The sequence below is a fragment of the Mustela lutreola genome, chromosome 5 (genome assembly GCF_030435805.1).
Source record: "Mustela lutreola isolate mMusLut2 chromosome 5, mMusLut2.pri, whole genome shotgun sequence".
In the NCBI taxonomy this organism is placed as follows: domain Eukaryota; kingdom Metazoa; phylum Chordata; class Mammalia; order Carnivora; family Mustelidae; genus Mustela; species Mustela lutreola.
Window position 1 is genome coordinate 137543472 of NC_081294.1, and position 72089 is coordinate 137615560.

A 72089-nucleotide genomic window follows, 5' to 3' on the forward strand; every position below is an offset into this window, starting at 1 on the left:
TACAGGAGGAAGGGAAGATGATGAGATGGAATTACAATTAGAGATCAGACTGTATGTTATACTAAGAGTCTGGACCTTCTGCTCTAGACCCAATCAGGAGCTGCCAAACTTCAACCCATGGGCCAAGCCCAGCCCACACTTATTTATGTAAATAAAGCTTTATTGGAACACGGGCACTCATTTGTTTATATATGGTCTCGAGGCTGCTTTTGTGCCACCATAGTAAAGAGCTGTGAGAGAGACTATATGGCCCACAAAGCCTGACATATTTACTACCTAACCCTATGCAGAATAAGTTAGCGGACCCATGTTCCAGTTAATAAGAAGACATCAAAGAAGGGAACGGCATTATCAGATCTGCTTATTAGCAAGATGACAGCAATGGAGCCTGGGAAATAGATAAAAGAATGCTAATTATAGTGATTCCTGCAGACTTTTAACTCTGTCTTATGGAAATTTCTCAGACTTCTTACACTGTGCGAGGGGTAAAAGCAGGTATGATTATATCCTTTTTATAAAAGAGAGAAGTGCGGAACAGGCCATGTAGCTATTAAGTGATGTGTCCCTCAATAGAGTATAAGCTCCGGGAGGGAAAAGACTGTCTTGTTCACTGTTCTAGCTCCAGCACCAAGGACAGTATCCAGTACATGACCAGGTATTTGTAAACATGTAAATATTTTTGAAACAAATGCAAGAGGGAATCAATGAATACGTAAATAAGTGAGTGGGAAAATCATATGAGAATGGAAGCAGGCTCCCAAAATCATACCGCAGAACCAGCCACCCCAACTCTGACATCTTGTCAGGGCTTCAGGCAGTGACTTCCTCAAGATCCTCAGCATCATCCTGGGAGCCAGGAACCAGGAAAAACAGCCCAGAGTCTTCCCATTCTTTCCCAGCCCAAAGCTATCTTACTCCTCTGGGCCCTATCTAAAGACAGTTATCACTTCATTGGTCTCAACCGACTTGTGTTTGCTGCATAGCATGCCCTATTTGCTTCCTATTTCTCACATCTGGTTCATTTCTGCTCTTTAACTCCAAACAGTTGTGGGAGTCTTTCCGATTGCTAAAGGGGTTCTCCGCAGCAGGTTACCCTCCATCACCTGTCTCGTAGACAGGTTTGATTGTTGTCAAACATTGCCGTTGTACAGTGTCTCTCCAGTTCTTGGGCTGATCTTTCAGCTGCACCAGTCCTTGAAAGCTGACAGGATGAATTGCTTGCTTTCCCAGCCTTAATGTTTATCTCCCTTCAGATCACACCATCTGCTGTGATTTGGCAGCTCAGGTAAGTGCATTTTTTTTTTTTTAACTACTTTCAGTTGCTCAGCTTCCTGCAGAGACTGCCATGTCTGTGTCCTCCCTCTCTTCAGACATCATCTCCTTGGAACTGTGGGGTTTATATTGAAGTTGACAGATGTGCCTGGTGCTTCTCCCCTTCCGTGCTTCTGTCATCCTTTGGGGTACACACATTCAGTCTGTCCACTGAGACCTTTGCATGAAGGGGGCAGAACCATCTCTAAAATCAGAATCAGCTGTGTGCTTTCTTCATTCCAATTCTTAGCTCTTGTTTCGCAATACTCTTTTCCTTAGCTTCTAAGCCAGTGGTGGCCAGGCCTCTTGGGCTTATCCTGAAAATGACTCTCAGACTGGGAAGTCAACTAAAAAGAATGGAGACTTGTCTTCCTTTCCAAATTTGGAAGAAGTGGTACGCCGGGGCTTGCAGTTCACTTGGGCGGAAAACAGGCAGGATGGATTCCCTGCTACAATCTTCTGAGCCTGTTCATACTCTCCGATTCCCCCCAGCTTCACCTCCCCGGCAATCCACCTTTACCTCTAATTCTCATGAAGCATTTATGGTCGCTCTTTGTGCCTGGACTTCATTTGAGCTTTTTCAAACTCTGATGTAAAACCATGTTTCCAAAATCCCTTTAGAGAAGGGTCAGGAAACTTTTTCTCTAAAGCAACAGAGAGTGATATTTTAGGCTGTGCAGGCCATATGGAATCTCTCTCAACTGTGAAACCCTGCCATTGTAGAGTGAAGGCGGCCAGAGACAAAACTAAACAAATGAGCATGGCTGTGTTTCAATTGAACTTGATGTGCAAATACAGGCAGGGTAACAGATCTGGGCATGGCCCAAAGCTTTCTGACCCTATTTTGAAGCATCACCTTTGATTCTGAAATACCTCCAGTAAATTCACTCTGTATCATGCATTTATTAAGGAATAGTCAAACGATACTGAATGACGACATCATCTGGTACGTTCTGCTTCCATGCAGGTTAAATGACTTTGTATGTGCTGATGTGTATTAACTCGTAATCCTGGCAGCTCTAATTAAATGATTTTAGAGTGGCTTGAATTGGTTCTAGATTTTAAACATTTATGGCCTTTAGGAACTTTAAAATAATATTATACATGCACTACTGGATCCTTTAAACATTGTTTACCCAAGTAAATAACGGACCCTATTGAGACCAGTACCGAAGATACTCCCTAATTCCCTTGGGAGCTACATTATCTGCTTCAAGCAACCATGGAGCCATTTAGCATACTGTAACAGAAGACAGAGTCAGTTAGTACCCTCCCAGCAACTGCGTCCCCTGAGATTGTCTCGGCACTAGGGAAAATCAATCTCAGATTTGTTTAGCATTGTGCACAAGTTACAATAATTAATACAGTAAAAATGGAGCTAAATCTTTCAGAGATATTTCTTGATGAACTACTAAGTGCCACTGCCAGGCACCATATGTATGCAAGCTTTTCTGAGAATTAGAGATTTTATATATATCATATATATATATATGGTCATATTTTGTTATAATCATTATATAATATCTATTATTATAATGATCATATTTCTATATAATGTTTAATTCTCAGAACACTTAACTTTACACATGAGCAAACTGAGACTTAGATGTTAAGCCGCTGGTCCAAGTTACAGCACTTAAGTGTCTCTGCCTTTAAAGCATATGCTTAATCCCTATCTAAGGGTTTTTCTTTTTTCTTTTTTTTTTTTTTTTTTTACTTATTTATTTGACAGAGAGAGAGAGATCAGGCAGAGAGGCAGGCAGAGAGAGAGGGGGAAGCAGGCTCCCCATTGAGCAGAGAGCCAGATGCGGGGCTCGATCCCAGGACCCCGAGATAATGATCGGAGCCAAAGGCAGCGGCTTAACCCACTGAGTCACCCAGGCGCCCCTAAGGGTTTTTCTTAATATGATGTTTTCTATATATTTATTCCCTCCCACACATACTATAAAAAGAAGAGGTCTTTGGCTTAGTATTTTTTTTCCCCCTTTGGCTTAGTATTTGATGCAAGTTTGATGTCAGTAAATGTTCTTGTGTTCTTGGGGTAATAAAAAATTTCACATCACAAAAATTTGCCTCTCATCTCAAGACCTTTATCTTAATTAAAATTTTCACCATTTATTCAAATATGCAAGCTGAACACCACCCATCCATCCATCCATCCTGTATCTTCTTCAGCCTCAGTTCTCCAACCCATTGGTCACTGAGATTGTTAATTTTATGTATGAGCTTTGCTGGGCCACAATGTCTAGATTGGATCTAACATTATCCTGGATGTTTCTGTTGAAGATTTTTTTGGATGATACTGACATTTAAAAAAATTTTTTTTTAATTCTGTTGTTAGTCACCATATAGTACATCATTAGTTTCTGATTTAGTGTTCCAGGATTTTTTTTTTTTTTAATGTATAACACCCAGTGCTCCATGCAATATGTGCCCTCCTTAATACCCACCACCAGGTGAACCCATCCCACCACCCACCTCCCTTCTGAAACCCTCAGTTTGTTTCTCAGAGTCCAGTTTCTCATAGTTTCTCATGGTTTGTCTCCCTTTCTCCAAACCCGCTTCATTTTTCCCTTCCTTATCCTAATGTCCTCCATGCTATTCCTTATTTTCCACAAGTAAGTGAAACCATGTGATAATTTACTTTCTCTGCCTGACTTATTTCACTCAGCATAATCTCCTCCAGTCCCATCCATGTTGATGTAGAAGTTGGGTATTCATCATTTCTGTTGGCTGAGTAATATTCCATCGTGTAGACAGACCACATCTTCTTTATCCATTCATCTGTTGCGGAGCATCACAGCTCTTTCCACAGTTTGGCTACTGTGGACATTGCTGCTATGGACACTGGAGTGCACATGACCCTTCTTTTCACTATATCTCTATCTTTGGGGTAACTACTCAGTAGTACAATTGTGGGGTCATAGGGTAGCTCTATTTTTAATTTTTTGAGGAACCTCCACACTGTTTTCCAAAGTGGCTGTAGCAGCTTGCATGCCCACCAACAGTGCAAGAGACCTCCCCTTTCTCCACATCCTCTCCAACATGTGTTGTTCCTTGCCTTGTCGATTTTTGCCATTCTAACTGGTGTAAGGTTTGGATTTGAAATTCCCCAAAGGTGAATGATGATGAGCATTTTTTCATGTGTCTATTATCCACTTTATGTCTTCATCGGAGAAATGTCTGTTCATGTCTTCTGCCCATTTTTTGACTTGATTATCTGTTTTTTGGGTGTTGAGTTTGAGAAGTCCTTTATAGATCTTGGATATCAGCCCTTTGCCTGTTGTGTCATTTGTGAATATGCCTCTTTGTTTTGTTGACTGTTTCATTTGCTGTGCAGAAGCTTTTTATCTTGATTAAGTCCCAGAAGTTCATTTTTACTTCTGTTTCCCTTGCCTTTGGGGACACATCTTAGAAGAAGTTGCTGTGGCCGATGTCAAAGAGGTTACTGCCTATGTTCTCCTCTAGGATTTAGATGGATTCCTGTCTCACATTGAAGTCTTTCATCCATTTTGAGTTTATCTTTCTGTATGGTGTAAGAGAATGGTCAAGATTCATTCTTCTGTATTTAGTTGTCCAATTTTCCCAGCACCATTTATTGAAGAGACTGTCTTTTTTCCACTGGATACTTGTAATTGCTTCGACACAATTACACAATTTTAAATTGGTAAGCTTTTGAGTGAAGCACATTGTCCTCCATAATGTGGGTGGGTCTCACCTAATTAGTTAAATGCCTTAAGAGAACCAAAACTGACTTCTTTCCCACTCCTCACTCCTGGACAAAAGGGAATTCTACCAAAGCAGTCTTGAAATTGCAACATTAGCTCATCCCTGGGTGTCCTATTGGTTCTGTTTCTCTGAAGAACCCTGACTAATACAGTCACTGAGTTCTATGAATTCTTTCTCTGGAATATTCTTCCTCATCCTGCAGTGCCTCAGGACCCAGTCTTTTGACTTATAATTAATCTTTCTGCTTTTAGCTTCTCTAATTCCCAATTTGGAATTAGTTCAGTGGCTCTGAAATACCCGCAGAATTAAATCCAGGCTCCAGGGCATAAACCTCAAGCTCCTTTCCAATCTTAGTCAGTTCTCCTGACCAGCTCCATTGCCCATTCCACCTCACTCACTCTCCCCACATTAGTCAGCATCCCAGGATTGTGTTCTTCTTGCTCACCTGTTCTTGCCTTGTATTTTGTGGCGAGATACGTTCTTCTGGTCATCTGAGCAGGAGTTCCAAGGACCAGGTGTCAGTCAAATACTAGTCAAGATTCAGGCTCAGCCTGTTAGTTGGCCTAGTCACTGACTGGATTATGAGTTAGAAGAAAGAAAAGAGGAGCACTGAGTGGATCAGCCAGTTAAGCATCGACTCTTGATTTTGACTCCGGTCATGATCTCAGGGCTGTGAGATTGAGCTTCACCCCCAACTGTGCAAGTGTACTCTCTCCCTCCCTCTCTCTCTCTCTCACAAAAAAAAAAAAAAAAAAGAGAGAGAGAGAGAGAGAGAGAGAAGAAAAAGAAAAGGGCAAGAGTCATTCACCCTTCTCTAAGAATCCTTCCCCTTATCTCTATGAATCATATAAATCCAGATATACCCTTTAGGCTCTGTTCACAATGAAAGAACAACCAGTTGAAGGTGAAACAAATTGTCTACTTGCTCACTCAGCACATTGCCAAGCCACTATTTTGACTGTCTATTCCTTCACCTTATGTTTTTCAGTTAACTGACACAATATCCTCATTATGTTTTCATCAGGTTGCCATAAAACTTCCAGGATAATTTTAAAGTCTTTTGTTTCGTGTTGTACTGAATTTCGTCAGACTGATTTCTGACTACCTGTCATGTATGTTTCTTTTGTTCATTAGAATGTAAGATGAGTGTTGCTCTAAAATTCCCTTTGGTGAATTGTTAAGAGCTGTGAAATGTTATCAAAAGGTCACTGAAATACATGTACCAGTAGCTTTTAAAGTTAACAGGCAGGATGGCCAATTCTGTATCTGGAAAATAGCCCAGTCAGGAATACAAATACAATAACACCTTCATTCATTCATTCAGCAAAGGAGATTGAATTCCTCTCCCATGTGCCAATATAGCATGTTCTCTGCCCTTAAAGGGCTTATAATCAAAGGAAGAAGACAGCCAGATTAACTAACTACAGTTTGTGTATCATAAATAATACTTAAAACCTGCATAAACTTAGAGAGTGGTCAGGAGAGGCCCACCAAGAAAAAGAAACAAGAGTTATTTTGAGCTGAGTCTAGGGGTTTCACTTAGTTGGAAATCTGACTTGCTTTAGACAGTGATTATCAGAGTGTGGTACCCAGACCAACAGTAGCAACATCATTTGGGAATTGGTGAGAAGTGAAAACTCAGGGCCCAATTCAGAACTCCTGACTCCCATATTCTGGGTTTGAGACCCAACCATCTCTGTTTTAGCATGCCTTCCCAATGAGGAGTTTCAGAGTCACTGACCTGAACAGGCACAACCCAGCTAAGGTGTGGATGTGGAGAAGGGGGTTCTGGAGCACCACACAGAATAAGGATTACAGACAGAGGACAGATTACAAAGACTCCTAAATAACTTAGTAAAGTTCAGACTTTATCTTCTTGGTCATGGCGGGTATTCCATCTAGGAACTGTGATGATTAGATTCGTGATTTTAGGTAAATAACTGTGGTAGCCATTTAGATGAATTCTAGATATGCAAACAGTAGGGGAAAGAAGAGACTACTGTAAAGTCCAAGGCAGTGGTGTTTTGAGCCTGAATTAAACAGCCAGAGGCTTTGAGAATGGAAGAAGGATAAATTTGAGAATCTTTTAGAATGTGAAATCGTCCGGTCCCGTTCTTGTGTTGTTGTTCTTTTGTTTTTTACGAAGTATCTGAATACTAGAGATGAGGCAAAAGATTCATCTCCTTGATCATTGGGAGCATTTTGTCTTTCACCAATTCACTATTTGCAAGTTGGTAAATAAGTAGTTGAGAGATCAGTAGGCACCAGGGAGTGGGGTAAGTTTTGAGATTTGAGTTATGGTGTCTTGAGGTGTCCTTTAAAATACCTATAGCAGAGATCACATAGAATATTTATGTTGGTATTTCCATTGTTTTTTGTCTTTTGTTTTTTGTTTTTAAATCTTGCTTTCTTGATTTTTCCTGTTTGACTTTTAGAGTACCCTAATTTTAAAAAAAATAGATATTATATATTCTGTTCGACTTTCAGTTCACAATAAAAATTCTAGATGAGAATTTGGATGTCTGTATTACTCACGATAGAGCCACTCAAAGGGTCTCTTTGAGAATGACTCTAGTGAATGGCAGGTCCATTCTCCCAGCTCTGTAATGTCATTTTGCTCAGCTGGTAATTGGGTAGGCAGAAAGATTACTACTATGGAACTCCCTTGAACTACTTGAACTACTTGGAACTCCCTTGAATATTTTTGTGTGGTCTTTGATTCTGAAGACTTTTAAAAATTATTCTGGGTAGATTACCAAAATATCCAACAGTCAAGTGAGAACATTTTTGAGCCTCAGTCCTATTCATCTTCATATATAAATCGGGGGGGGGGGGGACTTTTTTCTTTATAGTCTCCAGATGAGCAGTTGAGCTAGTGGGACAGAGAAGGGGGAGCCAATCATTTCAGCCACCTTAAAGGTCCTTCCAGAAGTCCATGTTGACAGGTTGACCAAGGCATCTCCATATCTGTCTCATGCATAGATCCAAATTTGCTTTCTCTTCTACCTACCTCCCAAAATGACCCACTGGGAGAGATTTGTGAAAGCCATGTCCCCTAAAATCTGACCCCCTCCTCTCACAGTCAGCAAAAATGTAAAGGGATCCTAAAGATGTGTAGTCACAGCAAAGCAACACTGAAACAAGAGCTGCTTGCATTTAGAATTTGGTAATGACCTTACACCCATAGAGAAAAGAGGTGCCCGTGTCTTCTCCAATTCGAGCTACCATGCTGGAGTGACAATTAAGGTTCCTGAATGGGCTCAGATTTAGCTCAGTTGGCTATTGTCTGCATGACCTTGGATGAGTTACTCTGCCTTCTTTTTAGAGAGAAAAAAAAAAAAATAATTCCTGCACTGATCTTTGGGAATAAAGGGAACTAAAGCAGATAAAGCATTTTGTATAATGCTCTCATATTGTTATTCTAAGAGTAGCCATTATTCTTTTCCTTATTATTTTTACTAGTCGAAGCACTTCACAATCTTGGCCTTGCCTGTGGGACAGGAATCCACATCCTGAGCTTAGAATGTGTTCTAAAGGATCATTTCTTAAAGGATCATTTTTATCAACCTGTGTATTTTAGCATCATCCTTGGTTAAGAGCTCTACCATAATATCCCTCATTTACTTTAATATTGAGATTCAACATCGTGTCTTGCAATGTTTATGTGTGTTATTATTCGCCTCCTTTTAACAGCAGATTTATAGAATATCCATATAATAAAATACCGAATTACTAACACATTGTTTTAAATGCTTCATATTCATTGAAAGCACATATATTGAGCATTTACTCCAGCTTGGCGTTGATTAATTTTTCCTAATATTCACATAGTTATTTGTAGTATTTTCTCATTAAATATATCCTTTGACTCTCATAGTACTTTGATGGGAAAAACTTACTCAGAAACTTTCTTTTCCTTTGACTGCAGTTTAACAAATCCTGTATTTGATTTAACTTGGGTTCTGCTCCTGTCTACAAATTGCCCTCATCATTTAAAGTTCTAATGCATATTACAAAGGGCTGCCCAATTCATTGTCATTAACAACTGAATGAGTCAACCTAATAGTCTGTCAGAATATGAATGTCTAAAGGATCTGTGTGTCTCATTTGAATATGAAGCTTTTGTTAATTATTGTTCTCACCTCGTGGTCTAAAATATGCCTCCTCCTTAAAATTATCTGGAAGATAATTACAAAATTTCCTTGAGCCAGACCTACTGAACATTTGCCCAGCATTTCTGTAGCATACGGATATGAGAATGCATATATTTTAGAATCCTAAACTATTCTGCTGTGGAGCTGATTGCACTGACCCCAGGTATAACCAGTAGTTCTCACCATCCTGTATCCAGGCAAAGCTGATTCCTCTCTCTACAACAATAGCCAAACCATTTTAATATTTTCCTTTTTGCAATTAGCCTACTTCTCCTGAAGGAGAACCGGTTTTTAATATGGCTGTCAGGAAAGACCCCTCAAACATATGGAGTAAGCTCTACATTGCGATTTCCCATTTCCTAAGTAGGAATGTCATTAAATCAAAAGCTGTAAAACAGTGTATTAAGCCGTGTTCTCCACCAGAGTAACCATCCCCTTTTCTTGTCTTATTTTTCTGTTGGAATTTTAGACCTCAGATTTTTTTTTTTATGGAGGAAATTCTTAAATGGAACTTTGTTACCACTTAAAGATAGATGTATTTTTCTGTTCTCATATGATCCATTTAAACTCACCATCAAAGTGAACTATGGACTCATTTTGGGAAGAAAATATATCCCATAGACCATAATTCCCCAAGACCTTTATTTATTTGATTTCTGCTCCCTGGGATCACGGCCTCATGACATGCAATTCTCAGTACTGTGAGCTTCTCAGGAAATAGCATTCATAAAAATCATTTCACAGCAGACTTCAATGCCAACCCAACAATAAAATATTCCAGCACATTCTCACACTAAAGGCAGCTACGGACAGCCACTGCTCCTTTCTTTCTACATTGAAAAGACATCTTTTGGTAAAGACATCAAAGATATCTGCAGAATAGACTACCCAGCAACCTCTTTTTAATCGCAGTGTCCTTGGATGTTATACTCCATATAATCTAATTGGAACTTTAATAATTCCAGCTCTTAGAGAATTAAGAATACTATCAACAGGCAAAATGCCAGCAATTCATTTTTTTTTTCCCAAATGAAGAAGTAATTTTAAATATAAAGCTGGAGGAAATGCACATCCACAAAATGTAAAGGGATCTTCAAAGCCCCTTCTTTCTCTGTCTCGCAAAGCCAACCATAAAATCATCCCTCCTGTCCTAGGAGAGGAGAAATCCTCTGCTTCACTTGCTTTCTGCTGAGTCTCTTTCCACCTTGGGTTCTCTGTACTTTAAAGCCCTCCCATTCCTTCCTCTCTCTCTCAGTCCTACATCTCACCCCCTTTAGCTTTGAGCATGGTGTAGTCAGTCATCCGTCAGGTGCCACCAAGTTCAATTTTGTTTGGGACAGAGAAGGAAAAATTGTCCTGATTCAGCAGAACCTCTACAAGACTTAAAGACTTTTACAAATACGCCTTTTCTTGACATATTTGCTGGTGATTTAATGATGTAAATCACCAACAAATAAACCAGGGCCCCTTTCTCTGAGGTCATAAAGCTGAGTGTGCCTGTTTTGTTGTGTTTATATGAGAGGCAAGGAACTGGATATTTAAGAGAACAATTATCCAGTTATTTGTACATGTAACCTGAATTTACTGAAATAATTCCCAGTAAAAAAGCTCCTTTTTTTATTCATTCTTTATCAATACAGCGATAGTCTCAAGTAGAAAGAAAACTATTAAACAGTTTGCTATGATTGAGGGACTTGGTAGGAAGGCTAATCTTACAGATTAAGGTAAATGAGGGCTTTAGCAAATATGTAATTTTGAGCTATGCTAAACAGCCAGAATACAGTGGGAAGGCACATGTATTGTGCATTATGGTTCCTGCCCTTTTATACTAACTGTTTAATAAATATGGACATAGAACAGATTCTTTCTAGGTTGTGGTTTTCTTATCTGCAAGATGAGGATTGAGTAATAGTCTTTTTATTTTTTTAAGATTTTATTTATTTATTTGACAGACAGAGATCATGAGTAGGCAGAGAGGCAGGCGGAGAGAGAGGGGGAAGCAGGCTCTCAGCTGAGCAGAGAGCCCGATGTGGGGCTCGATCCCAGGACCCTGAGATCATGACCTGAGCCGAAGGCAGAGGCTTTAACCCACTGAGCCACCCAGGTGCCCCTGAGTAATAGTCTTTATGATGCTTCTAAATTCAGAATTCTGACTTGAAACTCAAATAATAAATTGCGATTATGATTTCTCTTAATACTTTCTTTTACTCTTAAGCTAATGCGTTCTTTTCTCTTCTCTCTGATTTTTCATGTATGACCCAAATTTTAAAATACTGGGACACCTAGGTAACTCAGTCAGTTAAATGTCTGACTCTTGATTTTGGATCAAGTCATGATCTCAGGGTCATAAAATTGTGCCCCACCTTAGTGTGGAGTCTGCTTAAGATTGTGTCGGTCCCTCTCCCTCTGCCCCTTGCAAACCACCCCTCCAAATAAATAAACAAACAAATAAATAAATAAAATACTTATGAATCACATTTAAATTGTATTTTAGAGGTTTGATTTCATTCACTCCTGCTTAGAATCTGGCAATAAATTTCCCTAATCTTTATCTCTCCAGGTATTTTTGCAAAAGACTGAGTAAATTGGGTATACATCCAATCATTTAGGAATATTTATTATTTAAGAAACAAAACAGAGGATCATAGGGGAAGGGAGGGAAGAACAAAACAATATGAAATCAGACAGGGAGACTATCCGTAAGAGACTTCTAACTTTAGGAAACAGAGGGTTGCTGGAGGAGAGCGGGGTGAGTTGATGGGGTAACTGGGTGATGGGCATTAAGGAGGGCACCTGATAAAGTGAGCACTAGATCTTCTATGCAACTGATGAATCACTGAATTCTACCCCTGAAACTAATAATACACCATATGTTAATTAATTGAATTAAAATAAAATAAAATTATTTTAAAAGAGCATTTATTGACTCCGAGTGTCTTTTATCTCTATTTATTTTCCCTAAAAGATCTAAAAGCAAGTTGCAGTTATTGCGACAATCGTCTTAAGAATATTTCAGTAGGGGTTGCTGACGTCAGTTACCACAATGCCGTTGTCACACCTGAAAAAAAAAAGAACGCCATGGTAATTCAAACATATCTTCTAATACACAAACCACATTTACATTGCTCCTGTTAGTCCCAAAATGACTTTTATGGCTGGTTTGTTTTCCAATCTAGGATTCATCCAAGGTTTTCAAGTTGCTTTTGACTATTAAATTCTTTCATTTTTCCTTCAAATCTAGAACAGCAATCATCAAATTGTGGCCCATGGGACAATTCTGCATGGTTTGTTTTTTTGTGTCTCAATCTAACAAGGATTTTTACATTTTTAAAGAGTCGTAAAACCAAACAAAAATAAAACAAACAGAAAACAAGGAAGAATACTACACACAGAGCCTATATGACCCACAAGGGATGAAAGATTTGCTATATACCTTTCACAGAAAATGTGTGCTGATTCCTTTCTGATCTAGAACATTGTGCCCACGTTTTTTGATTTTCAGAACAGTTTTGAAGACTCCAAAGCAATTATCTTATAGAATATATCACACTTCCTAGATTATTTGGATGTATTCCTTATGACTAGACTCAGGTTGAAGATTTTTGTTGGGAACATTACAGAGCTGAGTTGTACATCAAAAGAAACATCACATTAAAAGAAACATGTCAGTTTGCCCCCTGGTGATAATATGGAGTCTGACCATTTTGTTAAGCTAATAACTGTCAGATATCTCTTGGATAGGTGTATAATTTTCTCTTTATAAATAATAAGTAATTTGAGTAATGGTACCTTAAGATTGCATGAATATCTTATTTCCTTATGAACTTCACCCAGTGGTGCAATCATCTTTTGATAATCCTTGCCGGAATCACTTATTACATTGGAAATGTGTAATATGGTAATATCCTATCATTCAGTCTGGATTTACCTGGCATTACTCTAAGTAGAAAATCTTACTCCTTCTTCTTTCCCTCTTTTCTCCCTATCTCTTGACTGTCTCTTTGACAGTGATTATTTGTTGTTGTTGTTGTAATTGTTTTCTGCATGTTCTTAAATGCAGTGTTGGTAATAGTATTATCATTACTTGGATGCCAGATTGTCCATAACTTGTCTATTGGGAGCCCTTCAAGCTAGCACCTTTATCGTGTTGACATAACCTCATTTGGATTTGAATTCTTTCTTAATTTCTGGCACATCGTGTCTGGCTCTTATCCTGTACTCTCCCAATCCCTGGAAGAATCTGCCATTTCTCCAGAGAATCTCATTTCTTTTAGTGGAGAACGCTGTTTAGAAAACATCATCTGGGGGGCATCTGGGGGGCTCCATCGGTTAAGCATCTGCTTCGGTTCAGGTCATGATCCAGGATCCTGGGATCAAGCCCTGCATCAGGCTCCCTGCTAAGCGTGGAGTCTGCATTTCCCTCTCCCTCTGCTCCTCTCCCCTGTTTGTGTGCTCTTTATCTCTCTATCAAATAAAATTAGAAGGAAAAAAAAAAAAAAAAAAAAAAGGAAGGAAGGAAGAGAGAGAGGGAGGGAGGAAGGGAGGAAGGAAGGAAGGAAATATTATCTGGGTTCTAGGCGTGCTCATTGCTGCTAAAGTGTCAATGATGCCAGACTTTGGGTAAACAGAACTAGGATGGGGTAGGAGGTTGAGGGTGATATAACCCTATCTTTCAAAACAAACAGCCGAAGAAGCAAATGCCACAAACCTTTAAAATCACTAAAAATGTTTGGATCATGGGATTTTATGTGTTCATACTGAACCCTCTGGTTCAAATCTGCCACCATAGATTTTTTTCATTACCTTCTACATTCCACATGTATTTCTCTCTGCTTCTACAGTAGAAACTCTGGTTTCCAATAATATCAATGTATTTCTTGATTATACCAATACAACTCCAATATTATTAAGAATAACGAAACTATGAGATTTGATGGAATCATTCTTATCCTTAGACTGCATTCCACTAAGAATATACAGAATTTTGAGCACAAAAGTTAACTTAAATGTATTGTTTTCTCAGTGTGGTTATATAATAACTTGACATTTTGGTTGTCCATTTGTTACTCATTATAGCCAATTAAAGGGTTTGATTTTTTTCAACCCCATTCATGAAATGTAATTTTTGAATATTTAAAACATTTGTATGATTCAGAAGACAAGCCGTATAAAAATGTTTTCTGAAAGATATTTCCATTGGTATCACTGTTCCCCAAATTTCGACTTAGGTAAACATTGTCATTAGTTTCTGGTTTTTCTTCATGTATTTCTTTTTGCAAAAAATAAAGCAATCACACTGTATACTCTTACATCTTGCTTTTTAAACTCAACAATGTATCTTATAAATCAATTCGTTCCCTGAGGACCTTTTTTTGGTTTTGTTTATTTGTTCAAAGACTACATAATGTTATTATGTTGTATGGATACAACATGAGCTGTTCACCATTCTCACTGGGCTGTGCTTACATTATTTCACATTCCTCTATCTGTGTCATCAAATTCACAATGGAAATTTTGCAGGGTCACATGTTAAATGTATACGTCATTGTGTGGCATTTAGCCAGACTCCCCTCCAATGCATTTTGCATTCCACTGCACAACATCTGAAAGGGTCGCACAGCCTCACTAAGCATGACATTCAGTTTTTGAATTCTAGCAATTTGAGAGGTAAGAAATAATATCTCAATGTACTTGTGAATTTGTTCTTCTATTATTTTTTGGAGTTCTTTCAAGGTCATTTGTGTGTACTTTCATTTTTTTTAATTTAAAAACATTATTTTTTAGGGAAGTTTTAGGTTCACAGCTGTATTGGGCCGAAAGTACAGATAATTCCTGTATAACCACTGTCCTCCCCCACGCACGATGTCCCCTACCGTCAACATCCCTACAAGAATGGAACATTGGTTACAGCTGATGAACGTATACTGACATATCATAATCACCCAAAATCTCGTAGTATACATTATGATTCACTGGTGTTGTATATTCTATGGCTTTTTAAAAACATACAATGACATGTATCCACCATTGTAATATTGTACAGAATGACTTTACTGCCTTAAAAATCCTCTCTGTTCTGCCTGCTCATTCTTCCTCCCCCTGTGGTCCCTGGCAACCACTAATCATTTTTATCATCTCCATAGTTTTGCCCTTTTAGAATGTCAGATAGTTGAAATCATCCAGTAGGGTAGCCTTTTCATATTCGTTTCTTTTACTTAATAATCTGCATTTAGATTTCCTTCCTGTCTTTTGATGGCTAGATAGCTCATTTCTTTTGAGGTGCTGAAAAGTATTATCTAAATGTACTACAGTTTGTTTACCTGCTCTTCTCCCAAAGGACGTCTTGGTTTCTTCCAACTTTTGGCAATTGTGAGTGAAGCAGCAATAAATATCCAAGTGATGAGTATTTGGATATAGAAGTTTTTAATTCCTTTGGTAAATAATCAAGGAATGCAGTTGCTGGATTATGTATAGTTTTACAAGAAAATGACAAACTGTCTTCCGAAGTGCCTATACAATTTTGCATTCCCACTTTAAATGAACGCAAGTTTCTTTTGCTCTACAGCCTTGCTATCACGTGGCGTTGTCAAGTATCATAGATTTTGGTGATTCAAGAGAATGTGTAATGGTAAAGCATTGCTATTTTAATTTGCAGTTCTCTAATGACATATGATATCCCACATCTTTCCATATGGTTACTGACAGCTGTATATCTTCTCTGATGGGATGCCTGTTCAGGCATTTTGGATATATTTAGAAAGGGTTTTTTGTTTTCTTATTGTTGAATTTTAAGAGTTTATAGTTTTGTATGTTACATTTAGGTCTCTGATCTATTTAGAGTTAGTTTTTGTCAATACAGTAAGATCTGTATCTAAGTGATGAAGTTCTAGAACCTAGGTGAGGTTCGGTGGGCTGAGGTCTGGAGCCGATGACCAAGAAAGAATTCTTGAGACATCTTGGGTGCAAAATGGTGGTTTATTAAAGCACGGGGACAGGACTCGTGGGCAGGATGGGCTGCTGCCCCGGGTTGTGAGGGATGGCAGGTTATGTACCCTGCGGTTGGGGGAAGGTGAGGGCAAGGGAAGTTTCAACGGAGTTTTCATATGTTAAAGAGGGTCTACAAGGTGCCAGGAGGAGGCCTTGCCCTTGTGGGGCTTGATCAATGTCGTCTTTAGGCCAGCCATTAACATCAAGATAGTTGGGAGATTCTTGGTGGGGTGTTATGATCCTGCTAACATTTACATTCCCTTCTACCTCAGCCTCCTCCAGTTTCGTTTATGATGGGGAGGGAGACATTAGGGCTTGAGGAACTGAGAGTTATTTGCCTCTGGAAATCTGTGCTATTGATAAGGTAACCTCCCTGTTTGTAGATCTCCAGGACATTTGTAGAGCAAGGGAGATTCCTGTCCTGCAGGACTGTGATCTCTGCAAGTTAACTATTTGTTTATCGTCTATGGCAGTCAGGGGTGCCTGAGGAATGCTACACATACTACAGAGGGGAGGGGGTGCAGAAGGGGGTGCAAGGCCCCAGCTTTTGCTTTGTCTTCAGCCAGCCTCTGCTCCCTCATCCTAAGTAATTTCTCTTTCTTTTCTTTTCCTTTTTTTTTTTTTTTTTTTTTTTTTTTGCATGTGGATGTCCAGTTGTTAAACTACCTATTGTTGGAAAGATTATCTCTGTTCCATTGTATTACCTTTGCTCCCTTGTCAACAATCAGCGGCCCATAGTGATGTTGGTGTATTTCAGGTCTCTCTGTTTTGTTCCATTGACCTATCTGTCTATCGGTTTGTCAATTCCATACTGTGTTGATTAGAGTAACATTATATGAGGTCTTAAAGTCAGATAGTGTCAGTCTTCTGACTTAGTTCTTCTCCTTTGATATTGAATAGTCTATTCTAGATCTTTTGCCTCTCCATGTAAACTTAAGAATCAATTTGTCAATATCCACAAAATGACTAGCTGAGATTTTGATTGAAGTTGCACTGAATCTATAAATCAAGGTAAGAAGAGCTGATACCTTGACAGTATTGAATCTTCCTATCCATAAATGTGGATTATCTCTCCATTTCTTTAGTTATCTGTTATCTTTTATCAGAGTTTTATAGTTTTCCTCATATAGAGCTTATACATATTTTGTTAAATGCGTATTATTTTGTATGTATTTTGTTTTGGGAAGTGCTAATGTAAATGGTATTGTGTTTAGTTTCAAATATCACTTCATTGTTGCTGACACATAGGAAAGTGGTTGACTTTTGTATATAACCTTAAATCCTGAAAACTTGCTATAATCACTTGCTGGTTTCAGAGTTTTTTTCTCAATTCTTTCAGATTTCCTACAAAGACAATTAAGTCACCTGCGAACAAAAATAACTTTATGTATTCAATCTAAATATGCATACATTTATTTCTTTTTCTTATCTCATTGCATTAGCTAGAACTTCAGTACAATATAGCAAGGCAGCAGTGGCTAGCTGGGGAACATTCTTGCCTTGTTCCTGATGTTAGGAGGAAAGCTTTGAGTTTCTCACCATTCAGTATGTAGGATTTTGTATATATATTTGATCAAGGTAAGAAAGTTCCTCTCTATCCCTTGTTCACCAAAAGTTTTTCTCAGGTGGGGATATTGGATTTTGTCAAATGCTTTTTCTACACCTTTTGAGATGATCATAAGATTTTGCTTCTTTAGCCTATTAATCTGTTGAACTAGATTCAGATGTAGAACTAGAATGTTGAACTAGCCTTGTACATTTGTGATAAATCCTACTTGGTCATGGCATATCAATATTTTTTTATACTTTGTTGGATTTGATTTATTAATATTTTGTTGAGGATTTTTGCATCTATGTTAAGAAGAGATAGTGGTCTCTAGTTTTCATTTCTTGTAACATTTTTTCTGGTTTTGCTTTTAGGATATAATGCTGGTCTCATAGAATGAATTAGGAAATATTCCCTTTGCCTCTATTTTTCAGAAGAAATTATAAAGAATTCATATAATTTCTTCCTTAAGCTTTGATAGAACTCACCAGTGTACCCATCTGAGTCTGGTGGATTCTGTTTTGGAAAGTTATTAATTATTGATTCAGTTCATTAATAGATACAGGCCTATTCAGATTATGTATTTCTTCTTGTGTAAGTTTTGAAAGATGGGGTCCTTCAAGGTATTGGTCCATTTCATCTAGATTATCAAACTCATGGGCATAAAACTGTTCATAATATTAGTTTATTATCATTTTAATGTCCTTAGGATTTGTAGTAATGTATAGTGATGTCTCTCTCTTTTTCTCAGTCTCTCTCTCTCGTTCTCTCTCACTCTCTTTTACTCTCTCTCTTGCTATCTCTCTCACTCTCTTTCTCTCTTCCTTTAGTTATCCTGCCTAAAAGCTTAACAATTTTATTGATCTTTTTAAACAACTAGTTTTTGGTTTCACTGATATCCTCCATGATTTCTGTTTTCAATTTCAATGACTTCTGCTCTAATTCTTACTATTTCTTATCTGTTGCTTACTTTGGAATAATTTGCTCTTCTTTTTTTTATTTTCCTAAAGTAGAAACTTAGATCACTAATTTTTAGGTCTCTTTTCTTTTCTAAAATGAACATTCAGCACTATCAGTTTCCCTCTAAACACCACTTTTGTTGCATCTTGCAATTTTAGTCAGTTATATCTTCATTTTTATTTCATTCAAAATATTCTTAACTTCTCAAGACATTTTTTTTTCTCTTAGACCCATGTGTTAGTTAGAAGTGTACTATTTAGTTTCCAAGTATTTGGGTATTTTCTAGCAATCTTTTTCAAGTTACTGATTTCTAGCTTAATTCTGTTGTGGTCTGAGAGCAGACATCATATGATGTGATTTCTGCTAAATTGGTTAAGGTATGTTTTATGGCCCAGAATGTGGTCTTATTTGGTGACTGTATCCTGGGAGCTTAAAAAGAAATGTGTAATCCCCTATTGCAGGATGAAGTAGTAGCTAGACGTAGATTATATCCAATTGTTTCGAAGTGCTCTTGAGTTGAAATATGTCCTTACTGATTTTTCTGCCTGCTGAAAAGCTATCCATTTCTGATAGAAGGGTGTTAAAGTCTCCAGCTATAACAATGAATTCACCTTTTTTTTTGCAACTTTGGCAGTTTTTACTTAACATATTTTAATGCTCTGCTACCTCCTGGGTCTTATTGGACAACCAACTCTAGACACGTGCCTACAGAGAGCATAGCACTAACCTGTGGTGATGGGGGGCAAGGAGTGTGGAGGGAAGGGAGATAAATGCTATCAAGGCTTGATTTTGTCAATCCTGTGATCTACTTAGAGCCACCGTTGCTGCTGCTATTTCTTGTGTCCCTTCTTTCTCTGATTTGGTCTTTCATGCTTCCAGTCACGTCTGTCCTCTGACCTAAGCTACTATGATGCTACACCAAATCCATTGCTAAATAAAGGTTGGTTCCCTTCCCTTACCCTTTGCTACTCTCATTACCTAAGGGGACAGACATAAAGAGAATCCGCCCTGTTTCAAACTTCTGCCTATGGGACAATTGTAGGGCAAACCCTGAAATCAACCCTTCTACAGCCCATTGTTTCTTGATTATGCACAATGTCTCCATAAACTGACTGCATCCATAATGTGTTCTTCAGAAGTAGGAAGTATGTCTCTGCAGTTAAACTTGTACCTAAACCCAGGTTTGTGTTCAGCAAATGCTCTATGTATTGACTTCATCTCTGGTTTTCAAAAACAAGGGGTGAACAACTGAAGCATAGGCTTTAAAATGTGGACATTGGACTATTCTCATTTTAATTTAAATTCAGATTTATGAATTAAGGTGGCTGAGCCACATGACATCCTGGTTAAAGAAGGATCCAGCACACTCTGCACCCCATCCCAGATGAAAGATGCATAGATCCCAGGTCAACCACCTCCCTCCCTTTGTTCACTTTTTGTGGTACCTAGGAGATATCTTTCTCCTGCCTTCTTTAAGTACAAGTAGATATGTCACACCTCCCAACCCTCATTATTTCCCAAGATGAGGGTATCTCCATGTTATTTTTTTTCCCATAACACTTTCATGGTATTTTTTCTTCTCTTTCAGTTATATCACTGCAATTTCTATTTTCACCTCTAGGTTACTAGACTCTTGAAAGTAAAATTCATAGTGCTTAGTTCTGAAACCATTGTGCTTAGCTCTAAAATCTCCTAGTTAACAATACAAATATATATATCCTATATAAATCCTCCATATGTATATGAGTAGACATGTAGATAAAAACATTAGCTACAGGGGCGCCTGGGTGGCTCAGTGGGTTAAAGCCTCTGCCTTCGGCTCAAGTCATGATCCCAGGGTTCTGGGATCGAGCCCCACATCAGGCTTTCTGCTCAGCAGAGGGCCTGCTTACTCCTCTCTCTGCCTGCCTCTCTACCTACTTGTGATCTCTATCTGTCAAATAAATAAATAAAATCTTTAAAAAAAAAAGTTAGCTATATTCCAATCTTTTCCATAGGTTCATTGATAACCTGCAAGAATGTTTATGCTTAGGACTGTTAGGAAATATACATAAAAGGCAAACAAAATACCCAAGAGTGGAGAGAACAATGAATGCATGGTATTGATTGTATGTGTTGTAAAAGAATAAAACAGATGTTAAACTAGGAAACAGTATACAAAATAACGAACTTTACCATATACTTTTATTTATTTTGTAATATCGAACTCATTCACTACATATATATATATATATATATATATATATATATATATAGTAAGATTTTATTTATTTGACACAGAGAGAGAGAGAGAGAGAGAGAGCGAGCACACAGAGGAGGGAACAGCAGGCAGAGGGAGAGGGAGAAGCAGGCTCTCCAAGCAGAGAGCCCAATATGGGGCTCGATCCCTGGACCCTGGGATCATGACCTGGGCCAAAGGCAGATGCTTAATGACTGAGCCCCCCAGGTGCCCCACTACTTTTTTTTTTTTTTTTTAAGATTTATTATTTTTAGAGAAAGAGAGTGAGCGAGAGAGCAGTGGGAGGGGCTGGGGGAGAGGGACAGCCAATCTCAAGCAGATTCTGCTCGGAGTGTGTAGTCGACCCAGGGTTTGATCCCATGATCCTGAAATCACAACCGGGAGCTGAAAACCAACAGTTTCGGGTGCACCACCCCAGGCGCACCTCATTCACTTTTAATTCAAATGTCTATCAGAATGCCTTATACTTGTGGATACTTTAATGAACATGCATAAGAAAGAATAGTGTGCTGGGTGAGTTGAGACAACATTAACAGATTTCTCTGTGTTTAAACTGACAAAGCTAATTAGGGATAACAAGTGTCTTAAGAATTGGAGACCAAGATAATCCCAAATTCATTGGAATTTTTGAAGATCTTTGCATTGCTATGTACATTTAGATGAAATCTCTCTCATTGTCTCATTGTGAAAGGGGAAATCACGGTCCCCCCAGGATAGGCAGGCCTACAAAAAGCTGAACAGTGGTTCTTATTTAGTAAACATGATATGAACACCTACCACCTGCCCTTTGTGGTACTAAGGAGGGTGGTTATAAATCTGATAAAACACACCGTCAGCCCTGGGGAGTTCACAGTACAGTAGAGTATGAGGGCATGGACTGCCCCATATGCTGATATACTGTGGTCAGTCTGTAGAGGAGAGCTCTTCGGTGTACGCAAAAAGCAGTAGAGAGAATCCTTATTCCTGCAAGGAGACAGAGAAAACATTTGGAGCTTACGAAAGGAGGTGTTTGCGCATCAGAGAACCATGAGAAGAGAATTCAAGCCCTAGGGCTGCAGCACAGGCCAAGACAAGAAGGCATGAGAATGCCTGGCACATTCTCCAAAAGGCTAAAAGTTCAGCATGGTAAGGACCCAGGCTTCCCAGGATTAAAAGGAAGTGTTTAGTCTGATTGTAAAATACTCATGGTCTTCACGGTAAGGAGTTTGGACTTGATTCTGGAAATCGGGGTGAGGCCTTAAAGATTCATTCTTGTGGACACTTTGAGAAAGTTCCTGCAAAGCGTTTCTTTGAGACACCGGCTCTGATTCACATACACTGGCTCAGAAACCAATCGAACACTCAGGAGTCCACATGGTACAAAGACTACTCTTAAGGTGGTTGTTAGAAGCAAAACTCTTTAGGTGGCTCTCATTATAACTCCGCAGGGCCCCAGAGAGAGCTACTCCCCAGCTGGTCTTACTTCAGTCCTTCCTTTAGTCCTCCATTGCTAATTGTTCTCTTCCAGAAAGTCTCTCCTAATGAACCTAATCCAACTGGATGTTCCCTGGGGATCCACCCTGCATCACACCCTGATCCTGTTGGTTTCCTCGTTGTCCCTTTATCATTTTCATGCGTTGATGCACCACATCCCAACCTCACTCTTTCTGTTCACACAGTAAACATTCAATATGTTCTCTCTATTGCTGTTTGATGGGCTATCTTGTAAGACAGACCTACACAATGGAGGAGTCTAGAGATTTCAGCAGAAGCGGATCATAATGAAGGAAACCCCCATTAGGTAATAGTGGGAAAAATTAAGCCTGCTAGCTAAAAAATACTACTGCCACAAAGGGAAGACTAGAAAACCAAACAAAGTATTGGAGAGTAGGCTGTGAAAAGAAAGGAGAGGAATTAATAAAGGCTCAGCCTTTGAGAGATTGATCGCACTGTGACTCTAGGGCTAAGCGTCTCATTACTTGCTTTGGGGAATGTTGGACCACAACTTTCAAAACGATTTCCTTGGAAGACTTGTTTTATTACCAAGTAATTTTCCTTGATTTTCAAAATATACTAAAAGTGCTTAATATGCCTTATAAACATTACCAGAATATTTTCAATAAGATGTCATTTCTCCAAGCCACAAACTCCTTTCGGGCCCCGTAATTTACATCAGCACGGCCTGGATTCAGGGAAACTCCACCAAGATTCCTGTGGCAGACTTCCATTGCTACAAAACTGAGGACCAGTTTGGAAATGAAGCAAATACCAATTCATTCGGAGAGAAAACATGGAAGCTGAGACATGATGAGCTTGGCCCAAGTCCTGGACTCTGGTTGCCTGGTGAACGAACAGAGCCTGGCATTCATCTGCATGGGAGTGGAAGGGATGTTACAGAAAGTGTTTTAAAAATGTCCAGTGATAGGTGGAAGCTGTCTCAAGTCCAGACGGCACTGGGATGGTTTTTAACACCATTACTTACCTGCTATTCTATATTGAAGAAATTCGACGATGGTGTTGGGATATAAGCACCGTGTGTTTATAACCAAGACCAGATGATAGAAATAGGGAAACAGACAGTGGGCACACAGGGCACAGTGAGGACTGCCTTTGTCCTGACATGTTGCCTGTCAGCACAGAGAAATGGAATGTCTCTGTTGCTTTGGCAACGTGAGAAGGACAGGGAAGACCTCTCTCAAAGCTGTCTTCCTTCACCCTGACCAGTTATCTTCCAATGGGATCTTGACTCTCTATTAGGCTTTTATCTTGGAGGAGGAGGTTTGAATCTGATCAATAATTTAATTTCCATGCATAGCAAGAGAAATAATAGGAGGCCGAAGATAAATGAGGAAGGACCCTCAGAGTATAAAAGGAGGGCCTGGGAGAATTGAAATCATCTCCTTAGTTATTTGGTCTCAGGGGATGCCCGTGTCATGAGAAGAGGGAGAAGGAAACAGATGCAGAGACGGAGAGCAGATCCGGGAGCTTGGCAGCAGAACAGAGGCAAGCCTGACACCAAAGCTCTCAGTGGGGAGAGGTTTTTGTTTTTTTTTTTTTTTTTTCCTTCAAAGAGAGTTATGGACACATAAACACTATTTAGGTAGATCTTTCATAAACACTTATTCTCTGTTACAGCATCCCATTTATTTCCTTTATAGCATTATTGCGAGCGGCAAGTAAATTACCCGTTCTCTGGTTTACTTCTTTATTCCCGGTTTCTCACATGAAACCATCCCTGAAAAGAGAGACTTTATCTTTTGCACAGTCTCTAGGATTCATCAAACAACATTGTTGAGTAGTTGAATACACTGAGGAATAAATGAATGTAAGCGCTGCAGAGAGGCTGGTCATAGTGAGCTGGGAAAATGGTGCTGTTGAGTGTTGAGTGGAGTGGCATTTAGGAGGACTTGATTGTTTATAGGAGAGCAGTTTTTTTTTTTTTAATTTATTTATTTGACAGAGATCACAAGTAGGCAGAAAGGCAGGCAGAGAGAGAGGGGAAGCAGGCTCCCTGCTGAGCAGAAAGCCTGATGCAGGGCTTGATCCCAGGACCCTGGGATCATGACCTGAGCCGAAGGCAGAGGCTTAACCCACTGAGCCACCCAGGCACTCCCAAATAGAATTCTTAAACTGATTCTCCAAGTTGACTCTGGATTACACACCCTGGGGTCTTTCTTGTGGACTGAACACACACCAGCTCAGCCCAGAATGCCAGAGGAGCATCATTCACTTGTCCGCCATATTGAATTAGCCACACATACGCATACACAGAGCTCAATCAGAAACTCTTAAGTGAAGCCTGTATTACACATCTGTGTTGTAGTGGATACTTTGCCTCTTGGTCCACTGAGAATCACTCCTTTCTTCAGGAAGTATTTCTTCAAAGCCATGCTTCTAATAGCGGAGTATATAGTGCAATCCTACCCATGGGCATAGAACCTAATCCAAGATAGGCTAATCCCCAGACTTCTTCTTCTACTCCCAACTCATCTGTTCGTCCCCCACCTGAGGTGATAGTGTCTAATCTAAGCATGGTCACAGGACCCAAGCCAGAAAAACCATAGTCCCTTGTCAGAATTTTTAAAACAATGACTGGAGAAAAAGAGTGTTTTCCTCTCTTGATTACACTGACGCCTAATGGAAGGAAGCAGTGAGCTGAGAAAATGAAGCCAGTGCTCCGAAAGAAGCAGAAATGCAAGAAGATTCCCACAAGCACATGGAGTCCCTAACTTAGGTCACTACTCCCCCTCCAGAGTTTTGGTTGTTGAGTTTTCCTCTTGAGTCTCTGTACTACTCCAATATTCTTCCACTAAATCTTGTGTTTTAAGTTCATTTGAAATGAATTTCTGTTGTTACCCAAAAGAACCCTAATACAAATGATTATACTTTTTTTTTTTTTAATTTCAAAATAAAACTGGGAAGGGTCCTGGGTAGTTCTTTTCCCCAGCCTTTGAGAAGGTAGCTAGAATTTAATTGTCAACTCAGAGGCTACGCTAAGAATTAGAGTGTTACTACCTTATGTTAGCTTTTTCTACTTAACTTTTGTTCTAACTCAGAGCAGAGGACCAAATGCCCATGAAGAGAAGAGTGCGTGAGAAGATGAATGGCTGAAGACACTCACTCTTCCCATTTCAGTATTTATTCATTTAGAGCACTGGCCAGTCTGTGAAGCAGACGTACACTCTACTGAAGGTCACCCTTTACCCACTGAGCTCTAGAGCCTCATTCTGAGGAAATAATTCCGCATTGGTAGGCCAAAACCTATAACAGCATTGGTAGGGTATACAGGAAAAGAGATTTTGCAAGTGAAAGTACCTTCCAGTCTAGTCTGTCTGTTTTTTTCTGTTTTTTTCCTCTCTTTTTAATTTTTCCTCCCCACTTCGAGGTCTTCGCTTCTTTCTCAAATGCGTGTGCAGAAGAGGCGTATTTTGCAGTGTCAGTTGTACTCAGGGAGAAAAATCATGTAACAAAGCAAGTATTTTAAAACACAAGGAATAATGTGTAAATATGTAGCACCTGAGAGCATGTGGACAGACCGTTTAGCCCCAAATCCAACAAGAATGACCTGCGTAGATATGACGTACACCTTGAACAGAGTTACTACGTGTGGCAAACTGCTCTCCTTTCTTCCTACCCACCACCCACTCTCATTATTTCTTGCTAAGGAACTCCTTGCAGCAGTAGGCAGAGGTCCAGTGTAATGATGGTTGGCTTAAGCCAGTCATCATGAACTCTTGAATTTTTGCCAATAATTGCTCTGAGGGTGAACTTGCAACTCAGCCCTAGGCTAGATAAGCCATAAGGGGAAGACTGCCTAGGGCTTCCAAGAAAGATTCCTCACAGGCGGTTGTTCCTGTCCCTTCCTCTCCTATTTCATCACTGTAGTGTGGGGTTATGGTACCCGGATGTGTCACTATAAAGGAGATAACACGGGCGACCCAAGGATGAAAGAACAAAAGGATGGAGGAAACTGGACCCTTGGGAATTTGTGTTAAGTAAAGTCACAGTTAAGTTTAAGTTATAGTTATGTTCTGGTGGTCTACACATCACTGTTTATACACTTATTGGTTATTTGCACTAAATGCATCTTAGCTGGTACAGTATGAAAAATAACTGAAAGCACACTTATACGCCCCAATTTTCATTGTGCTAGCAAGGGACTGGGTAATAATTAACAAGTACTGTTACCATGGAAAAACTAAGCTTTTCAGTTGAGTATCAAGAACTCTTGGTAGAGAAGTTCTGTCATGAGTCAAGACTACACAACGCTAAGATAGTTGACGGTCACAGGTAGAACATAGTAAGAATTTAATTTGATGTATGCTAAAATACACTTGGTCTGGTTTTACTTTATGCACCATTTCTCTCATGTACAAAGTTAGCACTTACAGATATGATTAAAAACAGATTAACTGAACAGAATGTGTAATGGTCCTCAGCTGAGTATTGGAAAATTAAAACAGATTTGAAAACTCTTCTGCAACACTCAGGATTTAAATACATTGAGTATGTCAGCAATTTTGTACTCTCACAGCAAGAGATAAAAGAAGCAAAGATAAAGGGATGCACAAAATAGGAATGTCTTTGGGGATATTAAGGCAATTAAGAGCAATATGGAAGTAATCAAAACTTGGTCGACAGACCAAATAAGACCTCATGAAATAAAAATATGGGCCAACACTTGCAAAATGTTGCATGCCTTCAGATTACATATGTCTACAACAGAAATCAAGGGTTAGATTCAACAAGCAGATATGAAACATTAGCAATGGATGAAATGAGCAAAAGGATTGCCTGGGCTCTCTCAAATCTTTCACCGTGGGAGACAAAGCAGCGTAGGAGCAGAAAATATGCAAAAGTCAAACAAACAGCTTGTTTTATTTATTGTGAACTGTTGTGTTTCACATCCATGTGAGATACCCAAGAAGTGTTTATGAAGTTTGTATTTTCAAGTATTATTTCTTCCTCAGATGATAGGGACTAAAAGGTATATACAATGAAGGCATCCAGGATCCTAGGCTAAAACATCTAGGACTGCCTGAATGCAGGTACCAACTGTGGATTAATAAAACCAAAACACCCGCATCAGGGGATACTGTGCCTTTCTGGAGATTTCCTTGATTTGAGAAGTAAGAAGCACAGACCTAGATAAACACAGGATTTAAACTATCAGTCAGTGCAGATCTCATGAAGATGAGAACACAGCCAACAGATGTGACCCAAACTGCACCAGACAGAGGGAAATCATAACGAGGCAGACGAAAAGCTATGTCTCTGTCTGGATTATATGTGATCGTTGGAAACTGACATATTACAATCCCGATTTCAATGCAGCAGCTGTCATCTCGCTGATCCACTGGTGTATTTCTCTCAACTCATTCAGCTTCCTTTTTTGTGGTTCTTCCAATGTGGCAGTATCCTAAAAAGATTATTTTAATCATATCAAAGACGTGAACTTTAATAACGGTGCCACAAAGGAGAGGCATAGCTTGTGTTTCTGCTGCTAATTTGCTTCATTGCTTCTTATGTGGGCAGCTTTCCTCTATTCAGGCGCATCCCTTGTGTTTGCAGTTTGGTTGTTAGGGGACATCTAAATGCTTTTATTCCCTCCACTATCCCCCCCTACCCTTGCGTATCAAAATTCCCACCCTTTTTTCTTTGGCTAAAAATTGGGGAGGCTGATTCAGACTATGATTTTTCAGCAAGACCATGTTCCTGTTAGTTTGTCTAACAAGGCGTTTCTTTACAGTCCCTGAAACAATTGTGAAAATACCCTTTGGAGCCCGGTGACTGTGCCTGATGTTCTATATAGCCAGGACAGCCATGAGATAGAGGATCTGCTAATAATTAGCCACTTTTAGAATCCACCCTTAGGTTGGCAGACGAAACATCTAGAACCTTCAAGGTCATGTGAATAAATCACCTTTCTCATCAGTGTTTGCAAATGAAAGGGAGAGGTCTCCAACTAAAGCAGTGTATCAAGCCCAGGGAGCGTTCCATGACCACAGAGTGTTATTCCAGAGGAAAATTAGCAACCCAAACCTCTTTGGTTTTAAAAGATTTCAAACACGGACATGAAATTGGTAATCATCCTGCTACGAGGTCACAGTGCTGCTGGGAAAGAGGAGAGGTGGGGATGTCAGCCTTGTTCCTATTTCCTGAAGCTGAAGGGAACAGACAAGAATGCTGTTGATGGCAAAGAGAGCCACGGCACCGTTGCCAATGAACACTCTTCTTGTCCAGTCGCTGCCTTGCCATAGAAGCAAGGATCACGTGCTTGACAAAGGAAACCTGAGCTTAAGGGACTGCTTCTATCCCAGCCTTGGTATTCAGTGGCCACTTCATAATTCAGGTCACTTGAGAGCTTTGTCTCTAAAACAAAAGGTGGGGCGAGGTGACCTTTCAGGTTCTGTCCTCTGTCAAGCACGCAGGTGTCCGCTATCTACCTCTGAGTGGGAGACAAACAAATCCCAAGAACAGAAAAGAATCTCTCCCCAGAATGGCCTCCCTTATGGTTGAAAACGCCTCATCTTCACTCTACTGCTCAAAATCTTGAAAGCTCAAGATGCACATGTCAAGGGTGAAGATGGGAGCAGGAAGCTCTTCGGTTTGGGAAGGAGCTTGAATGAAGTAAAGAGAGGAGAAAATGGGAATTGCAGGATAATATGAAGGACTCGAATCCTTTGTGGATTGATTTCCTTAGGGGTCGTGGGGGTTTATACTGGGATATCTTTAGGCATAATTACTATTTTATTCACAAAATGGGAGTGATCCTGTTTAGTCCACATAACCCAAACTTCAGGCAATGAGAGGCTGTGGACCATGGTATCCTAGTTATGGAAGGTGGGCGTGACAGAGCTCTTGGGCTGGGCTGGGAAATCTTTTTCCTAAAAGGGTTGGATACCGTGCACAATGGTGCAGTAAAAAATAACTCATATTCAGCAAATACATAGTAATTACTCTATGCTCGGAACTAATATGCACACTTGACCTATATTAACTTGTGAATCCTATCAATAATCCTATAAAGAAAGTGCTATTATTATCATCTTCCACATATGGACCCTGCCCAAGGCCACAGGGCTTGTGGTCGTTACCTGATGTTGTATAACGAATCCCCCCGAGCAGCTGAAAGCACTAACACAGTATTTATTATATATTTCACAGTTTCTAGGGGTCTGGCATTCAAGAACAGCTTGACTGGGTGATTCCGAGTCAAGGTCACTCATAAGATGTCACCTAATACCTGTGGCCGCAGTGGTCTGCAAACTTAACTAGAAGTAGAGCTGCTTTTAGGGTGGCTCATTGCCCTGGCTGGTTCGTTGGTGCTAGCTCTTGGCAGAAGCCTTCAGTTCCTTCCCACATGGGTCTTTCCCCAGGGCATGGGCGTTTTCTCGTGTCACCCCACTGACTTCTTCCTAAGGAGATGATTCAAGAAGGCAGGTAGAGGTTGCAGTGCCCACTCCAGCTTCAGACGTCACACACTGAGTTTTGCCATAACCACTGGTCACATCCATCAGCTCTCCCTCGCTGTGAAAGGAGACCGCAGGAAGGCATGAACAGCAGCAGTTGAGGACAATTAAGGGCCGTCTTGGAGGCTGCCTATTGCACAGCTGACAAGTAATGGAAGTGGTTCCAGCCTAGATGTCTGGCTCCGCAGTCCATGCTCCTCACCGTGATGCTAGGGCTGCCACCTCGCTCGGGCTCCTGCCTTCTCACTAAGCAGTCACAAGGGAAGCAAGACTAGGAGCTTAAGTAAGCCTGGGTGAAAGGCTTGAATCTTTTTTATCTTTTTCCTCCTTGACAGTGAATCAAAGTCCTATTCAAGATCCAGTTTTAGGTACGTAATTGCCTCTAATTTCCCTCTCTGAAGCCACTTCTGTCCCAGCAACATCCTCCCAGATGGAGAAGTTGGACCGGAGTTCTGAATGCTCACCAGCCCCCAAGCAGTGGTGATCCAAGTGGAGCTGCTCGGCAGCGGGCGGGAGCCAGGGAGCAGGAAGGGACAGGCAAGGTAGGGTGGGCTGGCTCCTTTCCTCAGGACACAGAGGGAATGAAAGGAGGAAGGGAACGCAGATTTTCCTTCTATCTGGGCAAGGGTTATTCTGTAGCAGACGTAGGTTACAAATGAGGAGAGCTGGTGGTTATCCACTGCAGTGTCTTCCACTGCGAATGAATAAGAATCTAGGCACAAAAGAGTTCTTCAAATTTGAAAGGGAAGATAAAAAAAAAATTGACCCTAAAGGAGACAAAGCCAGAGAAAAAGTGGTGATTCTGATAAATCTGATAGTGTCCCTGGATGTTAACAGACAATAGATTTCAATTTGAGAAATTTGAAGATTGAGAAATTGCCAAGCGAAGCTGAAAGTTAGTCCTGTTAATTAGCATTCTGTCCTCTCCCAGTTTGGATATGGTCTTTTCAGAGGTTTCATGCAGAAATCTGAGCAAGGCTTTTCGCTCCCCCACCACCAGTCAGATGCTGACAATTCCTGAAAAAAAAAAAAAGGCAATTCATAGAAGAAAATATGCACATAGCTAATAAACACATGAAAATGTTGCTCCAACATAATAATAATCAGAGAAATATAAATTCAAATACCATACTCTATTGTCTGCTTAGCACATTTGCAAAACTTTTACATATTAATAATACATAGTACTGGTAAAGATCTAGGGAATAGACACAGTACTATACTATTATTAGTCATGTAAATTAGGGCAGGATAAGAGAGGAAAACTTGACAGTATTTCTCAAAATTCTGCTTCCAAGTGTTATCCTAGAGAAATACTCGCATTTGATCCTAAAGAGGGACATACAGGGAAGACCATTACAAAACAGTGCATAAGAATGAAAAATTAGAAACCCAATTTTTCATCTGTAAAGTCTTGGTTAAAAATAATTATGCTACATTCAGACTACAGAATTTCTTCCAGTGGCTTAAAGGAACTTGGAAGATCAGTATGTATATGGACTTAAAAAGTTTTCCAAAACATCTTGTTCAATGAACAAACCAAGTGCAATATGAGAACTGTAAGAACAGTAAGTGCAGTATAATTTTATGTGTGTAAAAAATAACACAAAGCTATATAGATCACATAGTTGTGTATCTGTAAGTGAATCAATCCATAGGAAAAGGTCCAGAAGGCTGCATCTCTCTCTGTAAAGCATGGTCAGCCCTGAAGAATAGCATAAGACTGGTTGGGGTCGGGAGAGAGGATATAAAAGGTAGAGGAAGTTATGAAAAGGAAGACTACCATTTTTTAAAAATAAAAATTTATTCACGTATTGCTTGTATTAAAAAACAAACAAACAAAAAACCTGTGAACGTTTTAAACATTAAGACCTTTTAGACCAAGTATTCAGTGCACAAAAACATTCCATATGTATACACAATATCGCCTTGTTGCAACCACGTTCTCAAAACATCAAGCCTTGTTTGCTTGAAACTAAGCAATAGCGTCTGACAGAATGAGGCGAAATAAACCCATCTATCTCTGTCGTGTGTTGTTACGTTATGTCCTACCTTCTTCTGGTTTCTGTCTTGGTGTCCTTCTTATGATCATTGTTTCCCACCCAACTCATAGAAAAGGTCTAAAACATCCACCATGGATGTTGTGGAATCAATCAGTGGAACTAGAAAATTGGACACGAAAAGCTTACTTCATGAAAAGCCACTTGCTGCATTAGAGGCACGTGGACTTTCCCAGGTGGATATTGCAAAGAAAAGTAAAAAATGTTGTTGTTGTTGTTTTCTCAACATGAGAAATAAATGGTAACACCACCCAAATCCCAACAGAGACTCTTACCTTCTCTCAGCTCTGTCGATACAACTACCATGTAAGCTGCCTACTCTATATAAACAGTGCCAGTGGTTGCATTTTCCTCATACCTTGTCACCTGTAGCAGATACCTTCATGTGTTTTAAGCCTTCTACCTACTTGTAGTTACTAGGTCTTTGGCCATGGCTGTCTTCCTCACCAGACAGCAAATGGTACGGGGGGTTAATGTGTCTCATTCATTTTGTATCTCCCATGATACAGCGTCTAGCTTAGTGGCTGCACTAGACGGTTCTTAAAAATTATTGCTCATCAAATACTCAATTGATATATAAGTGCGTATGTTCAATGAAGCTTCTATAGAAGGAATTTTCTTTTTTTTTTTATTTTATTTTTTGACACAGAGAGATCACAAGTAGGCAGAGAGAAGGAGAAGCAGACTCCCTGCTGAGCAGAGAGCCTGATGCGGGGCTCGAGCCCAGGACCCTGAGATCATGACCTGAGCTGAAGGTAGAGGCTTAACCCACTGAGCCACCCAGGCATCCCTTAGTCTTGTGGATCATAGCAAGCTATGAAAGGAAATAGACAAGACCCCACATTAAGATTCCAGAATTTGCCAGAACTAGGGGAGAAAGTCTGAGATGTACAGTGGAAATATTTGGGCCCTGCAGCTCCTCAAGGCCAGGAGCTGTATCTTCTACCTCTATCATTTCTACACCCCACGCAAGGCCTGGTGACCTAGTGGATGGTCAGTGAATATTGCTGACTAATGTCTAAAGCAGCCAGCAGGCCTAGGCTTTGGAGGCAGATGATCCTCTATTTGAATCCTGGCCTGATAAAAAATTTTACTCCCGGACGTTCAATATTCTGTTTCTTTACATCCTCATTTGCAAAACCGAAACAAAAACTCCCATTATCACCAGGTTGCCTTGAAAGTTAAGTGGGTAAAATATCCACAGCAGTGCTTGGGTCTTGAAAAATCATTATGTGCCTACCTTCTCTCACCCACGAGGATAGAAACTGGCTTCATCCTAGAGAAAAGATAGTAAAATCAGTCAAAGGAGTTTGACTGGCCAGTCTCACCTTCGGCCACCCCAAGCCCTCCTCTGTTACCTTAAGTGATATTAACATGATGTGGATAAAATAAGGTAATAGTGTTGAAGTCTTTTCAGTCTTTTTTCTCTATACCCCCTTCCACCCTCCCCAACCACTTAGCTAAATAGAAGCTTCTTTGTTCTCTTGGCCTCAGCCCTGGCGTCCAAGAGAAAAACTCAGCTCCTGCAGCTTGCCAGTGGAGACTCGGGAGACAAAGCAAGAACAAGAAGAAGAAATGTGGAATTTTCAAAGAATGAAGTCATGGTTTGTTCATGGGAGAGAAGAAAAACCAGGGGCAAGTGCAAGGAGTACCTTTTCAGCTCACTCTGGAGGAAAAGGTTTTTGTAGAGATTGGCTAGATAGTGCACGTATGCCCTTTGGGGTACCTAAGAGGTAAAGAGACCCAGAGTTAGAAGAAAGAAGAAGAAAAGAGATTTTTTTAAACTGTTGCAGTCAATTATGAAGCCAATATCTTGAAATGTTTTTCAGCAGATGTGAGTGAAGGTCACCTTTAGGTTTATTCATGTGGAGATGCTAGAGAGTGCTTCTTTATGCACGATACCGTGCAAAAATGGGGTATCCTGTTGTCTCGGACTTTCTTCAAGTTATGTAAAGAGTTCCTGGAAGATTACAGGGGAGCTGCCCTTCATATAGCGATCAACAATGAAAAAGACTGCAACTAGCATACAAATGTTATATGTGGTTAATTGTTTGAAGAACACACAGAATACATGGAGACTAGGAGAGGCTTGGGCAAGGTGGTCCCATGTGGAGGGCAGAACCCAGTGTGGCACATGCCCGCAGGACTGGATGCTTCTTCTCTGAGGAAGACGTTGCATATGCACAGGTAGAAACACATCCATCCTCTCACCTGTTGTAAGCAGGTCAGATACCTGGAAGACAACAAGCTCAAATGATCTTGACTTCTCTGTCAATCACTTGCTAAATGAAAGGGTAACTTTTCAAAGCAGACCGCAATGAAATGTTGCAGATATGCAGAAAAGCAGATGGTGTCGTTTCCTAGGGCTGTTTTAACAAATTACCGCAGACTTGGGGGCGTCCATCATAACTTTATTGTCACAGTGCTAGAGGCCAGAAGTTCTATATCAAGTGGTTGCAACAGCTGCAGTCCCTCAAGATGCTCTGGGGGAAAATCCATTCCACGCCTCTGTGCCAGGTTCCAGGGGCTCAGGCTTTGTGAGGAAACCAACTTCTGTGGGCTCTTAGGCTGTGGCCACGTCGGCCCAGCCTCTGCATCGGCTTCCACATCCTCTCTGTGTCTGACATGTGATCTCATGATGCCACTCAGCCTCTGTCATCCCAATACCTGCCTTTCTTTCTGTGTATCTCTTCTCTTTGTATTTCTCTTTTTAAAAAGATTTATTTATTTATTTATTTATTTATTTTAAAGAGAAAGAGCAGAAATGTGAGAGGAGGAGGGAGAAAGAGAATCTCAAACAGATTCCACGCTGAGCACAGAACCTGCTGTGGGGCTCCATCTCATGACCCTGACATCACGGCCTGGGCCAAAACCCAGAGTCAGACGCTTAACAGACTACCCCACCCAGGCACGCCTCTTTGGGTCTCTCATAAGAACACTTGTCTTTGAATTTAGAAACACATCCATGAAGCCCAGAAGCCCCATCATGCCACTTTATCAGCACTACCAGTGATAAATGTCAGTTTTGTCACTTTGAATTTAGGGCCTACCCCGAGAATCCAGAATGATCTCATTCTTTCAGTATCTTTAACTTACTTCCATCTGTAAAGATACTTTTACCAAATAAGCTAATATTCACAGGTTCCAGGATTTGATTTGATGTGGACATATATTGCTTGGGGGTCAACATTCACTATACTATAGCACGCATATGATGATACAGCTAAGTATTTTTCTAAGGTGACATAACCATCCCCAAATGAAGAAATTAGGATCATCCCAGAAGCCCCATCATGCTACTTTATCAGCACTACCAGTGATAAATGTCAGTTTTGTCACTTTGAACCGGTATTAAATGTTAGTTTTGTCACCTTGAGAATGTCATATAAAGTGATCATCAGTATATATACTCTTAATGTTGTCACATCACACTGTGAGATACTCGTCACTGGGATATTCATGTGGTTGTAGATTACTCATTGTCTTTGTGGTATCCCGTTGTGTAAGAATACCACGGTTCATCAGTAGTTCCATCTACTGTAGGTGGACATTTGTATTGTTTCTACTTTTTGGCTATTAAGAATAATGCTATTATCCAGATTCTAGTACATATCTTTTAGTGAATATATGTATGTGTTTCTGTTGGGTATACCCCCAAGAGTGAATTTGCCGGGTCATAGATTATGGGTATGGTTTGCTTTGGTAAATACCACCAATCCATTTTCCAGGGGTAAGTCAGTCGTGCAGCCATTGAACTTAAATTTGCAGAGTCTACTAAAGTCTCCAAAAGGGAGATTCTGAAAACTCCTTAGGCAACTTCCCAGAGGTTGAGCAAATTTCAATGTTTCCAGTGTTTTCATGAGAATTAGTGGAACTCACTTTTGTAGAAATGTTTTGTTAAGTAAATAAATAGTCCTTACAAGATGGTGGACAGAACGCTCCATCCACTTAGGAAAAAAAATTGGAAACATTTTCACATCAGGTATATACATATGCACCCAGAGTGGGAGTGGCATGCTCGATAGATAGGCTGGCACTGTTTACACAGCCCTCACCACTCCAAGGTCTGCGCAAGTCCAAGGAGTTTGCTGACAAGATTTGCAGATTTGCTGATTTGCTGCAAATGTCACAGCTGTGCTTTCTAGGTTTTTCTCCATTCCGTGGGTGCTTTGGCTCTTAGGCACTGGATCAACCTGGAGAGAAAGCAAAGCCTCCAGACCTAGTCACCCTGATGGATCAAGAAGGCCAGATACTTCTCCTTCTATCATAAAAAGCAATTTAGTGTTTTAGTATTCCCTAATGGGTACTAACAAAAGCTGCGTGTCCAAATCCATAAAAGTACCCAGCAAAATGTGGCCTTCTGTGTATACCTGGATCCAGACTCCAGAGAGAAAACTGGGGTTGTGAATATGGAACCTAGGTGGAGGGGCACTGACCACAGAGAAGAGCAGATGCATACACATCACTGCAGTGTTCGTTGGCCCCATGCAATCCCTTATGGGCTGTGTGTGTTGGTTATACTAGATAAGGTTGTGAGATATCTGAGAATCTTGATAAAGGAGACCAGCATTACCATTCAGAAGGCTTTTCTACATTCTCTGCATGAATTCTTCCACTTAAGGGGATGTTCACAAATATTGGGCTTTCCTGGCTCTTGGATCTAATTCAACACTAGCAAGGCAGTATCGTGCCATGATTTCCTGTAGGAGAGAGAAGCAGAGTCAGGGTTCTGAAGTCCCCCAGCAGCATCTCGGCCTCCAGCTTCCACAGCCTGGAAAGCCTCATACCTCACTGGGAGATGATCGGATCATGCAAGTCAGTTTCAAAATGCACTCGATGTGTTCCAGCTTTGGGGGAGTTCAGAAGGAAGAGGGCACCGTGGAGGAAACCAGATCTATAAAACCAGTTCTCTCACTTTGACATCCAATTATGAACCTCTCAATTAATGTCTAGAGTATTATATAGAAGAATTGAATGAAATATTTTAGAAGTGCCGCAGTCTTCTGGAACATGGAAGCAGTTGTGGTATATCCTTGCCAGTAACATTTTCTTCACCACTTTCCCAACTGATAATCCACATTTCCCAGCCCTGTGTTGCACCAGTAAGTGTTTAATAACAAGCTCACTGAGATCAGAAAACCCTGACTCCTTGTGACTGTCCAGTGTCCATGATGTAAATATACCCCCAGTGGCCAACCAAAAGGTACCAAAATGGCATCATTGGATGCAAATTGGTCAAAGATGCCCAGTAGCACATGATGATACAGTATTTCCACCACACAGTTACTATAGATACAAATAAACTCAAGGGCAGAGACAGTAGTAAAATGATTAGGAAATGGTGAGTTTGGGGTATTATTGCTTTTTCTTTTAATACAGCTTAGCTACAAATTCCCTAATTTAAGTTTTATTGATGGCTGTATTTTACAACTGCTTACAAATTTCCTGACAATTCAATCATTGATTCCAACAAATAAATCCTAACCAGCTCCAGTACATCACATCCCTGGGTTAACCCCATTTTCAGCCTGAAGGCAGGACCTCACTTTTCTCAAGCCCTTCAGCATTTCTTATTACCTTGACTTTAGTTTTAGGATGGAATCATGATTCATTTTAAACCAATGAGACACCAAGAAGCTGGGGGTCCCCCAGAAGGAAATTCTCCAATGGTGTGGTTTAAAGATGTAAGTTCTAAAACTGTTGTATCATGAAAAAGTTCAACATGAGGATAAAGATGACATATGGTTGAAGACAGAGTAGACAGAATTGTATAGAAATGGAGCCAGAGATCTAATAACCTCACAACCATGCCTAAGTCAAGCCATCCCAGAAGATCTTCCTCCAGATATTCTAAGCTCATGAGCCAAATGATATTCTCTTTTCTGCTCATGCCCTTTGAGTTGGACTTTATGTGACTGACAACTTAGAGAGTTCCTACAGATATGTGGAATATTTGATTTGTAAAAATAAAAAGCCAGGAACCCTTCTTAAAGATACTTGTGGGTAGTCCCCAAATAAATATAATATAGTAGATAGTGTTTCTCAGCAATAAATGAAGTAATTTCTTAGATAACCTCTAAATATCTGCTTTCTTTAAACATTCAGTGAGTAAGCCTCATTAAAAGCATTTTCTAGACATTAATTTTTAGAGCCTTTTGGCTCTATAGGTGGCATTTTAAAATTAATTATTATTATTAACATATAATGTATTATTTGCCGCAGGTCTGTGAATTGTCAGGCTTACACAATTCACAGCACTCGCCATATCACATACCCTCCCCAATGTCCATAACCCAACCACCCACTCCACATCACCTCTCCCCCCAGCAATCCTCAGTTTGTTTTGTGGAGAGTAAGAGTCTTTTATGGTTTGTCTCCCTCCCCATCCCATCTTGTTTCATTTTTTCCTTCCCTACCCTCCAAACCCCCCACTCTGTCTCAAATTCCTCATATCAGGGGGATCATATGATAATTGTCATTCTCTAACTGACTTATTTCGCTCAGCATAATACCCTCGAGTTCCATCCATGTCATTGCAAATGGCAAGATTTCATTTCTTTTTTTTTTAATATTTTATTTATTTATTTGACAGAGATCACAAGCAGGCAGAGAGGCAGACAGAGACAGAGGAAGGGAAGCAGGCTCCCTGCTGAGCAGAGGGCCCAATGTGGGGCTCGATCCCAGGACCCTGGTTTCATAACCTGAGCCAAAAGCAGAGGCCCCAACCCACTGAGCCACCCAGGTGCACCAAGATTTCATTTCTTTTGATGGCTGCATAGTATTCCATTGTGTACATATATCACTTCTTCCCTATCCATTCATCTGTTGATGGACATCTAGGTTCTTCCCTTAGTTTAGCTATTGTGGACATTGCTGCTATAAACATTCAGGCGCACAATCCCTTTCAGATCACTACATTTGTATCTTAAGAGTAAATATCCAGTGATATGGAGCACTTTTTCATGTGTCTGTTGGCCATCTGGATGTCTTCTTTGCAGAAATGTCTGTTCATGTCCTCTGCCCATTTCTTGATTGGATTATTTGTTCTTTGGGTGTTGAGTTTGCTAAGTTCTTTATAGATTCTGGACACTAGTCCTTTATCTGATATGTCGTTTGCAAACAAGATGGGATTGGGAGGGAGACAAACCATAAGTGACTCTTAATCTCACAAAACAAACTGAGGGTTGCTGGGGGGAGGGGGTTTGGGAGAACGGGGTGGGATTATGGACATTGGGGAGGGTATGTGCTTTGGTGAGTGCTGTGAAGTGTGTAAACCTGGTAATTCACAGACCTGTACCCCTGGGGATAAAAATATATGTTTATAAAAAATTTAAAAAATTTAAAAAAAAAAAAGAGTAAATACCCAATAGTGCAACTGCTGGGTCATAGGGTAACTCTATATTCAACTTTTTGAGGAACCTCCATGCTGCTTTCCAGAGTGGCTGCACCAGCTTGCATTCCCACCAAGAATGTAGGAGGGTTCCCCTTTCTCCGCATCCTCGCCAACATCTTTTGTTTCCTCAGCAGTTAAATTTAGCCATTCTGACAGTATGAGGTGATATCTCACTGTGGTTTTGTTTGTGTTTTCCTGATGCTAAGTGACGTTGAGCACTTTTTCATATGTCTATTGGCCATTTGAATGTCTTCTTTGCAGAAATGTCTGTTCATGTCTTCTGCCTACTCCATGACTGGATTATTTGTTCTTTGGGTGTGGAGTTTGGTAAGTTCCTTATAGATTTTGGATACTGGCCCTTTATCTGACATGTCATTTGCAAATATCTTCTCCCAATCTGTCAGCTGGGTTTTGGTTTTGTTGACTGTTTCCTTTGCTGTGCAAAAGCTTTTGATCTTGATGAAGTCCCAATAGTTTTTGCCCTTGCTTCCCTTGCCTTTGGTGATGTTTCTAGGAAGAAGTTGCTGCAGCTGAGATCAAAAAGGTTGCTGCCTGTGTTCTCCTCAAGGACTTTGATGGATTCCTTTCTCACATTGAGGTCCTTTATCCATTTTGAGTCTATCTTTCTGTGTGGTGTAAGGAAATTATCAATTTTCATTCTTCTGCATGTGGATGTCCAATTTCCCAACACCATTAATTGAAGAGACTGTCTTTTTTCCATTGGACATTCTTTCCTGCTTTGTCAAAGATTAGTTGACCATAGAGTTGAGGCTCATTTCTGGGCTTTCTATTCTGTTCCACTGATCCATGTATCTGTTTCGTTGCCTGTACCATACTGTCTTGATGTTTACAGGTTTGCAATAGAGCTTGAAATCTAGAATTGTGATGCCACCAACTTTGGCTTTCTTTTTCAACATCTCTCTAGCTATTTGGGGTCTTTTCTGGTTCCATATAAATTTTAGGATTATTTGTTCCATTTCTTTGAAAAAAAATTGATGGTATTATGATAGGGATTGCATTAAATGTGTAGATTGCTTTAGGTAGCATAGACATTTTCACAATATTTGTTCTTCCAACCCATGAGCATGGGACGTTCTTCCATTTCTTTGCGTCTTCCTCAATTTCTTTCATGAGTACTTTATAGTTTTCTGAGTACAGATTCTTTGCCTCTTTGGTTAGGTTTATTCCTAGATATCTTATGGTTTGGGGTGCAATTGTAAATGGCATTGACTCCTTAATTTTCTTTCTTCTGTCTTGCTGTTGGTGTATAGATTTATGTGCATTGATTTTATATTCCAACAATTTACTGAATTCCTGTACAAGTTCAAGCAGATTTGAAGTGGAGTCTTTTGGGTTTTCCACATAAAGTATCATAACATCTGCAAAGAGTGAGAGTTTTACTTCTTCTTTGCCAATTCAGATGCCTATTATTTCCTTTTTTGTCTGGTTGCTAAGGCTAGGACTTCTAGTACTATGTTGAATAGCAGTGTTATAGCAGACATCCCTGCCATGTTTCTGACCTTAGGAGAAAAGCTCTCAGTTTTTTCCCATTGAGAATAATATTTGCTGTGGGGTTTTCATAGATGACTTTGAAGATATTGAGGTATGTACCTGTATCCTTATACTTTGAAGAGTTTTGATCAAGAAAGGATGCTGTATTTGACAAATGTTTTTTCAGCAACTATTGAGAGTATCATACTGTTCTTGTTCTTTCTTTTATTAATATATTGTGTCACATTGATTGATTTGCAGATGTTGAACCAACACTAAAACCCAGGAATAAATTCCACTTGGTTCTGGTGAATAATTCTTTTAATATACTGTTGGGTCCTATTGGCTAGTATTTTGTTGAGAGTTTTCGCATCTGTGTTCATCAAGGATATTGATCTGTAATTCTTTTTGATGGGATCTTCGTCTGGTTTGGGGATCAAGGTAATGCTGTCCTCATAAAATGAGTTTGGAAGTTTTCTTTCCATTTCTATTTTTTGGGACAGTTTCAGAAGAATAGGTATTAGTTCTTTCAATATTTGGTAGAATTCCCTTGGAAAGCAGGCTGACCCTGGTCTCTTGTTTGTTGGGAGATGTTTGATGACTGCTTTAATCTCCTTACTGGTTAATGGTCTGTTCAAGTTTTCTATTTCTTCCTCGTTCAGTTTTGGTAGTTTGTATGTCTTTAGGAATACATCCATTTCTTCCAGATTGTCCAACTTCCTGGTGTATAGTTGCTCATAATATGTTCTTAAAATTGTTTGTATTTCTTTGGTGTTGGCTGTGATCTCTCCACTTTCATTCATGATTTTATTTATTTGGGTCCTTTCTCTTTTCTTTTTGACAAGTGGCCAGGGGTTTATCAATCTTATTAATTCTTTAGAAGAACCAGCTCCCAGTTTCATTGATTTGTTCTACTGTTCTTTTGGTTTCTATTTCATTGATTTTTCACTCTGATCTTTTATATTTCTACTGCCGGGTTCAGGATTTCTTTTTTCTTTTGTTTTAAGATTTTATTTATTTGACAGAGATCACAAGTAGGCAGAGAGACAGGCAGAGAGAAAGGAGGAAGCAGGCTCCCTGCTGAGCAGAGAGCCCAATGTGGGGCTCAATCCCAGAATCCTGGGATCATGACCTGAGCCAAAGGCAGAGGCTTTAACCCACTGAGCCACCCAGGTGCCCCAGGTTTAGGCTTTCTTGGTGGTTCTTTCTTCAGCTCCTTTAGGTGTGGGGTTAGGTTGTGTACTTGAGACATTTATTGTTTCTTGAGAAAGGCTTGTGTTGCTATATACTTTCCTCTCAGGACCACCTTCACTGTGTCCCAAAGATTTTAAACACTTGTGTTTTCATTTTTGTTTGTTTCCATGAATTTTCTTAGTTCTTCTTTAATTTCCTTGTTGACCCATTCATTCTTTAGTAGGATGTTCTTTAGCCTCCATGTATTTGAGTTTTTTCCAACTTTCCTCTTGTGATTGAGTTCTAGCTTCAGAGCATTGTGGTCTGAAAATATGCAGAGAATGGTCCCAATCTTTTGGTACCAGTTGAGACCTGATTTGTGACCCAGGATGTGATCTATTCTGGAGAAGGTTCCATGTGCAGTAGAGAAGAATATGTATTCTGTTTCTTTGGGATGGAATGTTCTGAAAGTATTTGTGATGTCCATCTAGTCCAGTGTGTCATTTAAGGCCTTTATTTCCTTATTGATCTTTTGCTTGGATGATCTGCCCATTTCAGTGAGAGAGGTATTAAAGTCCCCTACTGTTATTGTATTATTGTCAATGTGTTTCTTTGATTTTGTTATATATTGTTTTATATAGTTGGCTGCTCCCGTGTTAGGGGCATAGATATTTAAAATTGTAGATCTTCTTGTTGGAAACACCCTTTAAGTATGATATAGTGTCCTTCCTCATCTCTTATTAGAGTCTTTGGCTTAAAAATCTAATTTATCTGATATAAGGATTGCCACTCCAGCTTTATTTGATGTCCATTAGTATGGCAAAGTGTTTTCCACCCTCGACTTTAAATCTGGAGGTGTCTTTGGGTCTAAAATGAGTTTCTTGTAGATAGCATATCAATGAGTCTTGGTTTTTTATCCATTCTGATACCCTGTGTCTTTTGATTGGGGCTTTTAGCCCATTTCCATTCAGGGTAACTATTAAAACATATGAATTTAGTGCCATTGTATTGACTTTAAGGTGATTCTTACTGTATATTGTGTCTGTACCTCTGGTCTACTCCTTTTAGGCACTCTCTTTGCTTACAGGACCCCTTTCAATATTTTCTGTAGGGCTGGTTTGGTGTTTGCAAGTTCTTTTAATTTTTGTTTGTCCTCAAAGCTTTTTATCTCTCCTTCTATTTTTCAATGATAGCCTAGATGGATATAGTATTTGTGGCTGCATATTTTTCTCATTTAGTGTTCTGAATATATCATGCCAGTTCTTTCTGGCCTGCCAGGTCTCTGTGGATAAGTCTGCTGCCAATGTAATATTTCTACCATTGTATGTTACAGACATCTTGTCCCGAGCTGCTTTCAGGATTTTCTCTTTGTCACTAAGAATTGTAAGTTTTACTATTAGATGACAGGGTGTGAGCCTATTTTTATTGATTTTGAGGAGGGTTCTCTGTACCTCCTGGATTTTGATGCTTGTTCTCTTTGCCGTATTAGGGAAATTCTCTACTATAATTCACTCCAATATATCGTCTGCCCCTCTCCCTCTTTCTTCTTCTGGAATCCCAATTATTCTAATATTGTTTTTTCTTATGGTATCACTTATCTTTCAAATTCTCCCCTCATGGCCCAGTAGTTGTTTGTCTCTCTTTTGCTCAGCTTCTTTATTCTCCATCATTTGGTCTTCTATATCTCTAATTCTCTCTTCTGCCTCATTTATCCTAGCAGTAAGAGCCTCCATTTTTTTTTATCACACCTCATTAATAGCTTTTTTTATTTCAATTTGGTTAGATTTTAGTTCTTTTATTTCTCCAGAAAGGTATTTAATTTCTCCAGAAAGCATTTTTCTGATATCTTCCATGCCTTTTTCGAGCCCAGCTAGCACTTTGAGAATAGTTGTTCTGAACTCTAGTTCTGACATATTTCCAATGTCCATATTGATTAGGTCCCTAGCCATCAGTACTGCCTCTTGTTTGTTTGGGTTTTTTTGTTTGTTTGGTTGGTTTTTGGTGGTGAGTTTTCCTGCCTTGTCTTTTTATCCAGATAAAAATATATGAACGAGAGGGGCTCCTGGAAGGCTCAGTGGGTTAAAGCCTCTGCCTTCAGCTCAGGTCATGATCCCAGGGTCTTGGGATCAAGCCCTGCATCGGGCTCTCTGCTTAGCAGGGAGCCTGCTTCCTCCCTTCTCTCTCTGCCTTCCTCTCTGCCTACTTGTGATCTCTGTCTGTGAAATAAATAAATAAAATCTTTAAAAAAATTATTAATGAGAGAATAAAATACTAGAAGAGTGGCAAAGACCCCAGAAAAACGTACACTAACCAAATCAGAGGAGATACAAAACCAGGGGGAGAAGAAAGGGGGAAAAAAGAAATAAAAATACAAAAATACAAAATACAAATATATATATATTAGACTGGTGAATAGAACAGAGCTACCAACTTGATTTTGGGTGAATTTTGGTCTCTTAAAAGAAACTATCTCCCAAAATTTTAAAGAAAGAAAAATGTATATATACATACACATACACACACACATACACATACACAAAAATAAGGGTAAACACAATGAAGGGGTGGAATATGATTGTAAGTATGAAAATTTTTTTTTAAATCCTTAAAAAGGAGTTGATAAGGTAAGTGGTTGGAAAAAGAAAAAAAAAAAGAGGAAAAAATGTGCTCAGCCTGGAGACTAGAACAAAACCATGTGCTAGATTCAGGTATATTTTGATCTATTAGAATAAATTGTATCCCAGAATTTTTTAGGGAAAAAATAAACCTATATGTATACACAAAATAAGGTTAAATGCAATGAAGGGATAAAATATGAGTATAAACAATGAAGATTTAAAAAGATTTTTTTGGAAAGGTACTGTTAAGATAAACTAGTTAGAACACATTATAAGAGGAAAAGTTTAAAAAATAGAATAAGAAAACAATAAAATTTTAAAAATTTAACTTTGCAAGACTAAAGGATCGTGAGGGGAAAGCTATCTATTCTATGCATTGCTTTCTCCTAGTTCTGGAGTTCTGCTGTTGTCCTTGATCAGCTTGGTCTTGGCTGTATGTTCTTTGTGATCTTCTGCAGGAGGGGCCTGTTGCTGTGATTCTCAGATGTCTTTGCCCAGAGAGGAATTGCATGGCCCTTGCCAGGGACCAGGCTAAGTAATCTGCTCAGGTTCACTCTTGGGAGCTTTTGTTCCCTGAACACTTTCTGTAGAGCTGGGGAGGAGGGGAATGAAAACAGTGGCCTCCCAATCTCTGGGCCAGAGGAGCTGAGAGCTGGGGGCCCCACTCTTCAGTGCACCCTCAGAGAAAAACAGTCAATCCCTCTCATCTCCCTGGTCTCCAGCCAGGCTCTGAGCTCACCTGGCCTGTGACTGAACGTTTCTATCTCTGATGCATGGCCCCATTTGGAGTCTCCCAACCCAGCAGATTCTTGCTGCACTGCTTCTTCCAGAGGAGGAAGGTAAGTCTCCCTGGATCTGCCACTTGTGGGGTCCCTGTTCAAAGAGCAGTGGCCCAACTGTGCCTTGGATCATGGTTTAGGGTAACCCTGATCTGAAAGCTCACTCTTCAACTCTGTCTCTGTAGTTGGCTTCCCCACTCTGATACCTGGCACCTCTGCCATACTCAGACACCCCCGATCTTTCTGTGTCTCCACCTAATATCATACTTTCCCCATGAGAGCTCCACCCCCGCTTAGCCTCTGGAGCGATGTCCCTCAGTGGAGCAGACTTCTGAAAGTTCTGATTTTGTGCTCTGCTGCTCCATGGCTTGCCAGGAGCTGGCCCCTCCCCCCACAGTCTACCTTCCCATCACTTCAGATTCACTTCTCCACACGTCCTACCTTTCAGAAAGTGTTATTTCTGTTTCTAGAATTGCTGCTCTTCTTCTCTCCTATCTCTTGTTGGGTTGTAGGTGTTCGGAATGGTTTGATACCTATCTCGCTGATCTCCTGGGATCTGATGTTATTTCAGTCTGCTACTCCTCCGCCATCTTGCCTCTCACCTATAGGTGGCATTTTTAAGTGAAACATTTTATTTTGAGATAATTGCAGATTCAAACAAAGTTGTAAGAAACAATGCAGAGGGGTCCCAGGTACCTTTTCTCTAGTTTGTCCCAATGATAATGTCTCATAAAGCAATGCTGAAATGTCACAGCTAAGGTACTGATACTAATTCGGTCAAGATGAAGAGTAGCTGTGTCACCACAAGGATCATTTTGTAACCATCCCCACATCCTGGTACACTGATCTCTTTGCTATTTCAATAAATTTCTAATTTCAAGAGTATAATGTCAAGGTAGTCACACAGTATGAAACCTTTTGAGATTGGCTTTTTTCACACAACGTAATTCTCTGGAGGTATGTCTAAATTGTTGGGTGTATCAGTAATCTGTTCCTTCTTATTGCTTTGCTGTATCCCATGATAGCAATCTACCAGGGTTTAACTTTTCACTTGTTTGTGGTTTTTTTGTTTTTGTTTTTTTTACAATTTCATTTACTTATTTGAGAGAGAGAGAGCATGAGAGAGAGAGAGAGCATGAGCAGGGGGAGGGGTAGCAGGAGAAGCACTTCCCACTGAGTAGGAGCCTGACACGGGATACGATCCCAGGACCCTGGGACCATGGCCTGAGCCAAAGGCAGACACTTAACCAACCAAGCCACCCAACTTTTTACGTGTTGAATGATAGCTGTGTTGTCACAGTTTTTGGCTATCATAAAGCATCTCTGAACATTGTATACATGTATTGGGGAGGGTAGTATAGAAATTTTTATTCCCCTGAAGAAAATGCCCACGAGTGTAATTGCAGGGTCATATAGTGGTTGTAAGAAGACACTAGCAAACTGCTCCCAGAGTGTTTGTACCATTTTACCTTCCACCCAACAATGCATCATCTTGTTCTTTCACATTCTTGACAGTACTGGGGTTTTTACTATTTTTTGTTTTAGCCCTTGTGATGGGTGAGTGGTGATATCTCACTGTGGTTTAAATTCACATTTCCTTCACATCCAATTACGTTGAATATCTTTTCATGTGCCTGTTTGCTGTCCATTTATCCTCTTAAGTCAAACATCTGTTTGTATCTTTGTCCACTTTCCAGTGTGATTGTTTGTTGTTACAGTATTGAGTTTTAGGAGTTCTTTTTATTTTCTAGATATTAATCCCCTGTGAGAGGTGTGGTTTGTAAATATTTTCCCCCAGTTAGCAGATTGGTTTTTATCTCAAAAGGATCTTTTACAGAGTAAAAATGTTTAATTTTGCTGAAATCCATTGTATCGCTTTTTCCTTTTCTGGACTGTGTTTTTGGTCTAAAGTCTAACACATAGCTTCTGAAGATTTTTTTTTTTTTTCCCTAGAAGTATTATAGTTTTCCTTTTCACACTTAAGCTTGTGATCCATTTTGAGTTAATTTTCTTTTAAGTGTGAAATTTCTGTCAATGTTCATTATTTTAACTATGAATGCCCATTTGCTCCAGCATTATTTGGTGAAAAGCCTAGGTAGAATTTTTAAAAATGATCATTTGTACTGATTGCAGCAGAAAATCTGGAAGATGGTTATTTTTCTAATAAGAACACATGTATTTAAATTGGTTGTGGTTTATTGCTTTTCTTAAAAATAGAAAGCAGTGAAAGTAACTTGCTCTATTATGAAATTAATTTGGATAAATCAAAGTTTCTCCATACAATCACCAAAAGCTACTAAGAGTCTATCAGACATCTAAATACTAGACCCTGATTAATCTTTTGTTTGTTTGTTTCCCTGTAATTGATAGGAGTAACCTATGCTTGTGTGGTCTATCAAAGTAATAGGACTGGGGGCCTGTTTTGTTTTGTTTTGAATGTCACTTGTGGAAATCAGTCTTATTCCTTTGTGGTCTCACCACACATTTATTTCAGCACACCTCTTTGCCTAACACATGAAAACTTCATCTGCTAGGAGTAAGCAAAGATACAAGAGAAGAAAACAAAAAATATGGGTTTAAGAAGTATTTATGAAAGTCCTTAATATCAGAGAAAAGAATGAGAATGCTCAACTCTGAAAGAAAAAATTCTTTCATTATATATGTACTATTGTCTATGAGCTACATTGAGCCTGGCGCAGTAAGGTTCTCTTCCCACTGGATTCAGGAACTGCCCTGAGCCCATCAGATCCCACTGAACCACTCCGTAAGAGCACTGATTCTGGGGGTACCTGTGTGGTGCAGTCAGTTGGGTGGCTGACTCTTGATTTCAGCTCATACCATGATCTCAGGGTCATGGGGTCAAACCCTGAGTCAGGCTCTGTGCTCAGCCGGGAGTCTGCTTGAGGATTCTCTCTCCTTCACCCTCCGCCCCTCCCCCGACTCATGCTTATGCATGCCCATGTGCTCTTTCTTGCTCTCTCTCTAATAAATCTTTAAAAAAAAAAAAAAAAGAGGTAGTGATTCTGCTTCATGCTTTCCTAGATCCTTGTCATTCTCCCCTACCAGGTGATAGACTTCTTATTATCTCACCGTCCAGCAGAGTGCCATATATACAATGAGCGCTCAGTATTTGCTACACAAATAAGGAGATAACGAGTATCAAACAAATCAACAGTTCTCAAGGAACTTACAATCCATTATGAGAGCTTATGGCAAAAATACAAAAGCTAGTGGAATATGAGATGATGCTAGGTTTGGCAGGAATAGAGCAGCAAGACCAAGGCTTTTTACCTAAGGATACAGGATTTTCTTGTGGGATCCGGCATCTCTTTTCAATTTCACTCTGTCCTTTGGAGCCAAAGCCCTGCTAATAAGTGTTCTTTAGTTTACTTGTCTTTTTTATTTTTAAGATACATTTCCAATGGGTCTCAAGGGTCTCTTGTCTGCAACTATGTTTGGCCAAGATTCAGATGTTTCCAGGATCTCTAGCCAGAATGCCACCTAATAAGACCCCAGTCTGACCGGTTTACAGTCTCAGTGGATGATGCTTACCAAGCACACAGTTGCCTCTGACACCCAGGAGCCATCCTGATCTTCCACAGCAGGCTCCCCTCATCCATTCACCTGGCTCTGGTCACAGCCTTACATCTCTTCCTGTCACCTTTCCCCCAGCATTGTCCCCTAATCTAGCCAGGCTTCATTCCTCACTTGGCGAGCTGACTCGGCTTTGGAATAGGCCTTGCATCCAGCTTGTTTCTAACTTACAACCTGCCTAAATGTGTCCAAACTCCCCAAACTGATTCAATTATTCTCCTACAGAAAGCCCCACCAGTCCGTTTCATTGCCCTTAGGATGACGTCCAGCTTCTCTCAGGGCCCTTGGCCGTCTTTGCTGTGCTGTCTATCCGGACTCCTGCTGTCGGGTCCCACCCCCAGACGTGGGAGCTCTAGGCTCTGGCCTCACCGAATTTCTTTTATACCTCCCTTCTCATCTCTGGTCCTTTCCACAACAATTTTTCCTGCCAAGAATGTTCTTTCTGCTGAAATCATCTGCATCTATTAGTGATTATGTTTATAACTCACAGCCTGTAGGAAGTGTTGCCTGGTCTCCTGAGAGGATCCCATGACCCTGCTGCATTTCTCCTGTGGCTCCCTGTAGTTCTACCTTATAACTTTTCCACATAATTTTAATCACGTGGTTTTCAGTCTGTCTCTCATGAGCAACTCCAAGGAGTCTCTAAAAAGGGATTCTTTGTTACTTTCTCATTGCTAGATCACCAGCATCTAGCCAGGTACCATCTTGACACCCAATAAGTGTTTCTTGAGGGGCGCCTGAGTGGTTAAGCATCCAATTCTTGCTTTTGGCTTAGGTGGTGAACTCAGGGCTGTGAGACTGAGCCCCGTCTCGGGCTCTACACTCAGCAGGGAGTCTGTTGGAGATTCTCTCTGCCCCTCCCCTCTGCCTCTCCCCTACACTCTCTCTCTCTCAACTAAAATTAATAAATAAATTCTTTTAAAAACTGGCTTTTAATGAATGAGTAAATGAATGGATAATCTGTATATGGGAGGGATTATAAAAAAAAAAAAAAAAGGAAGTGTAGAAACGAGTCAGTAGACTTTTGCTCTAATGAAAGAGGAAGGCAATAAAAGCCTGTAGCACTTGTTGGCCAAACAAGAGAAGGAAAGCTGTGGGCCAAGTTACAGTGACTGGGGGTAGGGGTGAGGGGGAAGCTCCAGCCTTTGACTGTGTGATGCTGGCATATTTAAAAAGACAAGAAGCACACACATACACACAGAGAGAGAGACACAGAGTTTCCAGAAAAACACAATCAAGTTGCCTGTTTTTACAGTGTGGCAAGGTGGGACTCTGAACTAATTGCCACATTGGTTCCTGGGCATTTTTCTCCTCTTCTGGTTGCCTGTTGTTTGAACTCACAGCAGAGGCCATGGCTGTGAGTATCAAAGACCAAGCTTGTGAAAGTATTTTTTTGTCCAAACATGTGGCTTTGCACATCAAAATCAGGAGCCGGAGGGACCACAACTCACCGGAATGCATGTGAGATGGTATAAGGACAGTGTTCTAACCCAAGAGGACGTAAACATGCAGGCAGCTGTGAACAGGAGATTCTGGGGGTGCCTAGGGAGCCAAAACTGGGGAGCAAAGGCCAAACCCAGGGGAGCAGGCTCAACAAAAACCCAAACATGTTTGGGTGTGGACATCAGAGAATGATGTCTTGCTTCTCCGGCAAGGGTTAAGGTGGTGGTGGGAGTCACACGAAAGCCCTCATTTCAACATCATGCTGGCCTTAAGTCGAGTGGAAATCAAGCAGGAACCCTGGTAGATAGGGCTTGTAGATGTTTTCAGCAACACAAAAAATGGGAGTAAGAGAGCAGGTATAATATAGAGACACAGAGATAGAGATACCAGGGGGCAGAAAAGAAAGGAATAAGCAGAGACGACAAATGATAGCCACTTACCCTGAGTTTTTCGCCTGCCTCGTGGACAGTGGGAGAGTGACTGATCTGTGCCCAAGAAGGACAAGGAAGTAGCCCAGTAGTCAGTGGACTTCGAAATCAGAAGAACAATTCATAGGCCGGACAAGACAGATACAAAAGGAATTGCATGACTGAAGAATTATGATAGCTGTAGACAGATGAGCTGTGGATGCCCCAGGAATAAATGGCAATGATATGAGAACAGAGGAATATTTATATATCATTGGGAATCATTGGGACTGGGCGCCAGTGACTGGAACACGTCTCTTGCACAGTGCAGTCTAACCATCCTGGAACGAAAGAGAAGGACAGGAAAGGCATAGTTGAGAATATCTTGAATTTGACCGATACGAGCCCAGAAGGAGCTAATACTATTCCAGAAGTGGCATGCTGTGCCTTGATTGTTTTGTTGAGCAGCTCTAGAGACACTTTCTTATTACATTTCTTTCATGCCTGAGTCACACAGCTTATGAAGTTTGTTCACAATAGCAATAACAAAGTGGGGAATGCAGAGATACATATACTTGCAGAGAAAAAAAAAAAATAAAAGATGGGTGATCTCATTTCCTATCACCTTAACAGATAACTCGTAACCTAAAATACTCACCCATGTTTATGTGCTAAAATAGCGCCATGGAGAATCTTTGAAAAATATTTTCATCTTCCCCCCTAAATTGATTGATATTAAATTAAAATTAATTATAAATTTAAAATTAAATTAAATTAAAAATAAATTTAAAATATTGTGAGAGGGGGAAAAAAAAGGCAATAAATAAATAAATAAATAAATAAACCAGCCCCCTCCAAAAAATATATATTGTGAGGAATCTCTCCTCTCTTGCTGGGGTGTCCTTTAAAGGGCTATATTTTAACTGATTCCCCCATAATAATGACCTAATACTCTTTGTGCTTAAATCAAAGCCTGTAAGTAGTGCGATATTAAGTGATTATAAAAGTACATATGTGTTCTTTATATTACATATATGTCATTGCATTATAGTGTTGTTAGGTTACACATGTGTAATCCTATTGTTTAATGGATGTAGCATTGTGTTTCGTGTGGCATTGAATCAAATAGTCCCAGCATTTTCAACTTGGGATGACTTTCCAGATGATTCAGCCAAGGCATCATTATACAGACAAGGGAATAGAAGCCCAGAGAAGTTAAATAATTTGCTCAGTCACATTGTCCATTAATACCGCAGCTAAAATGAGACCCCTGGCATAGACGACTCCGATAATTTTAATTAATTTCAAGAATAATGTGCTTTCTAAATTGGTTTATCAGTTAAGACACCTTCAGTGAAAAATAACTGAAGATAGAATTGAAAAGAGTTTAAATAGTTAGAAAAATGTATTATCTTGTATAACAGGGAGTATGAAGATATAGCAATTCCAAGGTTAGTTAACTCTGTCAAAGTCCTGGATATTTTTTCATCTCTGTTCTCCCATCCTCACTGTAGCTGATTGTCCCCAGACTGGCTCCCGTTAGGGCCATGAGATTGCTGCAGCAAAATCAGGCAAACCAGGCAACATACACCCTGAGATCCAGCAGGAAAAGAAGGTAGCCTTTCCAAGGTGTCATTTTACCTGAATAAACACCATTTCCCCAAGATGCCCCCAGAAGATTCACCAGCATTGTCCTTTGACCAAAATTGCATCATGTATTCATGCAACAGGACCTCCTTAAGGAACTTACATTAATTAGGACACTTTAGAGAAAGAAATGTATCCAGCTTCCTCTAAGGTCCTTCTTAGGAAAGTGGCTACCTGGAGGACTCAGAGGAGTCAAGGAGAAAGGAGAAAGCAGAGGGAGTAATTAGAAGACAACCAACAGTATCTGGCATAACTGGCATGTGTTCCTGGGCATAAATCCAAGCTGGTTCTACCCAGTATAGAGAAGATGGGTATTCACGGGGGCTAACTGAAAAGCCTTGATAAAACAAGTCACTGTTTTATGAAAGTGAGGAATTAGTCACACATTCTTAATGTCACTCCAGATCATCACATAGAGGATTTACTTAAATAGCACAATTAAAAAATTCTAAAAAAAAGGACAATTCTTCAATAAGTTACATTTATGTCAAAATAACCCATTTTGGTTCATTTGCCTTTTGTCCTAAATTATGGTATCTGAGATATGAACCACCTTATTAAGTCAGAACGATTAATTAGTATCTCTATAGGTGATGATAACAAGGCTCTGAGATACATTTATGGTTCTCAAAGTGTGGTCCCTGGATCAGCAGTGTTAGCATCACCTGGAAATTTATTAAAAATGCTAAATATTGAGCTCTATCTCACACCTACTTAGAATCTTTGGGAGTGGCCCAGTAATCTATTATTTTTTTACTTTGCCTGTTTATTTCAAGCAATTTGTTTTTTTAGATTTTTATTTATTTATTTGACAGACAGAGATCACAAGTAGGTAGAGAGACAGGCAGAGAGGGGGGAAGGAAAGCAGGATCCCCACTGATCAGAGAGCCTGATGGGGGGCTCGATCCCAGGACCCTGGGATCATGACCTGAGCCGAAGGCAGAGGCTTTAACCCACTGAGCCACCCAGGCGCCCCTCAAGCAGTTTTTTTATTATGTTATGTTAGTCATCATAGTTTTTAATGCAGTGCTCCCTGATTCACTATTTGCATATAACACCCAGTGCTCCATGCAGTCCATGCCCTTCCTAAAACCCATCACTGGGCTCACCCATCCCCCCTACCCGCTCTCCTCTAAAACCCTCATCTTGTTTCTCAGAGTCTACAGTCTCTCATGGTTTGTCTCCCCTTCTGATTCCTCCCCCCTTCATTTTTTCCCTTCCTTCTCCTAATGTCCTCCATGATATTCCTTATGTCCACACATTAGCAAGGCTTCCCAGTGACACAGATATACTGGGAAGATTTAGAACAGTATCGCAAAACAAGTAACAGTGAGCCAAGATTTGAACATAGAGTATTTTACCTCCAGACACTCTTCATTTAACCTGTGTTTTAAATTGACCACCACCTCCACCCCTTAAACACAGAGCTTCTAGATAAAACAACTATAGAAAAATGTGTTACACTTATCTTCATTGTGAGAAAGAATACTAGGGGTGCCTGGGTGGCACAGTCAGTCAAGTGCCTGACTCTCGGTTTCAGTTCATATTGTGATCTCAGGTTTGTGAGATCAAGCACCATGCAGGGCTCTGTGCTCAGTGTGGAGTCTGCTTGAGATCCTCTCTCCCTCTCTCTCTGCCCCTCCGCACTGCACATTCTCTCTCTTTCTCTAAAATAAATAAAATTAATCTTTAAAAAAGAAGAATACTAGGTTGGGTAGGAAATAAGTTTATGATACAGCAAATATGTATCCGTATTTCACTCTTGCTATCATAAACATGATCCATGTGAATTGAGAAAGTGATGAATTATAATAACCCACTTGCCACACTGTGATCTGGGAGCTCCAGCCTCACGTTCAGACATGGAACTGGAAGTGTGGAAGACTGAGTTCCTAAGAGAAGTCAACCCTGGGTTTCAATTTACTGAAGTCCTTTTGATAATTTTACATTCAAGTGATCTGATGCAGAATTAAATGAAAGAGATGAATCATGAGATGAGTGTGGGCTACTTGAATAGATATTTTTATAATGATTACAGGCACACACAACACCACATTCTTGAAATTATATTGCCTTGTGTTACAAAGAGCTTATTCTTCCCATAATGGCATCTTGATAGAATGTGGGTGGGCTGAATAGCTCCCAGGGCATTAGCAAAGCAATGACATAAAATCATTGTTTTATTTTCTGTAGCTCCTCTGGATAGCTTGAGGGAAATTATATGACTACTCTATAAATGATGGGTAACTATGAATTCCAGAGAAATGAGTCAAGGGATTGCATGACATCATCAATTCAGAAAAGACAGAGTTTGGGTCCTATTTCTTGCAACCAAGACCTTATAGTCTATTCTCTTTATAGTTTCCAGATATTTCCTTTGTGAGCTACATAATGATTTTTGCCAAAGTTACATGCATCTTACTTTCTGTTCATCTTTTTCCCCATTTTCACACTGAAATTGTGAAAAGTAACCACTCTCACTTTTTTTTTTTTTTTTTTTTTTTTTTTTTAAAGAGAGGGAAGGGGAGGGAGGCAGAGAAGGAGTGAGAGAATCTTAAGCAGGCTCCAAACCCAACATGAAGCCCACCACCGGGCTTGATCTCACAACCCTGTGCTTATAACCTGAGCTGAGACCAAGCGTCAGATGCTTACCCCACCCATGTACCCACTATTCTCTCTTTTAATTCTTAATATTACATGGAAGTAGTAGCCAAACAGCAAATAGAGAACTTTAGTGTATATACAAACGAAATTTAAAAAAATTTATTTATTTGCTAAATAAAATTGCATTTTACTTAGCAAAAAATATCCTATGTAGGATTTTATTCCATTGCATGTCATCTGTTTACTTAAAAATAAAACTGATGTCTGTTCAACGTGATGAACCACATCCTGGGCTTGACAGCTCCACAGATACTGTTTTGTGATCCAGAATCAGCTACATACCTTATCTAACCTTCAATCACCAATCTATAAAATGGGGATATGTTGGGAGGGGAGGCGAGGGACAGAAGGAAGGATGGGGTAACTGAGTAGTGGGATGGTAGGGTATGTATTGTAATGAGCACTGGGTATTATGTAAGACCGATGAATCACACACCTATACCCCTAAAACAGATACATTATATGTTAATTAATTAAATTTAAATAAATATTAATTGATTAAGTAAAATGGGGGTAATCATGTGACCAGATAGGAATATTTAAGGTTTGATAGAGTAATAGATTTAAGTCATTGACCCCATGGTTGACTCTTGCATACTAACTTGGATACTAACTTGGATATTTTCATTCTAATTTTTCATCCCTTATTATCATTATCATGGTAAAGATAATTTGAAAAATATGTGAGTGACTGCAGTTTTTAGAAATTTTGTGCAGATGTTTTTCTGTGAATTTCTGTCACTTTTGTGAAATTCTCAGAAGAGTCTTTGACTTTTAACAGAAGTGGTAAGTCCCACAGCAGAAGTTATATATTAATCACCATATCCCCCAAACCCAATAACTGATGTTAAACATGTTAAACAACTAAACTAGCTTATCCAAAACTACTTGCTTTGGAGGAAATGAAAGAGAATATTTTTTTTTCATGTCTTTGTTAAATAAACGTAGAATCACAGATTTTCTTTATAGTTGTAGATACAGATATTTCTTCTTGCCAAATGTTTTCTAAGCAAGGTATGTTAATTGCTTTTTTAAATCATAGCATTTTGCAACACTTTCTGTTTTATGAAGACTTGAAATGTAAAACACTGCCAAGATAACACTGAAATCGCAAGCACATTGTTATCTAGCATCCTGGCGGACTCTGGTTGTGCCTTCTGTGCCTGGATGGAGACAGCTGGTTGTTTAGAACCAGGCTGAGATTGCAGAGTCGACTTTGTCTTATTAATTGCCTCCCCACCCTGGTTGGCAAACGCATCCCACCCCCCACCCTAGGAATACGTGAAGGACGGAGGAGAGTCTGAGTGGCACCACGGCCACAGCTGAAATGCTGGTCCAAGAGTTTGTCACTCAAGAATCTTACCTTTGTGTCATTCAGGTCTGGGCTTTTAGAAAATAAAACCAGGTTTTTTCCCTTGGCTGAGAATAACTGGAGGGAAATGACAGCCATAGCTCATTTTATTGTGCTATACTTTAGTACACTTTGCAAACACTGTGATTTTTACAGATTGAAAGTTTGTGGTAACCCTGCTTTGAGCAAGTCTACTAGCACCATTTTTCCAACAGCCCTTTCTCACTTCATCTCTCTGTGTCACATTTTGGTAATTCTTGGAATATTCAGGCATTTGCATTATTATTGTATTTGTGACCTCTGATGTTCCTGTTGTAATTATTTTGGGGCACCACATGCTGTGCCCATATAAGACAACAAACCTAATCAACAAATGTGTATGTTCTCATTGCTTCACTGACTGGCCATTCCCTCACTTTTCTCCCTCTCTTCGGCCTCCCTATTCCTTGAGAAACAATAATGAAATTAGGCCAGGTGATAGCCCTACAATGGCCTCTAGCTATTTAAGAAAACGAAGAGTTGCATGTCTGCCACTTTAAAACAAAAGCTAGAAATGCTAGAGCTCAGTGGGAAAGGCACTTGGAAAGCCAAGAGGCCAGAAGGTAGGCCTGTTGCATCTAACAGTTGGCCAAGGTGTGAAGGTAAAGGAAAAGTTCCTAAAGGATATTAGAAGCGCTGCTCCAGTGAACACATGAGTAAGAGGGAGAAACAGCCTTGTTGCTGATATGAGGGAAGTTTTAGTGGTCTGGTTAGAGATCAAGCCAGCCACATTTCCTGAAGCCAAAGCCTGAGCCAGAGCAAGGCCCGAACTCTCTTTGATTCGAGGAAGGCTGAGAGGTGAGGAGGCTACAGAAGAAAATCTGAAGCTGCAGAGGTTGGTTCATGAGGTTTAAGGAGAGAAACCATCTCCATAACAGAAGAGTGCAAGAGGAGGGATGCCTGGATGGCTAGTTGGTGAAGTTAAGTGTCTGCCTTCTGCTCAGGTCATGAGCAGGGAGCCTGCTTCTGCCTCTGCCCAACGCTCCCCCTGCTTGTGCTCTCTCTCTGTATCAAAAGAGTACATAAAATCTTTTGTTTTGTTTTGTTTTACTTTTTTAAGAAAAGGGGGGGAGGGGAAACAGCAAGTACTGATGCTGTAGCTACAGCAAGTTCTCCAGAAGATCTAGCTAAGATCATTCATGAAGATGGCTACACCAAACAACATTTTTTCAGTGTAGATGAAATAGCCCTCCGTCAGAAGAAGATGCCATCTAGGAGTTTCATAGCTAGGGAGGAGAAGTCAGTGCCTGGCTTCAATGTTTCAAAAGGCATGGAGACTCTTGGTAGGGGCTGATGCAGCTGATGATTATTAAGTTGAAGCCAATGCTAATTGACCATTCTGAAAATCCTAGGGCCTTAAGAATTATGCTAAATCTATTCTGTTTTATAAATGGGATAACAAAATCTAGATAACAGCACATCTGTTTGCAACACGGTTTACTGAATAGTTTAAGCCCACTGTTGAGACCTAACACTCAGGGAAAAAAAAAAAAATTCCTTTCCAAATATGACTGCTTGTAGACAATGCACCCAGTCACGTGAGAGTTCTGATGGAGATGGACAATGAGATTAATGTTATTTTTCATGTCTGCTAACATAGCATCCATTTTGCAGCCCCTGGGTTAAGGTTTCCACTTTTGAGTGTATTATTTAAGAAGCAACATTTCCTAAGGCTATGGGTGCCATAGAGAAGATTCCTGTAATGGCTCTGGGGAAGTAAATTGAAAACCTCCTGGAAAAGATTCATCCTTCTAGGTGCTATTAAGAACATTGTTGATTCATGGGAAGAGGTCAAAATATCAAAATACACAGGAGTTGGAAGAAGTTGATTCTCTCTCTCATGGATGACTCAAGACTTCGGTCGAGGAAATCAGTGCTGATGTGGTGGAAACAGCAAGAGCACTAGAATTAGCAGTAGAGCCAGAAGATATAACTGAATTGTTGTCATCTTCTGATAGAACTTAAATGGATAAAGAGTAGTTCTTATGGACGAGCAAAGAAAGAGGTTCCTTGAGATAGAATCGACCCCTGGTGAAGATAATATGAAGATTGCTGAAAGGACAACATAAGATGTAGAATATGACATACACTTAGTTGATGAATCAGCAGCAGAGTTTGAGAGGACCAACTCCAGTTTGGGAAGTACAACTGTGGGTAAATGTTACATTGGTGTTAAACAGCACCAAATGCTACCAAGAAAGGAAGAGTCGACTGATGTGGCAAACCTATCGTCTCATCTTAAGAACTTAGCACAGCCACCCGCCCTTCAGCAACCACCTCCTTGATCAATCAGCAGCCTTTCACATGGAAGTAAGACCTCTAGCAAAATATGACTTGCTAGATGATGGTTAGCAATTTGTAGTGGTCAAGTATTTTTTAATTAAGGTATGTACATTGTGGAGTTTTTTTGTATAATGCTACTGCAGACTACAGTATAATGTAAATGATTTTTATGTGAACTGGGAACCCAAAAGATTCATTTGACTCACTTTACTGTGATACTTGGGTTGTTGGTCTAGAACTAAACCCACGATATCTCTGCGTGTGTGAATGTTTAAAAATAGAAACTGTATAAAAAAATTAAAAATTTTAATTAAAAAAAATAGAAACTGTGAATTGTCAAGAAATATGCCAAGCACTAGTTTCTGGGTGAAATGATTTTGTGAAGCCGCTGTCATTACACAAATATGATGACCACTAATCACCTCTCCTTAAAATGGAGAACACCATGAGCTTATCTGTGATACTTAAGCTAAGGTTCTTTAATTTTTTTGTAGACATTCACTGGAATTCATTAGAATTAATTAGGTAAATTTAACAAGATGGATGTGATGGCTCATTTTATGTTTCAACTTGACCTAGCCACAGGGTGCCCAGATATTTGGTTGTATGTTATTCTCAGTGTATCTGGGAGAGTATTTCCAGATGAGGTTAGCATTTGAATCAATACACTGAGTAAAGATTACCCTCACCAGTGCAGCTGGGCTTCATGCAATCCATTCAGAGTCTGAAAAGAACAGAACAGTGGAGGAAGGGATAATTCACTCTCTGCGTGACCGTTGGAGCTGGGACTTCTGGTTTCTTCTGTCCTAGATCTGGGAATTACACCATTGTCTACCCTGGGCCTCAGGCCTTCACACTTGGAAGGGAACTATCCTACCTTCTTCTCCGGGTCTCCAGCTTACCGATGTGAAAGTTCTCAGCCTCTGTAATCACACAAACAATTCCTTGTAATAAGTGTGTTTGTTCTTTTTCTCTGGAGATCATTAATACAATTGAGATATTTATTATGATTAATAATTCCGATCTTTAATATCATCACTGATAAGGAATCTACATCCTTTCTAAGGAATGACAGCTACATTGTGGTTTTCTTTTTTTTTTTTTTCTTTTTAAGATTTTTATTTATTTATTTGAGAGAGAAAGCATGATCGGGGGAGGGGAAATGGGAGAGGGAGAAGCAGACTCTCCGCCGAGCAGGGAGCCCAGTGTGGAACTCAATCTCAGGACCCTGGGATCATGACTTGAGCAACACAGGCATCCCTGTGGTTTTCTTAATACATAAAATTCAGATTTATTGTAAAAAAGATAAAGTTGTCTGCATTAAGGCACAAAGACAAAAGTAAAAAATACCTGTCCTCCTGCTGTTTAGAGATCATTAACATATTGCTTTTAAACTCATATTGATGTGTCTATACGACTTCATTGTAAGTAGAATATTATACCTAGATGCTGTTTGTAGAGGTAATTATATATGCCTTTTTCATAACGGTTTTATGTAAGTATTAACATACATGCAAAAAGATACATAATCCAGAATAAATATGTTCATGGAGACAGCACCCATTTCTAGAAATAGAACAGGGCTAATACCCAAGAAGTAACCCCATGCTCACTCCCAGTGAACTATACCCACTAGGGTGCTCCTCGGCCTAACCTATAACATCCTGAATTACTTCTGTGTGTTTCTGTCTTCTGTATAATTGGAAACATACAGTGTGTATCCTTATGTACCTGATTTTTTTGTTCAATATTCTGTTTGTGAGATTATCCATGTCTTCTTGTTTTTTTATTGCTATATAAGATTCTGTTGTATCTCCTATTTTTGACTGAATTTTTTATTTAATGACAGCATTTCTATAGCAATCAAGAGTCAACAAACATTGTCCAGCGCTTATATCCAGTGCTCTGTATTAGACACTTAAGACATCATTTTAAATGTCTGGAATTTTTTTTACTTTATGAATGGACTGCTCAGTTTGTTTTTAATGATACTTAACCACTGTGGGGGGAAAAGCAATATTCTGGTTCCATGCTTAGAGTTGTAGGAAGGAGTTTGCTTCACTGAAACACTTTGCACTGACTGGACCGGAAAAGTTACTCCTCAGCGTTATCTAATTGTAATTCCAACTGAAACAATTTTACAATTAAGTATATGGGGGGGGAGTAATTCTTATCTATAGACATGCAAATTATGTCATGTAGAACACAACTGACTTCCCCTTCCATACCTCCAAAACCAGTTTTGTTCTGCATTTGTACATATGTTGCTAAACTTCTGATCTCTAAGTGTATCTGTTCTTACGGTTCTCTCTCTCTCTCTCTCTCTTTTTTTTTTTATAAGATTTTATTTATTTATTTGACATAGAGAGAGATCACTAGTAGGCAGAGAGGCAGGCAGAGAGACGGGGAAGCAGGCTCCCCACTGAGCAGAGAGCCCGATGCTGGGCTCGATCCCAGGACCCTGAGATCATAACCCGAGCCAAAGGCAGAGGCTTAACCCACTGAGCCACCCAGGTGCCCCCTTAAGTTTCTCTTTTGAGCCAATTATAAAAATCTGCTTGGTTCCCTCATTAAGTAATAAATAGAATTAAATTTTTAACACATTCCCTCTTATGTTTTTATGAGAGTCATGATTTTACCTTTTTCTGAAAATTCGCTTTTTGCAAAATTTTACACTTTTTTTCCATAACAAATAACCTAAGTGATGCTACACAAATGCCCCAAGTCCTTTTTTTATAAAGAATTGTAATTGTACAGTATATATTTGTTTTTATTTATTAAATTTTTAATTTATGTTTTATATATATAAATAGATTTATATGTTATTTTTATCAAGATTATTTATTAAATAAAATAATTTATTAAATTATTATTTATATAACTGTAAAGATAAAGTAACTGCCCAAGGTGGGGCACAGGGGATCTGTTTAACCTTGCTGACTTAAATATTTTTCCTATTTCATGGTCTATCATGGTTGGTTGAAATCAATTGAAATATCTTCCACCTATTACCTGCAGAATTCAAACAAGTCACACACCAAATTGTTCACTTCAGACATTTCACACATTCCTTCTTATTTGATGCACATTCCACTTCACATCATTGTATATTGATTACTCCCTGTGTCAGGAATTCAATCTTAGATCCTATCAGCCAGTCCTCATTACTAGGAATGGGATGTCCTTGTTCTCCTTGGTTTCCCTCTGATGAGACTCATTCCAGTCATTGTAAGTTAGTTTATAACATCCTTCTCCTCATGTTTAATTCTCCTTTATATCTGCCCCAGCACAGAGCTGGGCACACGGTAACTTATTTGTGAGTGAATGAATAAGTAAATGTCAACATTGCTACCAATCTATTTTTCTGGAAATTATTAGATATGGTTGTATCACAATTTCTAAAACACCGCAGTTGAGCTCTTGAGGGGATCCTAAAATAAATTTGTGAATGTTCAATTAATGTAACAAACACAGGCAAAATCAAAATATTGTTAACAGAGAAAGAAAAGCCTAACTGTAACTATTTTTAATTCAATATTGAAGAGTTCTAAAACCCAGGGAATACTCATATTCTGCAACTCTGTTAGACAATATGGACATAGGGTTGATTTTTCTTCTCCTGAGTTTATAAGTTGAAGAGTAGAAAAACCAAGGGGAGCCCAAAATCTTTCCTCTCGTTTTCCTGAGAATTGAGTCTCTAGACTGTAAGCATCAAGAGAACACATGTGTGAGAATCCTTACTGTAGATTTATAATATTTCTAGCAGCATGTTTGTCATGAGTGAATCAATCTAAATACTTTATTCAAACTTGTGTTTACATTTATAAAATGTGTATGTGTACAATACTGTGAGATGAGCATAGCTGCAAGGTTTTTTCCTCTTTGAGGCTAAACCATTGAAATAGGGGAATAATATTATGCACTCAACTCTGCAGGTGCCAGTATTTGGCCAAGGACTATGTTGGCCCTTACTCTCTGAGTCAGTGACAAATCAAAAATTAAGTTTACGTCTTCACTGCAGTGATCCTACTCATCCTGGACCCTTCTTCACTCTTTGTTCACATAGTAATTTTAGCTGTGGACATCTTCTACACCTAGAAGGACTGAGCTGGGATCAGGAGGTGGAGGTGTGTGTAAACCACGTGTGTTTGCTCAAGTTGAATTACATACCTAAAGAGGCATTGCCAAATAAACCATCACTTAGGTTGAAAAGAGTAAATCCAGGAGAATGCAACAGCTGTATTAAAAGTGTCTGAGCACGGGACACCTGGGTGGCTCAGTGGGTTAAGCCTCTGCCTTCAGCTCAGGTCATGATCTCAGGGTCCTGGGGTCAAGTCCCGCATGGGGCTCTCAGCAGGGAGCCTGCTTCCCCCCGCCCCTTTCTCTCTGCCTGCTTCTCTGTCTACTTGTGATCTCTCTCTGTCCATGAATAAATAAAAATCTTAAAAAAAAAAAAAAAGTGTCTGAGCACGTCTAAGCAATTTGCAGATGGAAGACCACTAAGTATATCACAAGTTGATAGGAAAGAAGCTTCACTAGGTATACTCAATGTACGACAATTGGTGGCCTCATGAAGGCGGAACAACTTGGCCTCTAGCTTCAGTTCCCCCTTTCAAGAGGTTGGATGGTTTTTGTCTCCTCTTATCATTAGCTACCAGAACATCTTAATTGCCTCGGACCTTCACAAAGCAAAGCCCAGGAGTGGCTTTAGGGGTCTGACTTGAAAACTAAATCATAATAAAGTCAGAAGAATGGGGGAGTCCATTCAGAGGGAAATCAGGCCTTCTATTTGCTTCATTCTAACATCTCTGCCTGTGTATAAATACATCTACTTAGAGATCCCCGGGTTCCCTTCTCATCACGCCCAGCTTTAACATAGGACCAAGCTGCCTTCCTTACGTGCTTTCTCCTATGTTGAGAGCTTTAGGTCTTTTGAGATAAAACCAGCAGGAAATTCAAAAATTGGTAGGGGAATGTTCATACATATTTGGGTCTAGAGCCAGGAAGTAAATACATTTTTAGCTTTGCTGGCCGTTATAGCCCCTATCAGAGCTACTCAGCTCTGTCAGTGCAAACTGAAAATAGCCATAAACAATGTCAGTGAATGAACATGGCTGTGTTCCAAGAAAACCTAACTGACAAAAACAGTCAGTGGGCCAGAGTTGGCCTATGGGCCGTGGGTTGCCAGCTCCTGAGCAAGGAGGTTTTGGAAACCAAGAAATTTACCTTAGTATATTACCTTAGTAGGTAGGTAGGTAAGTAGGTAGACATATAATTATGAAAATATGTAAAATATGTATGGGAGGATTGCACCCTGTAATAAACTGACATAGCCAGTATAGTAGAGGCCAGGAGCTGTGTTTGGTTACAGGAAATGAGGTTTCCTGCCCCTCGCTCACATCCCCTCTCTGAGATTATAATGAAAGTAGGTCCCTGACTGAATTCTGTGACACTTAGATTTACTAGCAAGTAGACACAAAATGTTATGCAACCTTAAATCAAGTGGTGATCTCTTATGTCCTTTCTGGTACTGGGGGTGGGGGGACCACAAACCTAAAACAAATGTGATCATTTTATAGCTGGAGGATGCTGGTGATTGTATGTTAGAGTCTGGAGATCAAATTTTTATAAATCCCTGGTGACAAACAGGATTAACTGACAATCAAGCTTGAGGTACCAACTGAATTTTTTTTCTTTTAAGATTTTATTTATTTATTGGACAGAGAGATCACAAGTAGGCAGGGAGGTAGGCAGAGAGAGAGGAGGAAGCAGGCTCCCCGCTGCGCAGAGAACCGATGCAGGGCTCGATCCCAGCACCCTGGGATCATGACCTGAGCTGAAGGCAGAGGCTTTAACCCACTGAGCAACCCAGGTGCCCCTCAACTGAATTTTTAACTTGTATTCATGCTTGTGTTAGGAAAGAGAGGGGAATGTAAAAGTGTTTCTACAACATCTTGGGTTCCACTAACTTTGCCAAAGAGAGCCTATTTCAGTGATCTCTTTTTGCTAATTAACAACCCACTAACTTCACCATTGATAAGCAGTTCTTAACTTTTATTTAAAAAATTTCTAAAACTCCAGGATAAATCAGTTCTGAAGAGATTTGAGGCTCTTAGAGAAGGCATCTGTCCACAGTGAACCTTTTGGTTAAATGCCCTCTGACCACCCAGATGGAAATTAACACACATATACCAGCAATAGTCGCCATAACTATGCCCCCCACTCTTTTTTTTAAGTGGCTTGTTCTGTATAGGGTACCACTAGTTGGGCTCTATTGGAGTTTAACCCCTGGCAAGAAGTGAAAGTACTCCTGAAAGGGCAGGCTGGAGTGTAACAGTGCTTCAGGGAGAAGCAGAGCAAAAACTGCCAAGGGGCAGGCAGGTTTGGGAAGGGGACAAAGGGGGAATTCTGATCTAGAAGATAGAATCATGGGTTCAGATACACAGAATGAAGATGGTGAGATGCCTGGTTATTCCCGGAAGTCTTTCTCAATAAGATGAATTTGACAGGAAAAAAGTGGGCCAGTGGGCCCAGCAAATCAGGTGCCTGCTTAAGAGATTCAGTGAGACAAGGCATAATGATCCTGTGTGTTAAGAAATAGAAGGAGGGGGCACCTGGGTGGCTCAGTAGGTTAAAGCCTCTGCCTTCGGCCCAGCTCATGATCCCAGGGTCCTGGGATCGAGCCCCGCATCGGGCTCTCTGCTCTTCAGGGAGCCTGCTTCCCCCCCTCTCTCTGCCTGCCTCTCGGCCTACGTGTGATCTCACTGTGTCAAATAAATAAATAAACTCTTTAAAAAAAAAAAAAAACAGAGATTATGCCAAGTGAAATAGGGGTTTCAGTAGCTTTTCCTAGTTTATGAAGACATCTTCAAATCTCCTTTCCTCCAAGATTCCTTCAAATCTGTCTCTTGTGTTTACTACTCTGCACAGCTCACAGTCAAGGTGAGTCCATGTCTGTAGTATTCTAAAGCTCCTTTCAAAGCACGTTGACAGCTTCATGTCATTTTGCCACTCTCAGAAGAAGGGACTCAGTTGGTCATTCAGGGATGGGAGTCCAACAAGGTATTTTTGTCAAGTAGGGTGTAACGGAAACGAAGGGAACCCTGGTGCTCCAAAAATATTGCAGGTATAGAAAGGATCCTGGAAGCATTATACAATGCAGTAAAACTCAAGTACAGTGAAAAATTGGGGATGTTCTGTTAAAAGTATTTGTAGCTCTCTTTGAAGTGGCCGTGCCCAAACACATATGAAGTGAAGAGATCATCACACAATGTGTTCTTAAAGTGATGACTTTTTAAAATAAGCCATATCATTAAAAATCTCAAAAACAGACAACAGAATTAATAGTATAATAAACTCCAATGTTCCCAGAACCCAGATCCAATCATTCTTCCAGGGTTTGTCACATTTACTCTGTCTAGCTTTTTTTTTTCTTTTGTGGCAGCTGGTGACACATTTGTGACTCCACAAGGGAAGTCCATGTTTGTCGTTATTTAGAGTCACTTTTCTGTTTTTCTGAAGGCTTCATCTAAGAAAGTATGTCAGTATTTTGATTTGTTCACCTACCTTGAATCTCTAGCAACAAGTGTTGAACACCCGCTGGGCACCAGGCTCCGTGTACTTGAACTTCTGCCTTCAGCTCCTACACATGTCAAAGCAATTCTGGAAATGTCAGACATCTTTCTAGATTTCTTTATCTCCCTGCGTACAGGGCTTCCCCACAGCAGAGATACAAAAAGTAACCTAGCCAAGTTGTGTAGATAATAATATGCCAGCATATTGGTACTTAATTTCTGTTTAAGAACATTTGCCTTCTACCACTTTCTTCCAAAGCAATATTGTGTTGTTTTAATATTGTTAAATTAGAGCAATAAAAGATATTGCTAATTATTTTTTATTTTGTTTGCATATCATTATAACTGTGCCCTGTGCCTATAAAAAAAGGAGCTAACAAATAGTTGGAAACCGCAAATGTAACCACAGTTTGGAATAAAATAATCCCTAGATCCTTTTAACTGCTTAGGACCCAGTCTAAGATACGTGTCACTGTCTCTGGTAGTTCGCTGCATTTTGACAGTCATGGCTGCTGGTAGTGCTGGAGTTAAGAATCTGTCAGCATCTTCAGTCTGAACTCTTGATTCACAGGTTTGTAACTCAGCTGTTTAAATTTGCCCTGAGCCAGAACTTAATATAAAGTTTTAACCTGAGGAACATACACATATCTTGCATGTATACGATTGCCCTGTGTTTATTTTTCCTCTTTACAGTAAGTTCATAAAAAATACATGTGCATGACAACTTAGCCATTTCAGGGTTGTGGCAAATAACTGAAGAATTGTTTTCAAGCTGACTGACTTTTACCTGCATGAATAATAGAATTTAAGAAAACCTTTCCTTTACAATGGAGACTCTGCAATTCCTAAGGCCAGGAAATTGGAGACTTTTAAAAATAAAAAATAAACTGGACAAAAGAGCGAGAAAATAAAGCACTGGCTTCTTAGAACTTGAAAATGAGCTCTCACCCGTCTAGTTTTTCCCTGTGTCTGTTTACCGTAGGAACATTTTGAAATTTGGTATAATGACATTAAATAACCACAATTGAGACAAACATTCTATAAGGGACTGTTATGGGTTGCCTCTAATGTGGTAATAGATGTCATTTTAGAAATGCAACTGTACTGTCTGGATGAAAGACGGTGACTCCTAACACATTGGTTACAGACAATTGAATATTACAGCTGTCTTCCTCCTGACTTGATGCTATCATTTTATGGAATGTAACCAGTGTTGGATTGGCATGGAATTCTTATGGGATCAAAGAAAGCTACCATTCAGAAAACTCTCATGTTCACTATGAAACAGGCAATAAATCTACAAGACTAAAGATGTACTTGCCTTCGGTACCCAATGAAAGAACTCTTATACACTCCTTTCTGAAATCTGGTGAGTGTTCCGAGTTCAAGAATGCATTCAACTTCTCTAAGTCCCAGTGTTCTTTTCTGTGCAGTGGGGATTCTGATATCTCACAGAGTGATTATAAAAGGCACCAGGGTAGAAACATACAAGATGTACCTACTTAATTGTTTATTTCCTGCCTCCCAGAAATAGAACTTATTTGCCCGGAACTAAATTCTCCATTTGTACCCTACACTGTTCTGGACACTGTAGAAGTAATGTAAATTTTGCCTTGCAATATCCTGAATGTAAATTACATTCAACCTGCGTTAGTGTAAGATGAGTGAATGTATTTCCATCATTTAGCGACATCACTCGTCTATTCTTGAGCTAACACTTGGCTCCTCATCTATCCAGGTTTTTTTAAATGGTATTATTATTTCTTGGAGTCATTTTGTTACTCTCTGTATAGACATTGCACATACTTCCAGGCAATTCCTGGACGATCTATAGGTTTTATTTTTTTTTTTTAAGATTTTAGATCACAAGTAGGCAGAGAGGCAGGCAGAGAGAGAGGAGGAAGCAGGCTCCCTGCTGAGCAGAGAGCCCGATGCGGGACTCGATCCCAGGACGCTGGGATCATGACCTGAGCCGAAGGCAGAGGCTTTAACCCACTGAGCCACCCAGGCGCCCCTATAGGTTTTATTTTTAATGATCAATGAAATTTCTTTTTTGTCACTCTATGTGTAACTACCTAATGTTTGGAATTATCTAGATATTTGTATATTCATCTTGTATTCAGGTGCTTTGCTGAGTCTTACAAAGCATGAAGATTTTTCAGCAAATTATTTTGACATTTTTAGGTAATAATTCTTTTTGGCAGCAATTACAGCACTTATTTTTGTTTCATGTCTTATGGTGTAGGTCTCAATGTCCACAATATAACAAGAAACAATGATAATGGTCAGTGTTATTCTACTCCAGCTTAAAGAGATGCTTCAGGTGCTTAACATCTAAGTATTTATTTCCTGCCTCCCAGAAATAGAACTTATTTGCCCGGAACTAAGTTCTCCATTTGTACCCTACACTGTTCTGGATTGGTTACAAATAGATTGGTTACAAATAGAGTCTCACATTAAAGACAAACTCTGCTATTCTGTTACTTAAATTTGTGCCCAGACATCACCATTGTATAAAATAAGGTATTCTTGAACCTCAGAATGCAGACCCCTAAGTGAATGCACCCCTGAAAGAAAAGTGCCCTGGGACGCCTGGGTGGCTCAGTGGGTTAAGCAGCTGCTCTCAGCCCAGGTCATGATCCCAGTGTCCTGGGATCGAGTCCCACATTGGGCTCCTTGCTCCGCAGGGAGCCTGCTTCTCCCTCTGACTCTGCCTGCCTCTCTGCCTGCCTGTGCTCTCTCTCTCTCTCTCTGACAAATAAATAAATAAAATTAAAAAAAAAATTTCTCTATAAGAAAAGTGCCCTACCTACTCCCCACAAAAAAGCCTTCCCATTTCCTGATTAAAGTAAGAATTTCAAATCTTTTAATTTTTTTAAAAAGATTTTATTTATTTATTTGACAGAGAGAGACAGTGAGAGAGGGAACACAAGCAGGGGGAGTGGGTGAGGGAGAAGCAGGTTCCCCACTGAGCAGGAGGCCTGACGCAGGGCTTGATCCCAGGCCCCTGAGATCATAACCTGAGCCAAAGGCAGTCACTTATTGACTGAGTCACTCAGGTACCCAAGAACTTTTCATCTTTTTAGAGAAAAGTCTAATGTCTACTTCCACAGAGAGGATGAGATAGGCTTAAGTGCTGACATTCTCAAGTGCTTGGGTCTTGTACGCAGAATCACAGCAGACATGACACCCTGCCCAAGCAGGACCCGACCAAACCCATCCAGGGGTCTTCTCGCCTGTCTCTCCTCCAGGTGAGGGAAGAGCTCACATTCTTCACTGGACTGCTGGATCCTCACACATATCTCCCAAAAAAGTTCTATCATTTTTAGGGCAAGTCCAATTTAAATATGTATCATAAAATAAAATAGTCCCTAAATTTGAAGATACATATACTTTGCAATACTAAAAATAACATTTCAAGGTTCATCTCTACTTTCAGGGTGATGGGCAAAACTTCTGTTCAAGAAGAGTACGAGAGGGGCGCCTGGGTGGCTCAGTTGGTTGAGTGACTGCCTTCGGTTCAGGTCATGATCCCGGAGTCCCAGGATCAAGTCCCGCATCGGGCTCCCAGCTCCATGGGGAGTCTGCTTCTCCCTCTGACCTTCTCCCCTCTCATGCTCTCTCTCTCACTCTCTCTCTCAAATAAATAAATAAATAATAAATTTAAAAATCTTTAAAAAAAAAAAAAAGAAGAGTCCGAGAAACTACATACCCGTATCTACACGATGCGTTACACCTCCCTCAACCTCTCTTCCATTTACATATCCTTCTTCTCTTGGCAGGTACCACCTTCCAACATACCACATCATTTCCGTATTTATTCTAGCATCGCCTCTCTCCCCCATCAAGATGTGATCTCCCCTGGGACAGGAATCCCTTTCAATAATAGATCCCAAAATCTGGAACAATGCTCACTATAAAATAGTCATTCAATATTTTAAATTGGTGAGTGGGGAAAAAAAAAAAAAAAAAAAAAAAACAGATGCTGACACTTTTGATAAAATAAAAAAAAAAGCGTTTATGAAAGGGAGCGGATGTTGTCGTTTTTAGAAGCAGAAAATTAATAACATTTAAAATTTAAAATTATTTCTCTCCAACTTGAAAAGGAAAAATTTTATCTCTTCAGGCGCCATTTAAAAAAAATACCGTAGATGTTTGAAGAGAAGTACACAATAAGGAAAGTAGTGTTTAATAATAATAATTTAAGGGATGCCTCGGCGGCTCAGTGGGTTAAAGCCTCTGCCTTCAGCTCAGGTCATGATCCCAGGGTCTTGGAATCGAGACCCACATCGGGCTCTCTGCTCAGCAGGGAGCTCCTTCCCCCCGTCTCTCTGCGTACTTGTGATCTCTGTCAAATAAATAAAATCCTTAAAATAATAATAATAATTTTTTAAAAGATTTTATTTATTTGACAGAGATCAGAAGTAGGCAGAGAGGCAGGCAGAGAGAGAGAGAGGAAGGGAGGCAAGCTCCCCGCCGAGCAGAGAGCCCAATGCGGGCCTCCATCCCAGGACCCTGAGTCATGACCTGAGCGGAAGGCAGAGGCTTTAACCCACTGAGCCACCCAGGTGCCCCAGTAATAATATATTTTTAAAAAGGAATATAAATAAAAAGACAAGTATCAACACTAACCACCACATATGGTGATGAGATGACCCGGAGGCAGTAATCATTCTCATTGGTCCAGAATGATGGCAGAAATGTAATGAGTGTTTCACAAATGTTTACTGAATACATGAGCGAGCAAATAAATGAAAAATTGAGTAGCATTCTAATGATGTAAAAAAGTCACGTGTGAGAATGTTCATGGGGATCCTGGAAAGCCAATGCCTTCCCACAAAGAAGTAAACCTTTCAAAGGTTGTTTAGGATCAGAGGTCAGGGGAAGACTTGGGATAATGAAATCGTTCTAGGAAATTCAAATTACCCTCGAGACCTACTAATCACACTCCGAGCCTGAATCTTAATCATGCCTCATGGAAGAAAGAAGCAAAACCGAACCCAGAGTTTCAATCCCATTAAACACACCGGCCATTCCAACAGTGCTAACTTTTCCTTCTTCACCTCCCATCTCAGCAATCTTGAACTTGAGTGTGATGTGTGTAGAAGTCAAGGAAAAAACAAACAAGTATTAACTATGAACTGAGACATACCCATTTATATGCAAGAGCCTCTATTTTTCCATACAAAGAATCCCGTGTCTCTTCTGCTCAGTGACCATCACTGCCCCCCTCCCGTATATTAGGGTGCCAAATGAAGGCTACTTTGTGATTGTGATTTAGAATTCCTGGCGTTTACTACCCGGCTAATTGTAGCTTCCAATTAGTCCTTCCCGATAAGGAGATGCAGCGTTTCCTCGCTGATGTGATCTTGTGCTCTACAAATTGGTATGCGGAAACAGATTACAGCTTTGTGCTGCCACAGCGTTTTATTAAACTAAATCTGAAATTCAGAAGGGAGTTTTCAGCCCTCGTTTTCCTAGTATTGCTTCCACCTTAATTTTGCAATTACTACAAATCGGTGCTTGTCTGGAAGGAGTATGAGTCTTCAGTGGGGTGCCCTCTGGTTAATTTTCCTGGGACTGCCCTAATGGCTTTGGTATTTCACAGGAATGCACATTTCATCAGATGTAGTCTTTGTGTCCTACACACAGATATATGGACTCCACAACAATTTTATAGTTCTTTCAAAACACAA